This window comes from Aotus nancymaae, unplaced genomic scaffold (assembly GCF_030222135.1).
Source record: "Aotus nancymaae isolate 86718 unplaced genomic scaffold, 86718_ANA_hifiasm-v0.15.2.pri h1tg000004l, whole genome shotgun sequence".
Taxonomy (NCBI): domain Eukaryota; kingdom Metazoa; phylum Chordata; class Mammalia; order Primates; family Aotidae; genus Aotus; species Aotus nancymaae.
In genome coordinates, this window is record NW_026988415.1 from 31,424,104 (window position 1) to 31,496,192 (window position 72,089).

General features: G+C 34.4%; 1 pseudogene; it reads left to right on the plus strand.

Moving 5' to 3' along the window:
• Nucleotides 1-41,592: 41,592 nt before the first annotated feature.
• Nucleotides 41,593-44,993, plus strand: LOC105733817 (ADP-ribosylation factor-like protein 5A; annotated as a pseudogene).
• The last annotated feature ends 27,096 nt before the right edge of the window (nucleotides 44,994-72,089 follow it).

Consider the following 72,089-nt stretch of genomic DNA (forward strand, 5'->3'; position numbering starts at 1 on the left):
AAGAGGTATATATTTAGAATATATTAAAATCCTAGGTACAACACTGCAGAAGTAGAATTTATACAACATTTTCAGAAATATTTAACTGACATATTATACCACTTGACTAATAATCATAGACCTTAAATAGAATTTTCAAGATCCAATGCTAGTTCTGCCATAATAATAGACAGTTGAGAAATGTAATCATAACTATAATTAAGTGGTATAAATAAGAATAAATATAGAACTATTGAATGAAATACATGAAAACAGGATTGGACATTCTTTTATCAATTTTAGAATTATTGTTTAAATTACTGTAGCTTATTATACTCAGTTATATGGTGTTTATGTAAAATTCATGTTCACCTGGAACCTGGGCATGTGAGCTTATTTAGAAATAGAGCCCTGGGCCGGGCGCGGTGGCTCAAGCCTGTAATCCCAGCACTTTGGGAGGCCGAGGCGGGTGGATCACGAGGTCGAGAGATCGAGACCATCCTGGTCAACATGGTGAAACCCCGTCTCTATTAATACAAAAAAATTAGCTGGGCACGGTGGCGCGTGCCTATAATCCCAGCTACTCAGGAGGCTGAGGCAGGAGAATTGCCTGAACCCAGGAGGCGGAGGTTGCGGTGAGCCGAGATCGCGCCATTGCACTCCAGCCTGGGTAACAAGAGCGAGACTCCGTCTCAAAAAAAAAAAAAAAAAAAAAAAAAAGAAATAGAGCCCTGCAGATACAATCAAATTAATATGAGGTCTTGCTGCATTAGGTTAGGTCCTAATTGGATGCTTGGTGTCCTTATAAAAAAAGGGAAGTTTGGACACAAATACATAGAAGAAAGATGGCTATATTAAGATGGCTGCAGATATTGCAACTATGCTACCATAAATCAAGGAATGCCAAAGATTGTCACCAAATACCAGAAGCTAGAAAAGGCAAGGATGGATTCTTCCTTTGAGACTTCACAGGGAACATGTCCATACTGACACTCATATTTTGAACTTACAGCCTCCAGAACTGTGAGAGAATAAATTTCTGTTGTTTTAAGCCCCTCAGTTTGCTGTGATAGCGCTAGAAAATTAATATAGTTATATTTCTTGAATTATGTTTAAATATGATGTCAAAGTGCTGGAGGATTAATTTAACTTTGTAAGGCAGAGTTCCTGCAAGGGAAAACTCTATAAATTCGATTCCAATGATGGCAAATGGAGACAAGAACTAAAGAAATGAGTGTATTCTCTAAGATGCTGCACGAGGAGTGTGGTAAGACCACATAGGAGAGAGAAACGTAAGCCAATAAAACTATTCTGGGGAATGAGAGGCTAATTCCCCAGATTATCTGAGGTCTGCAACAAATCCTAGGATTTTTACATAAGAACTTTTAAAGGCATAGTGACCAACCATCTCAGCTGTCTCAAGACTGAGAGGTTTCCCATAACAGGAGACTTTCAGTATTAAAACTAAGATAGTTTTGGGCAAACTGGGATGATTTGATCATTCTCTTAAAGCAATGTACAGAACAATAAGATGGCTAAGCAAGATATTAGCTTGCTGCTTGAGGTAAATCAGGTAATGTTTATAAATAATGGAGGGAAATCAGTTATTTAAGTCTTAACTCTTATGCTCTCTTTCATGGTGAATTATTTTCACACAGAAAAGGAGAAAACTAAGATGGCTACAAGGAGGTTGAACTTGATGCAGATTCAGAGAGCATATAAATTATAAATCTGATCCGCACTTTCTTCATTCAGGAGCCAACGCACCAGATGCCATATAACTTTAAGTCCTGGGGAATCCCAAAAAGTTGTGTTTCTCACTGTCCACTTGGCATCCTGCAACAAACAGGGGATGAATCTGAAACCCATCATTCACATTATCTTTCCCTCTTTCTCCTCAAGCTACCCTGCAGAAACTCTGTAGCCCCACTACTTTGCAATGCTCCTGTACTCCCAGGATCCATGACTGCAAAGATGTTCAGCTCTAGAAAAGCCTAATTACTTATTATTTACACCCTTCCATATACAACCAGCTTCTCTCTACTGTGTGTTTTCCCCCTGATTAGAGCTTCCACCTGCATAGTGGTTTTTAAATCTGAGTTTCTTTTTTCCTTTAAAAATTGGCTGAAAACTCACCTCCTCCAAGAAGTTTTTCTTAATTGAGCTCACTATACTCTAATCACTCATTATTTCATGTCCCTAAGTTTCTAGATACCATACTCAATAATTATATTAACTGTAACTATAATTACAATAATAATTGTTCATCTTGTCTGTGACCCACATGATGTCCACTGATATAGGCTGTCCGAGATCATTCATCTGAAAAAAACAATGTATGGATTGTTAGGATGATCATCTCTGCTTACTTGTGTTCTACCTTGTACGTCAATGGTAGCTTGATGGGGATAACATTGAGTCTGTAAATTACTTTGGGCAATATGGCTATTTTCACTATACTGATTCCTCCTAACCTTGAACATGGAATGTTTTTCCATCTGTTTTTGTCCTCTCTTATTTCCTTGAGCAGTGGCTTGTAGTTCTCCTTGAAGAGGTCCTTCACATCTCTTGTTATTTGTATTCCTGGGCATTTTATTCTCTTTGTAGCAACTATGAATGGGAGTTCACTCGTGATTTGGCTCTCTGTTTGACTGTTACTGGTGTATAGGAATGCTTGTGATTTTTGCACCTTGATTTTGTTTCCTGAGACTTTGCTGAAGTTGCTTATCAGCTTACGGAGATTTTGGGCTTAGACAATGGAGTCTTCTAAATATATAATTATGTCATCTCTAAATAGAGACAATTTGACTTCTTCTTTTCCTAATTGAATACCCTTTATGTCTTTTTCTTGCCTGATTGCCCTGGACAGAGCTTCCAATACTATGTTGAATAGGAGTGGTGAGAGAGGGCATCCTTGTCTTGTGCCAGTTTTCAAAGGGAATGCTTCCAGTTTTTGCCAACTGAATATGATATTGGCTGTGGATTTCTCATAAATAGCTTCTATTATTTTGAGATACCTTCCATCGAAACCTAGTTTATTAAGAGTTTTTAGCATAAGGGACTGTTGGATTTTGTCAAAGGCCTTCTCTGTATCTATTGAGATAGTCATGTGGTTTTGTCTTTGGTTCTGTTTATGTGATGGATTACATTTATAGATTTGTGTATGTTAGTGAGCCATTAGATGCAATTATCACTGGTTTCTATATGACTTGAGCCTACTAAAAGCAAGTCATACCAATATAACCTAATACCCTTGTTGACAAGATAACTAGTTACTTTGTCTAATTAGTTAACTAGACTAATATATCTGAAGAATTCATTAAATAAGTGAATCCAAACTGTATCAATGAGATTTGATTTGGTATATGATTAAGTAAGTAATGAAATATAGTGAACAAATGGAGAAATGTGGCTAGTTGTTAGCACAAGTGGGAAAATTGTTAACTGCTAATGTGGCCCCAACCAAAATTAATATATTGCTATTCTGATGCAAAATTTTTAGTGAGTAATCTGTCCTCAGCCTGATTTTCCCAACAATTTATTAAATACTTATATTGTATGTATGACATAATTATATAATCTGTATGTGTGAAGGAATTAGGAAGAATAGTAAATACATTAAAGGACATAATGAGGTTTGATGAGATCTGAATATGCTAGAGTGATGGCCAATACTAACAAGATATAATTTAATTTGGATAAATACTAGGTTATATACTTATGTCCAGAAAACTAACTGCATATGTATCAGTTTGAGAAATACAACATCTATAAATAAAAAAATTAAACATTTTCACTGATAATTATCAGCCAGTTCTATAATGTAGCTGCTAAGAATGCTAATGTAACCTGAAGTTATATTAATAAATATATAGTATCTGGATGGAAGGATGTGAGAGGCCCATAGTCTCATTAGTTTCTTGTGCTTCACAGAATGCCGTCGAGTATTGTGTTAAATTCTGTACCCTTCCCTCTACGTATTCCCTTCTAAATCTACACCTTAAGGCAACAATTTCAGTTCCACCTGGAAATTAATAATTCCCAAATCTGTGTCTGCAGCCAAAATTTTTCTCTAGTTCTCACATCTATATTTATCCATTTCCAACTGCTGACTAGATGTCTCTAGTTTGTTGTGCACCTGACATCTAAGAAAAAAAGAGAACTTATACAAATAAATAATATCAGAAATGAAAAAGGAGCTATTACAACTGATACTGCAGGAATTTAAAGGATAATTAATGGCTACTATGAACAACTAAATTCCAATCAATTCGAAAATCTAGAAGAAATGGACAATTTCATAGTCCACACAATTTATCAACTTTGAACCAGGAAGAAATCCAAAAGCTGAACAGACCAATAACAAGTAACAAGATCAAACCTGTAATAAAAAGTTGGCCAGTAAAGAAAATCCTGGGACCCAATGGCTTTACCACTAAATTTTATGAAACATTTAAATAAAAATGTGTACCAATCCTACTCAAAATATTCTGAAAAGTGGAGAAATAAATGCTTCTATACTCATTCAATGAGGTCAGTATTACTCTGATTCCAAACCAGAAAAAGAAACATTAAAAAAAAATACAGGCCAATGTCTCTGAAGAATACTGATGCAAAAACTCTCAACAAAACACTAGCAAAGTGAATTCAATAATACACTTTAAAAACTGTGCACATGACCAAGTGGGATTTGTCCCTGGGATGCAAGGATGGTTCAACATACACAATTCAATGAATGTGATGCATCATATCAACAGAATGAAAGAAAAAAAGTACATGATTATCTCAAATGATGCTGAAAAAGCATTTGATAAAAATCAACATCACTGCATGATGAATATCCTCAAAAAAACTGGGGATAGAAGAAACATATCTCCACATAATAAAAGCCATATATGACAGACAAAGAACCTGGAAAACAACGAGGATGGCCACTTTCATAACTGTAATTCAAAATTGTATCAAAAGTCCTAACTAACTTTAGCAATCAGACAAGAGGAACAGATAAAGAGCATCCAAATTGTAATGGAAAAAGTCAAATTATCCTTTTTTCAGATGATATAATCTTATATTTGCAAAAAACCAAAAGATTTAATGAAAAAAATTAGTAAATAAATTCAATAAATTTGCAGGATACAAAATAAGCATGCAAAAATTAGTATCATTTTTATATGCCAACAGTGAACATTCTGAAAAAGAAAAATGTAATCTAATCCACAATAGCCACAAATATAATTACACACTTAGAAATTACTTTAACCAAAGGAGTGAAAAATCTCTGTAATGAAAACTATAAAACTATAAATCACTTATGAAAAAATGAAGAAGACATCAAGAAATGGAAAAGTAATTCATGTTCATGGATTGGATTAATCAATATTGTTAAAATGTCCACACTATCCAAAACAATATAAAGATTCAATGCAATCTCCATCAAAATACCAATAATGTTCGTTACAGACATAGAAAAAACAATGCTAAAATTTATATAAAACTACGAAAGACCCAGAATAGTCAAAGCTATCCTAAGCAAAAAGAACAAAACTGGAAGAATCACATTACCTTTCTTCTAATTATGTGAAAGAGGTGTAGTAACCAAAGCTGCCACAAAAACAGACACATAGACCAATGGAACAGAATGGAGAACTAAGAAAAAAATTCACACACCTACGGTGAAGTAATTTTTGATAAGTATGCCAATAACATACACAGGGAAAATGAATCTCTTCAATAAATGGTGCTGGGAAAACTGAATATTCATATGCAGAAAAGTAAAACTGGATCCTTATCAGTTGCTGTATACAGAAATCAAATCAAAATGGATTAAAGACTTAAATATAAGACTTTCACTTATGAAACTACTACTGGACATCATTGGAGAAAATCTCCAGATTATTGGTCAGGGCAAAGATTTTTTAAGCAATACCCCGCAAGCACAGGCAACCAAAGCAAAAATGGATAAAGGGGATCACATGAAGTTATTATAAAAATCCTCTGTGCATTAAAGGAAACAGTCAACAAAATGAAGAGACAATCTACAGAATAGAGAAAATATTTTCAAACTACCCATCTGACTAGGGATGGATAACCAGAATATATAAAGACTTCAACTAATGTTATAAGAAAATCCTAATAATCTGATTATATCTCACTTTAGTTTTGATTTACATTTCTCTGATGATCCACTAATGTTGAGCACCTTTTCATATGCCTGTTTGCATTTGTATGTCTTCTTTTGAGGAATGTCTATTCAAATATTTTGCCTGTTTTTGGGTTGAATTATTAGACATTTTTCTATGGTGTTGTTTGTGGTCCTTATATATTCTGATTATTAATAAGTCATTTAAACTATTTTATCCCATTCTGTGGATTTTCTCTCTACTTGGCCGATTGCATCCTTTGCTGTGCAGAAGGTTTTTAATTTGATATTATCTCACTTGTCTATTTTTACTTTGGTTGCCTGTGCTTGTGGGGTATTACTCAAGAAATCTTTGCCAAAACCAATGTCCTGGAGATTTTACTCATTTTTTTTTTTTGTAGTAGTAGTAGTTTTATAGTTTGAGTTCTTAAATTTAAGTCATTAATGCTTTCTGATTTTATTTCTGTATATGGTGAGATATAAATGTCTAGTTTCACACTTCTGCATATGGATATCTACTTTTCTCAGCACCACTTATTGAAGAGACTGTCTTTTCCCCAGTGTATGTTTTCAGCACCTTTGTTGAAAATGACTTTACTCTAGGTATGTAGATTTATTTCTGGGTTCTCTATTCTATTCTGTTAGTATACGTGTCTGATGTGTCTGTTTTTATGCCAGTACCATGCTGTTTTAGTTACTATAGCTCTTTTGTATAATTTGAAGTCAGGTAATGTGACTCCTCCAGTTTTGTTCTTTTTGCTTAGCATAAGATTTGCTATTCTGGGTCTTTTGTGATTTTGTACAAATTTTAGAATTGTTTTCTCTATTTCCATGAAGAATATCAATTGGCATTTTAATAGCAATTGCATTGAATCTGTAGATTGCTTTGTGTAACGTGGGCATTTTAACAATGTTGATTCTCATGAGTGGGTATATATTTTTAATAGGAATTTTGATTGTTGTGGTTTTTTCAGAAATTTGGAGGCTGAGAATACAGAAAGGCCCATCAGATAGGGAAAGTGATTATTGAGGGACATAATTCAGGAGATGTGAATCTGTAGCAGGTGATACATTAATGTTAGCTCTTTTATGGTCTTTTGCCTAAGCCAAGGATGTTGTTCATTTTCATAAATTAGGGACATTTTAGCTATAGGATTTTTGGCATCATCCTCAAAGTACATAATATATTTTTTGAGGGTGGAGAAAGAACAAGGTCTTTTTTCTTGTATCAGATAGCCACCTATATTACTTCCGCTATGAAGGGAGAACCCCCAATAGTGGATATTTGCCTATCATTTATTGGCATCACTCAGTCTTACTTCAGGCAGTACTGAAGAAGTAGTGAGAGGAAGGTGTTGGGATCTTGTTGCAGGGCTATATGTGAGCATCCAATCAGTGATGACAGGGCTGAGGGTTTAACCTTCTGTCTTAGTCCATTTTGTATTGCTGTAACAGAATAGCTGAGATTGGATAATTTATAGAGACAGAAGTTTATTTAGCTCATGATTCTTCAGACTGGGAAGTTCAAGGATATGGTGCTAGCTTCTGAAGAGGGCTTGCTGCTGCATAATAATGGAGTATAACATCAAAGAGAAGCACACATGTGTGAAGGGTCTAAACACAAAGAATGTCCTTGCTTTATAAAAAATCTACTCTCATGGGAACTAATCCATTTCTGTGATAACTAATCCAGTTTCTTGAGAGCAAACGTTCACTCACTATCATGAGAACAGCACCAAGCCATCCAGGAGGGCAAAGCCCCCATGACCCAAATGTCTCTCATTGGGCCCCATCTCTTTAAGATTACACCTTCCAACATTGACACACTGGTAATTAAGATTTCAACATGAGGATTCTTGGGGGCAAATTATATTCAAACCATGAAACCATACTCTCAAGGTTGATAGAGCTGAGGAGATAGCTATATGGATAAAGGATAAAGATGATTTAAATAGTTCAGTCAGGTAAAGAGACTCCAGTCAATCAAAACTGAGTAAGATGTCAGGGAGTTATGTAGGTATGTGGTAGTCATCATCTGGGAGATCTGTGTATAAGGAGAGACATCAGCTAACAAGGGTAAGGTAGAGCATTAGCTGTTTTCTTCCTCACAACCTCCTCCTGTGCTAGTTATAGCTCAGTGAAAGCTCCTGACATTTAAGGGGATCAGGGATCAGGGTACTAAGCAATTTAGTTGAGTGACTAATGATAATTGTAACAATGAGTATCTTTTAGGATGTCCTTTTTATGTTAAGACACTCGGTTAAGTGAATTAAATGCCTCATCTTATTTAATATTCTCAGGGACTTTATGAGGCGTGATTAGTATCCTAATCTTACAGTTTTGAAAATTGAAGTTCAAATAAATTGAGTTATTTGCACAAAGTCTCATAGCAATTCAATGATAGATTTAGGATATGAATGAAGCAGCCTGACTCTAGAACACAAGGTCTTCAAATTTAAGGACCAAAGCAAAACCCATGAACTAAATCAGTATTGAGATGACAGTAGCCAGGGAAAGCTGGAATTTGGGGGCAAACCAGGCACCTAAGTATCTTTAGACACAAATTAATGGCATATGTCATAGTACAGTAAAACTGGAAAACAATTTAGGAACCCCAAACTTGTGACTGAAATCCAGACTGGGGATGATAGCTTACTGCTAAGCCACAGTGATTAGTGTGGCTTAGATTATAGCTAAACTCTGTCTCAGTCAGGGACTGGAGCATATATTTGCCTAATAGAAACACAAATAAAACTCAGCTTTAAGGAACTGAGGAAAGCAAAGACAACTTTACAGTGTAATAAACGCTGCTTTACCCAGCCTAGTGCAAATCTTTTTCACACATAAAGGAGACCTAAAGTATTGTCAACCTTGGGAGAAGGGAGAGTTTCCTGCATTTTCTTTTTCCTGGAAAACCTGGAAAAATTTCTTCTGTATTTGTAATTCAGTTTGCATTATCTTCCTTTGTATCTAGGCATTTCTATTTGAATAATGACTGTATCTTTTAGGTTATTGTTGTTTCTTTCAATAAATGACTTAGAATTTGTTCAGTTGGACCCGTTGTGGCCTGAAAGACTAAGCACTGATTTTGAAAATGAGTATCACTCAGAAACTACAGGGAAGCACAAACTCCTTTGTCTGACTGAAGTCAGTCCCCTACAGCACATTGCGGCCATCTAGCTTTCACCAGACAGAAACAGCTGTTGAAGGAGCATTGTAGCTTTCTTTTATTTCGCGTCACTAAGGATATTTCAGGAAGAGATTTTGAATTATGTATTAGAACATTCATTGGTATAAATCTATATCTGTAGATACTGAGATACACCATAGGTACTGAGAGGGCTTCCCACCAGTGGCAAATAAGCAGAAGGCATGAGTCTGAAGCATTTGCTTTTCTATGTTTGGATAAGCAGTGAAAATAAAAATAAAAATTAATATGTGACCTGAGTCATCATGTATCTTTTTATAGTTTGAGTGCTATAGCACAAAGACCAGCTGAAATCAGCACAGTTCCAAAACCCACAGAGATTCTGTGTTGTCACTTGTTCCGCAATCAGTTAATGGGCAGACCTTGCACAATAATTTGCTCACTAAGGAAATTTTCACTTCTCACACAGAACCAGGCCCTGTAAGTTGAGAGACAAACGTAAGATGATCTCTATAGCTAAAGACTTCAATTGTTTTTCTTCTTTGGAAACTTTTCTAAATTCTCATAGTTTGTCTTATTTGATAGTTTCCTTGAGAGGTGAGACACTGTTGATAGGCAATTTGGCCAGTCATCAAGAAAAAAACTTAGCAGCCATCTTCGTCTTCTTTTGCAGAGCTCTCTTGACAGATGCAGAAATCATCTGCATTGTGGAGGCTATCGGTCAGCTGGATGTTCTTGCGGGTCAGGAAATAAGAAGTCACACTAATGGATGAATCAAGAAAGAACTCTTTAAAGATCATTCACGGCCTATGGGCATCTAAGAAGAAACACTGGATACAATGACCTAAAATCTCTGCAAACATAAATCTAAATGATCGCGTCAATTGTTTTGAAAAAAAATGCCACTGCTTTATTAAAACGTAGAAGCACAGATTGAAATCACTCTTGAAATAACTTGTTCCTTAGAGATAAAATCCTGATCAGATCACAGGACTCACCTCCCAGGGGAGAGTGTTGGAATTCCTATTTGAAATACGTATTTGAGTGAAATTTTAGTTGCGCTAAAGTTCAGAGTTTGAATTCAGACAATCTATATTGAAATACTAGCACAGAGTTTACTAGTTTAGCAGAGGCAGTGCTTTTATTTCTGCCTTCCACTTCCCTAATTTCTATTAGCCACCAATTAAAGTTGCACCCGTAATCTAAGACAATGTGTTACTCTGCCAACAAAACTTCAAGACAAGACCCTTTACTCTTTCCTTTGTTTACCACTCCTAAATTTATTTTTTGCAGAGATTCTGGAGTCACTTTGTGACATTGGTAAAGGTACTTAAACTTTATTTAGAAAAAAGACATGACTTACTAACTTATGTTTTAATGTTGGGAGATTAAATTAAATAGTATATGTAAAGAATGTATGATAATGTTTGAGATATATTCACCACTCAAATGGTAACTTATTATCATCTTTTCAAATCAATATTACTAATATTATTAAGAATAATAAATAAAACAATAGTTTTTGTTTTTATTATTGGTTGTTTTAGCTTGTCTCAAGTGTCATCCTCCTCTGTGACTCCAAGTTACATCTTAATGCTTTCTTTTCTGATCCTGATAATATTTCTACCACATAAGGTGTAGGAGATTTGTCAGGGTGGTGGGATAAATTATAAGGAAAGACACAAGCCTTCTTGGAAGGCCAGAAGGTTTTGCAAAAGCTTCCAGAGATAATTATAGCTGAAGGCAGCTAAATCCTCTTACCTTAAGCCCAAGGGCAAAGGGCTGATAACAAGGGAGTACAAGGGAATTTATCTAGATAGATTCCTTTACCTGTTTCTCCAGAAACCAACCTTTGATCATCCTTGCAAGGGACTGCTTTCTACTAGGGTTCCACAATGTTAATTACCCACAAATTGTGTTTGCTCCAGGGCTCTGTCATTAAATCTGTACTAAAATAAATACTAGAGTCTCTCTGGCTTGTTGTCAGCAGCGCTAAGCCATGTAGTGTCCTAGTCTCACTCTCAGGCAAAATACTTTTGCATACTTTTTTCATCTGTGGCTCAGCAAGCGTTTGTGGGACAGACTCAGCAATAAGGGACATCCACACCTGAAAGTGTTTGAGCAATTAACACTTAATGCATGCACATTTTTAATGTTTCCTATTAAGAATTCACTTAATATTTGCGTTACCACCTCAAATATCTATTTATCCCTACAATATACAAGGCTCTGGGCCAAGCAGTGTTATATTTAGACCATACTTGATTTGTTTAATGACATTAACATTGAAAGGAGTGAGGGAGACTAGGGTCAAGGAACTACATGTCTTCTTTTTATTAGAGTAGGTTTTGGTGAAGCAAACTCAAATGTAAGCCCTGGAAATAAGTCCAATCCAGCAAACAAAACATGATATTCAGATCACAGGTAATTAGTTCACTACCACAGTCAACATCAAGGAATTTATCAGGCAGTAATGAAGTAGATGGACCAAAGATATCAATAAGCAACTCCAAATTGGAAGAGGCAATAATTGAGGCAGATCATTGGAATAATGGATGTCTGCTACATAACTATGTAAAAGATTGTGTCTGGTTATATGACACTAGTCACTAGCTTAGAATATACTGTCAAGAGCTAGTCTCTGATGTTCAGAATACAGAATGGTGGAAGAGACATGGATTCTGAAGCCACATGAATATGGTTAGACCTCCAAATGTGTCAGTTTTCACTGGATCACTGGATGACTTTAGACACATTACATAATCTCTCTGAGCTTCAAGTTCCATATCTCTAAAATAAAAATAATAAAATTAATAACTCAGGGATGTACTGAGAATTAAGGTAGCTAGACTATGCCTGGCATTTATTTTGAATACTGTTCTATTATTAATGTTTAATAAAGATGTGAACAGAAAGTAGCAGCTCCAGCTTTGAGCTTTAGTTTTGAAGGGCTTTAGTCCATGTGTAGGAAATTGACAATAACAAAGCAGTGTTTAGTCACAGTAGAACTGTGATCCTAAACTGTAATAAGACAAAAAACTGTAATTTGTCACAGGAAACAAATGTAAATAGGAATTCAACTACAGTAACAAGGACTCACGATGGCCACTTTGTTCGAAAAGCAAGTTAGAAACTCAGTAACCAAAAATAGAGCACAAGGCAAGGATGGGATTAATGGAAAGAGTAACGCAATACTGTGTCTTGTGACACAAGTCAGAGCTCCTAAAATTCCTCCTGATATAATAGATTATAATTTGTTCTAGAAACAAGGCTGAGCTTATAGATGTGTGTGTGTGTGTGTGTGTGTGTGTGTGTGTGTGTGTGTGTGTGTATGAATGGCTATAGATAAGTTGATTGGAGATATTCAGAAACTGGGAACTAGAGAACACCAAACGTCGATGTATAAATCTTGCATGGAAGGTCAGTGTTACCAAATAGAACTTCCAGTAATTATGAAAATTTTCTATATCTGCAATATTCAACATGGTAGCCACTAGCCACATGTGGCTATTGAACACTTGAAATGTAATTAGCACAACTCAGGACATATATTAAATTATATTTTATTTAACCTATTTGGAGTTTACTGAGCTTCCTAGATGTAGATTAATATTTTCATGAAATCTAAGATATTTTCAGCCATAATTTTTTAAAGCTTTCTTTCTGCTTTCTTCTTTTCCTTTTTTACTTCTGGAACTCCTACCATGTGTATCTTAATATTTTCATATTGTTCTATGGGTCTCTGAGGTGCTATTTCTTTTTCTTCATTATTTTTTCTAACACTTTTTCTTTTTTTTATTATTATGCTTTAAGTTCTGGGGTACATGTGCAAATCTTGCAGGATTCTTACATAGGTATACACATGCCATGGTAGTTTGCTGCCTCCATCCCCCCGTCACCTACATTAGGTATTTCTCCTAATGTTATCCCTCCCCAATCTCCCTACCCCCTGCTATCCCTTCCCAGTCCCCCACCCCACAACATACCCCACTGTGTGATGTTCTCCTCCCTGTGTCCATGTGTTCTCATTGTTCAACACCCACTTATGAGTGACAATATGCGGTGTTTAGATTTTTGTACTTGTGTCAGTTTGCTGAAAATGATGGTTTCCAGATTCATCCATGTCCCTGCAAAGGACATGAATTCGTCCTTTTGTATGGCTGCATAGTATTCTATGGTGGGTATGTGCCACATTTTCTTTATCCAGTATCCTTGATGGGCATTTGGGTTGGTTCCAAGTCTTTGCTATTGTAAACAGTGCCACATTGAACATAACATGTGCACGTGTCTTTATAATAGAATGATTTATAATCCTTTGGGTGTATATCCAGTAATGGGATTGATGGGTCAAATGGTATTTCTATTTCTAGATCCATGAGGAATCACCACACTGTCTTCCACAATTTTTGCACTAATTTACACTCCCACCAACAGTGTAAAAGTGTTTCTATTTCTCCACATCCTCTCCAGCAAATGCTTTCTCCAGATTTTTTTTAACTGTGTACCATACTATATAGAATATAAATGGTATCATGTCTATGGGGAAGGCTCAATATTTTCTTTTCTGTTTTTTTTAATAAAAATTTAGATGCTAGGGTACATGTGCGGATCATGCAGGATTGAGGATTGTTGCATAGGTACATACATGGCAAGGTGGTTTGCTGCCTCCATCCCCCCATCACCTATACCTGGCATTTCTCCCCATGTTATCCCTCCCCCCCACACCCACTGTTCCTCCTCTAACCCCTCCAACAGACCCCAGTGTGTGATGATCCCCTCTGTGTCCATGTGTTCTTATTGTTGAATACCCACCTATGAATGAGAACATGAGGTGTTTGATTTTCTCTTCTTCTGTCAGTTTGCTGAGAATGATGGTTTCCAGATTCATCCATGTTCCTAAAAAGGACACAACTCATCATTTTTTATGGCTGCATAGTATTCCATGGTGTATATGTGCCACATTTTCTTTGTCCAGTCTATCATTGGTGGGCATTTGGATTGGTTCTAGGTCTTTACTCTTGTAAACACTGCTGCAATGAACATACATGTGCATGTGTCTTTATAGTAGAATGATTTATTGTCCTTTGGGTATATACCCAGAAATGAGATTGCTGGGTCAAATGGTATTTCTATTTCTAGATCCTTGAAGAATCGCCACACTGTCTTCCACAATGGCTGAACTAATTTACACTCCAACCAACTGTGTAAGAGTGTTCCTATTTCTCCACATCCTCTCCAGCATCTGTTGTGTCCAAATTTTTTAATGGTCTCCATTCTAACTAGCATGAGATGGTATCTCAATGTGGTTTTGATTTGTATTTCTCTAATGACCAGTGATGATGAGCATTTTTTCATATGTTTGTTGGTTTCATATATGTCTTCTTTTGAAAAGTGTCTGTTCATATGCTTTGTCCACTTTTGGATGGGTTTGTTTGTCTTTTTCTTGTAAATCTGTTTTAGTTCTTTGTAGATTCTGGATATTAGGCCTTTGTCAGATGGGTAGATTGCAAAAATTTTTTCCCATTCTGTTGGTTGCTGGTTCACTCTAATGATTGTTTCTTTTGCTGTACAAAAGCTCTGATGTTTAATTAGATCTCATTTGTCTATTTTGGCTTTTGTTGCCATTGCTTTTGGTGTTTTAGTCATGAAGTCCTTGCCTATGCCTATGTCCTGAATGGTTTTGCCTAGGTTTTCTTCTAGGGTTTTTATGGTGTTTGGTGTTATGTTTAAGTCTTCATTCCATCTGGAGTTAATTTTAGTGTAAGGTGTCAGGAAGAGGTCCAGTTTCTACTTTCTGCACATGGTTAGTCAATTTTCCCAACATCATTTATTAAACAGGGGATCCTTTCCCCATTGCTTGTTTTTGTCAGGTTTGTCGAAGATCAGATGGTTGTAGATGTGTAGTGTTGCTTCTGAGGCCTCTGTTCTGTTCCATTGGTCTATGTCTCTGTTTTGGTACCAGTACCATGCTGTTTTGATTACTGTTGCCCTATAGTATAGTTTGAAGTCTGGCAGCATGATGCCACCAGCTTTGTTCTTTTTTCTTAGGATTGTCTTGGCTATGTGGGGTCTCTTTTGGTTCCATATGAAGTTCAACATTTTTTTTTCCAGTTCTGTGAAGAATTTTTATATTGCATAACCTCTACCTATTTTCAAGTTCACTGATTCTTCTGTTTACTGGAAGATGCTGTTGACCATTTCTAGTCAAATTTTTCTTCAGTTATTATACTTTTCAACTCCAGAATTTCTACCTGGTTCTTCTTTTAAAAATAATTTCTTTCTCTTTGTTAATATTTTATATGCAGAGAAACATTGTTTTATAATTTCATTTAGTTTTTTAGTCATTACTTTATCTAATTACCATACTTTGACCATATTAAAAAGAACTGATTTAAAATCTCTGTCTATTAAGTCCAATGTCTGGGCTCCATAGGGGGCAGTTTTTATTGACTATTTTATTTACTGTGTGTGAGCAATACTTTCTTATTTTTCTGATTTCTTTCTATATTTTTAGTTAAAATTGAAAATTTTAAGTAATATAATGTAGCAACTCCAGAAATTATGTTCCCCCACCCCCACCAGTGGTAGTTATGAACTAATTCTGTAAAGTCTGTAGTTTTGTGTGGCTACTATAGCCTCTGCTTGACACACTTAGTAATGAGTTAGTAACTCATTAATTTAAATTAAGATAAATTTAAAATCTAATCAATTACATGTGACTATTAAGCAATGAAGCTCTAAGGTTTTATATTTGGACAATATTTACAGATATGAAAAACTAACAAATAATTTGTATCAAATACTTGTCAATTTAGTGTTATCTCACATGATAAAAAAAGCTTTCATAGTAAAATTATGAAAGATAAATATTTTCAAAAGTGATAGGATTTAATTGGGGCCTACTGAGATTTTTAGGATTTATGGTGAAGAAGAGGAATAAAGATTTTAAGTGGTCGGGCAAATAATGTGAGGAAAAAGCATCATGATCAGATTAATTTTTCTTGAATAAAGAGTTTACAAACGTGATTGGTCAGTGACAACTGTGAAAATTTATGTTGAGGACAGAACATGAAAAGCCTTGAATATCAGGCTGAGACATTTTAAGCTTGGCAAAGTGGAATGCCATTAGAATTACACACAGACACACAGACACACACACACACACACACACACACACACACAGTTTTTCTTCTTTGGTTAGAGAAGTAAATACATTTATATTGATTTGCTATTGGCTTTCAAGCTACAGAGACTGCTACTTTCTTTTATGTATTTATAAAATTTATATATTTAAAGTATAAAACCAATACATATGTATTTTAGTACATTTGGAAAACAGAAAAGTATGAAAACAAATTCCAAATAGTGCATAATCTCAAAGCAATGCAGGTTTTCCAACAAGTGATTAATGTGATTAAAACAGTATTTGAATAGATTAATCTGGTGATAGTGTACACTATAGATTGAAGGAAGTAGGTGTTACCTAGTCTTTTCCAAAGCAGAGGTGTTGGTGCAACATAGAACATCTTGGAGCATGTCTTTAACAAAGCTAGAGGAATAGTTACCACTTGGGACTCAGTAGAAACACTATAAAAGTAGAAAAATGTTCTTCCAAATAGGTTGCTCAAAACATAACTCTACGGTAAGAACATCTCTTCTGTACTGTGTGTTCAACGAACATAAACAAAATCCTGTATTCATCAATATATCTAAATTAAAAACAGGTATACTTTCTGACTCAACAATTTTAATTCTAAGAGTTTATCTTAGAGACATACTTATACAAATAACTAAGTTGTATGTACACAGATACTCATTGAACATTGTTTAATGGCAGGAAAATTGAAAACACTGTTATTATTTATCAAAAATGAGTGACTAAATACAATGGGATACTCTACAAATATTTAAAATAAATGCTATACAAATATTGCAAACAATGTACTGACATGAAACAATACAGAACAGTATGATTAACATGATATGATCCAGTCATTCAACATACACTTAATGAGCCTGGCACTGTGCTAGGCACTAAAACTTCAACAGTGATACAGACAGACACAATCACTTCATGCATGAAGTTTACATTATAGAGATGGCACTGAAAAATTCATATCATAATAAAGCACTCTATCAATTTAATTACAAGCCCTATTCTTTCCTAGTGAGTCATAAAATGATGTTAGTAACAATGTCATTTTAGGTTTTATGAGATATGTAGGACAAATGAATTAATTACAAATTATCATGAATAATAAAGAACAAAAAAAGAGAAGGAATCACAATGGTGAACAGTAGAAACAGGAAGGGTTGCTTTAGAAAAGGAAAGTCTCTCAGAGGAAATCACAGGGAAACTGAGTCCTAAAGAATTGGAAATGGCTGACCATAAGAATAATTGAAGAATATTACAATGTTTTTTTCTAAAACATTTGTGTATATTGTTTGTATAATTAAAAATAGAGCCAATCAATAAGAATAGAACCACTTTCTTATTTTGTATTCAGTATTAATTATCCTAAGTTGTATTAATAATGCCATTTTATCCAATGTCAAGGATAAATGTAAAGATCCTTTCAAATGTCAGACTGCTTGAGGTTCAGAATGTATTGCTTCAAGAGTTTCTGGAGAACTTTAAAAACCTTCTGCTTGTGTTTTTTTTAATATCAGATTTAGGCTACCTGGCAGTGTAATCTATCAATACTATTTGCTGTTTGATGAAGCTGAGCAGTTTCTTATTCTTTCAATGTCTGACATGTAGGTGGGGTGGGGATGCACCTTCAGGGGTATAGTCAAAGATTTATTCTAAATCCTTTGTAACTCCCAGAGGAGACTTAGTAAATTTGGAAAATAAGATTCATTGATTGTTTTTCTTTTGTTTTGTTTTTATTTTTCCTAAACAGTGAGGGGATGGTTGGGGATTTGGAAAGAAAAAAAAACAAAAAACAACCTTTTTATTTTTAATTATTGTATCTAAGCACTAAAAGGAATCCTTGAGGCTTATTTTTACTACATTCCCAGTCTGACCCAGTTTGAAACTGTTCACATAAAGTTTTCTACAAGATAGTGAATTAGAGTAATTTGCAAGGATCCCAAATATGGCTTCAAAATATTTCTAGTGAATTTAATTACTTGGTTTGGGAAGTAGTGCCACAAACTTTGAACTGTCTTTTTGGGTCAGTATATAGCATCCTTTTGGGGACACCAACTGTGGTGTGCATTATTCCATCGTCCCTCTCAGTGACTTTGGATTGTTGAGTGAATTGGTTTTGTGCTCTTGTCCAGCTGAATCTTTGTGGCATATTGTTAAAATTCATTTTATTGCAGCAGTCCAATCCATTGGTAGAACCAAATTATTATCAACAGAGGACGGTGAAAGAGTGAGTAATAAAAACAAAAATGATTGAGTGTGATACTTTTAGAATTAGGTATTTAGGGTAATATTTGCATATACTAAGAAAGCCATTGTGTCTTTTATCTGTTTCTAGCCATCTGGGACCTTTCTCAATTCCACCTTTACCCTACCTTCAAAATTGTATGTGGGGATCAAGCTTCAAAATATCTTTCCCTTAGTTAGTTACATTGAATAATGTGCTGGTAAATGATTAACAACTGGCTGGAGGGACAGTGTGAGAAAGGCTGATTACAGCATTTGCTGATTTCCATGATGTAAACACAGCTCACCATGGCTGATTTCAAGCTACCAACATAAAATCCCTAAATACAGAGTTGGGAACTGATGTGCACAATCAGCTTTCAAAATAATTTTTTATTCTATTAAAGCATAATGGGATGTGGCCCTGAAATTACCACTTGTATCAGTCCCAAATAACTTCTATCTCAGGCTCTGCCTCAAGGAACCAAATGTAAGAGAGCCTCTCAAACACATTGGCCTTTGTTGTTTAGAGAACTGCTAAAATCTGTTAATATTTATTGAGCTCTTACTACAAACCAAACAATATACTAAGTGCTATTTGTATACACATTATTTTACATAATCCTCACAGTAACCTATGGTATGATTATCATCATGATTTTATAGCTGAAAGGACTAAGACTTAAAGAGGCGAATTAGTTTATCAAATTTCACATAGCTTTTAGATGCCATAGCTGGAATCCAAAAGCACAGTTCTGTCTGGTTTCAGTGCTCCTGTGTTCTATGATAGTGTTCAGAAGTTTTGTGGGCCTGCATTTTCTTAGTTAAAGCTTCAATTCTTGCCTTTCCTTCATTATTTTGCAGACACTGACCCAGCCTGGGGCCTGTAAGTTGTTTCATTAGCTATCCAACGGAGCTTTCCAAGTTTTCTCTTCTGACACAATATGTAAGTCCTGCCCACATTCTTTGACCTCCCTAACTGTCCTGGCTGTCTCTCTCTTAGACAAGGCAAATACAATTAGACTTTTCATCACACAACAGACATCTGCTCACCAATGCCTTTTTAGTGATTTGGAAGCCAAGGGCACTTTGAAAATCAGCATTCAGCTACCAGGGATGCTGTATACTAATGCTCACTAATGCTATGGTGTCTAAATATGCAAATTAGGAAGGCTAGAGTCCATCATACCCTCATTAGTTGGTCATAAGTGGCATTTTCTGCTTTATTGTCCACAAAAAAACCAACTGTATATAGATACTGCTTTTCCATCTAGTTGCATGACAGACCCTCTCTTCTCTCCCTCCTTTGCTCTTAGACCTATTTTACACTTACAATTATTTTTAAAGACTTAACTTTTTAGTTCAAGAGTACATATGCAGGTTTATTATAATGATAAACTTGTGTCCCTGGGGTTTGTTGTACAGATTATTTTGTCACCCAATTATTAAGCCTAGTACCAATTTGTTATTTTTCTGAACCTCTTCTTCCTCCCACCTTCCACCCTTATTTGGGCCCCAGTGTCTGTTGTTCCCCTCCGCGTATCCATGTTGTTCTCATCATTTAGCTCCCACTTAGGAGAAGATGTGTTATTTGGTTTTCTGTTCCTGTATTAGTTTGCTAAAGGTAATGGTTTCCAGTTTCACCCATGTTCTTACAAAAGACACAATCTTATTCTTTTTATAGCTTCATAGCATTCCATGGTATACTATTGATCAAGATTTATCTAGTCTACCAGTGATGGGCATTTAGGTTGATTCCATGTCTTTGCTATTGTGAATTGTGTTGCAAGGAACATATGTGTGCATATCTCGTTATAATAGAATGATTTATATTTCTTTGGGTATATACCTAGTAATCAGATTGCTGGGTCAAATGGTACTTCTGATTTTTAGCTCTTTGAGGAATTGCCATACTACTTTCCACAATGGTTGAACTAATTTGCCCTCAATTTTTTGACCAAGTGCTTGGCATTTCATCAAAAATAATCTTGTCATTGATGTTTTATCAAAGGGTAGCTGGTTTGACCTTAAAGAATGAATAACAACTATTTAGTTTAAGAACATGTCAATAAGCAACACATCCAGCCTTGTATATTTAATGGCATCTATGAAACATTTTCCCTTAAGAATCTGTTGACCTTCCTGTAAGAAGATGTGCTCTAAGACATGCAGGTTCTATTCATTCACATTTATTCAAGAAGATTGGCATCTAACTCATTTCACTAGCTGGCAAATTAGGTCCACAATTATTAGCAGCAACAGTAAAGTTTCTAACTTTATCCACTTTATATTGTATTAAACATAGTACCTCAAGTCATCTTTTAAATATCAGAACATTATTTTTGCAAGCTTTTTTTGGTATCATCAAGGAAAAAATATCTGTAACACAATATTGATGTTATCTTTAATATTAAGGATCAGACATCTCATATACAAGTACCCCATCAATATATACACCTACTATGTACCCACACAAATTAAAAAGAAAAAGAAAATAATATCAAGCATCAATAAATATATAGATAGGCCAATTCTGAAATATTGAACATTTAGCAATAAAATACATTTTAATGACTTAGTAATTAAATTATTTTTTAGTTGTCAACTTTGGAAACAATGTCATGGGAATTTAACAACTTGCAATTCTTTAATAATATATCTTGTGACAATGGGTTTCTTAAGAATCTATACTTCGATTTGATTAATTTCAGACCTTTAGTAGAGAAAATTTTTTAATTCCTGGAACAAATGTATTTTCCTTTTTCTAAGGGACAAAATACATATAAATACACACTTTGACAGGTAAAATGGAACCATAGCATCTTTCTATCAAATGAATTCTATCAGCATCTAAAAGTTATAAAAGTTCAGCCTCAAATAGGAACATGTAATCAAACCATATTTGGAGTTTTGTGATTAATAAATTATAAAATTTGATGAAAAGCACAATGTTGTCTATAAGGTATGTCAATAATTTCAATTAGAACTTCCAGTGGAGAAAAGTAACAGCTATAATTTCTTAATTAAGACAAATAACATTAACAGAACCTGTGGCAGCTCTACAAATATTGTTTTATTTTATTGACTAAAATGCCTGCATTTTAGGGAACAAACATTATGAGACTCTCCAGTAGTAATACACTTTTAAAATACTTCAATGTCTCAATATTTTTAAATATTCTAAAACTGTACAGCTGTCCAATCTTTCTATCTCTGACAGAGAACCTGCAGATGCACCAAAGACTGAACAGATGGTATGTGGGAGGAGTTTGAATATTGACAGGCTTCACAGAATAAAAAAGCATTTTTATGAGTCCACTACAAATTAGCTGAAAGGGCAATTAATTTTCATTTATCTCAAATTCTATGTAAATACAGTGCATTTCTATTTAATGTCATTTTTTCAGAGGTCCTCCCAAAACAAATTGGGAAAATGCAACATAGAGGTTCATACCTACATCAAAGTCTGAGCATTAAGTTACAACAACTTCTCTATCCAAAACTAGCCTTTTGAATATGTTCACCATTTCATTATGCTACATTGAAAGACTATACATTTTCTTCTCATTTTGTGATTGTCTGCCAAACTCCTTTAATTCCCAACTGCATACCAAGTTGTCTTTCTCAAGAATAACTAAAAAAGAAAACAATGTATTAGAGAAGGTGACGTTTTCATATAAATAACGAGAGCAAGTTGTTATGTTTTCACCACAGCTGAAATCATGAGTCATGTGTCTGGAAGCATGCAAAATGTTATGACTTTGATTTTGTATGGCTAACTTTATAGAGTCTATAATATAGACTCCTGGGGCATATCTGAATCACCTGAAGATGTCTTATGATACAAGTTCCTGAACCCCACTCTCAGGGATTCTATTTAATTAAGGCTAGGATTGAGCTGGGTAATCTGAATGTTTAAGATCCACATTTTGAGAAACACTAAGATGATATTCATAAAACACTTAACACTACTTCTCACCACACAACTCATATTGTGGCCTACTCATCAATATTGGCTTAAATGAAGCCTTCTCTATGAAGCTGCTTGAGAATCTCATTCCCCAGGCATAAAGCTGGGATCTCTAGTTTTGTGATAGTACAGAATGAGGGGCTAAAGGAAAAAATGGTGAGAGGGTGGGACTTAGGTGTTCATGAGTACACAGAGGAGAGTTGGATATTGGGATGGGATAACTTGGATACATCTGAAGCATCTTATTCTGAAATTTTGTACCTGAGATTGTGCAATGAATTTAAGTTTGTAACAAGAGTTGAAATCAGAATTAACAAGTAGCAACAATAATTTTTCCTCTGATTCATTAAAGCAATAAAAGTTAACCGCATAGTTTTTATGCATAGAGGAAAAAATTAGCAGCCATTTTATAAGAGTGTATGAAGGAAACAAAATGGCTACCCTTTAGACCAATTGTCAGTATGCAGTGAGAAAGGAGGAGATATCATTAAGTGAGGTGACCTAGAAAGAATGCACATAGATAGTGAGTAGGCAACTCTAACTAAAAAATTTTCACCTTTGAACTATAAAGGATTAATATAATGGATGAAGTTGGGAATAGAGAGAATGTGTAAGAGAGGTGGGAGTTTGGAATTGATGAGGCATGAGTAGAGTGGAGGCCTACAAAAGTAAAGTCATTAAGTGATAGAAATGGGATTCAAACATACATCTATATTATTCCAAACAGCAGAGTATCAACATTTATATCACTGTTCTTACAGTTAGTGGAAATAAGAGTCAGTACATTTAAAAGTACAGTTTCTCAAGCACCACTCGTAGAAGTTCTTATTTAATAGGTTTGATGTGGGGCCTGAGAGTCAACATTTTAATAATCACACCAGGTGATTAGGTTGCAGGTGGCCCCGAGGATTGTTTTTCAGAAACACTAATATAGTTATTCCTTACTTCTTAAATATTGTATCTGCTATCTTGTTACCAACCATGGAATTTATAATTATAGACATCCCACTTAAAACATATATAATATGCTGTACTTCCACTGGTTCTTTCTGCTAAAGGAGGCTATTAATATACTTGAAAAGTATCTGTCTTTGAAAAAGTAAACATCTTGTTTGTACTTCAAAGAATGACAGTAATAAAATGAGGAGTTCAGACGTTTAGAAAAAGATACACAAAATAGAAGGGATTCCACCTTGGCAAAGAGTTAAAGCTGAAAAATTGATTGAGGAATGTGAGTTGCCTAAACTGCTGCAAGTCTCAGTGACACCCATAGGATCAAAGTAAAGTGATGAAGAAAAATCTACCAAGCCAACAGAAAATAGAAAGCAAGGGTTGCTATCCTAATTTCAGACAAAATGGACTTTGAACTAACAATTATTTTTTAAAATTACAAAGGATGGCATTACATAACGACAAAGGGTTCCATTCAACAAGAGAACATTTCTAAATATATATGCATCTAACACACAAGCCCTCAGATTCATAAAATAAGTTCATAGAGACATATGAAGAGATTTAGATAACCACACAATAAAAGTGGGAGACTTCAACACTCCACTGACAGTACTAGACAGAACATTGAGGCAGACATATAAAAAAGATATTCTGGATCTGAACTTAACATTTGACCAAATGAAACTAAGAGACATCTACAGAACTGTCAGCCCAAAAGGAACAAAATATACATTCTTCTCATCTGCACATGGCACATACTCTAAAATTGAACACATAATTGACCATAAAACAATTCTCAGCAAATGCAAAAAAAGAAAACAACAACAACAAAAAAATAAAAATCCCAAATTTATACCAACCACACTCAGATGGAACAGCACAAAAAACTAGAAATAATACTGAGAAAATTTGTAGCATGAGATAGAGAGAAATCCCTCCTCTATGTTTTTGAACAGTTTCAGTGGGATTTGTATCAGTTTTTCTTTCTGCATCTGATAAAATTTGGCTGTGAGCCTGTCTGGTCCTTGTCTTCTTGTTGTTTTGGAGCAAATTTTTATTACTGATTCAACCTCAGTACTCATTAATGGTCTGTTCAGGATTTCTATTTCTTCCTAGTTCAATATTGGACAGTTGTATGTTTCCAGGAATTTATAAATCCCCTCTAGGTCTTTTAGTTTGTTAGCATAGAAATGCTCGCTGTAATTTCTGATGGTCTCTATTTCTGTGGTATCAGTTGTAATATCTCTTTTTTTTCTGATTGTGCTTGCTAGAATCCTCTCTCTTTTTCTTGGTTATTTTAGCTAGCCATTTTTTAATTTTGCTAAAGTTTTTTAAAGAAAACAAATTTCAGTTCATCGATCCTTTGTATTGCATTTTGGTCTCAATTTCATTTTGTACTGCTCTGATCTTTGTCACTTCTTTTCTTCTGCTAGCTTTGGTTTGGTTTGTTCTTTTTTTTCCCTAGTTCCTTGAGGTGTAATATTAGGTTGTCAATTTGTGATCTATCTTTTTGATATAAACATTTAATGCTATAAGTTTCTCTCTTAACTTTGCTTTGGCTACATTCCAGAGGTTTTGGTATGTTGTGTCTTTGTTTTCATTTGTTTCAATAAATTTTTAAATTGATTCCTTAATTTTATCACAGACTCAAAGTTAATTCAGAAGCAGGTTGTTTAATTTCCAAATCTTTTCATAGTTTTGAGATTTTCTCTTGAAATTTATTTCTACTTTTATTCCATTGCAATCTGACAAAATACTTGATATACTTTCGGCTTTTAAAAATTTAGTAAGACTTGTTTTGTGGTCTAACATTGGCCTGTTTTAGTGTACGTTCTGTAAGTATCTTTTAGGTCCACTTGGTTTAAAATCCCATTTATATCCAAAGTTTCTTTTTTGATTTTCTGCCTCAGTGGTCTTTTAGTGCTGTCAGTGGGGTGCTGAAGTCTCCCACTACTATTCTACTGCTGTTTATCTCTTTTTATTGGTCCAGTAGTATTTGTTTCATTAATCTGTTTGCCAGTGTTGGGTGCATCTATATTTAGGATTGTTATATCTTCTCGTTGAATTGAACCCCTTATCATTATGTACTAATTTTCTTTTCTTTTCTTTTACATTGTTGATTTTAAGACTGTTTTACCTGATATAAGTGTAACTACCCCTGCTTGCTTTTGGTTTTTGTTTGTGTGGAATAGTTTGTTGCACCCCTTTACCTTGAGTCTGTAAATGTCTTTATTTGTTAGGTGGGTTTCTTGAAAGCAGCATTTGATTGGATCTTATTTTTAATCCATTCAGTCAATCTATATCTTTTAAGTGGAGCGTTCGGTCAATTTATATTCTTAATTAATATTGATGTATGAGATTTTGTTCCTGTCATAACGTTAATTGTTAACTATTTTCTTTGCAGTCTCAATTGTGTTATTGCATTACAAGAACTGTGAGTTTTATACTTTCATGTGTTTTATGATGGCAAGTATTGCCCTTTAGTTTCCATGTTTAGAACTCCTTTAAGCATGTCTTGTACTGGTGATGAATTTCTTTAACATTTACTTGTCTGAGAAAGATGTTATTTCTCCTTTATTTATGAAGCTTAGTTGAGCAGGATACAAACTAAACTTGGCTGACTGTTATTTTCTTTAAGAAGACCGAAAACAGAACCCCAATATCTTTGTGCTTATAAGGTTTCTGCTGAGAAGTCTGCTGCTACTCTGATAGTATTTCTATTAGTTTATTAGATGCTTCTCTCTCATTACTTTTAGAATTTTTCCTTCATCTGTCTTTGGTTAGTCTGATGACTGTATGACTCAGTGAAGTTAGTCTTGCACTGTATCTCCCAAGAGTTCTTTGAGCTTCTCTTATTGTATATCTAAACCTCTAGCATGACCAGGGAAGTTTTCCTCAATTATTCCCTCAAATAGATTTCTGAAACTTTTGACTTTTCTTTTCTTCTCCCTCAGGAATACCTTGGAATCATAGATTTCAGCACCTTCCATAATCTCATATTTCTTGAAAGCTTGGTTCATTTTACAAGAACTTCTCTTTATTTTTGGCTGGATGAATTAATTAGGAACACCTGTCTTCAAGTTCTTTCTTCAGCTTGCTCCAGTCTGTTGTTAAGCCTTTTACCTGTATTTTATAATTCCTTCAATAAATTATTTTCCAGAAGTTGTGTCTGGGATTTTATTAAATTGTGGTGTTTTTTGTGAATTTTTCATTCATTCATATCCTGAATTGATTTTCGGTTTTTATGTCAGTTTTCAACTTGCCTTTGGACCTCATTGAGCTTCCTTACAATTCATATTTTCAATTCTATATCTGACACTTCAGAATTTTCATTTTGATTATGACTCATTGCTAGAGACCTAGTTTAATCCTTTGGGGATGTCATTATATCTTGTTTTTTTTTTTCATACTGTCAGAATTATTATGCTCGTTCCTTCTCATTTGGAGAAACTGTCACTTCTTATTTCTTATTTATTTATTTTTGAGACAGATCTGGCTCTGTCACCCAGCCTGGAATGCAGTGGTGTGATCTCAGCTCACTGCAGCCTCCACCTCCCACGTTCAAGTAATTCTTCTGCCTCCATCTCCCAAGTAGCTGGGACTACAGGTGTGCACCACCACGCTCCGCTTATTTTTATATTTGTACTAGGGACGAGGTTTCATGATGTTGGCCAGGCTGGTCTCAAACTCCTGATCTCAAATGATCGGCCCACCTCAGCCTCCCAAATGCTGGGATTACAGGTGTAAGCCACCGTGCCTGGCCACTTCTTATTTTTGAATTTACTTTTGTTTGGGTGTGACTTTTTTTCTACTTTGTGGATGTGACTGTAATGTATGTTGAGTAGGGTTGTTTGCTTTTGATTCTGGGTGTTTTCAGGGGGACAAAGCTCTGTCTAAATTCCTTGGTTGTAGATAGCCTTAGTGTTGTGTTTCTTCTTTCAAATATTGATTACAGTAGTGGTGTACTGGGTGTTTGAGTGTGTCCAAGCCTCCTGCAGAGATATGAAGTCAGAGGTCCTACGTGCTATATACTTAAATCAGCAGATTTTGTATTGGATTGTGCTGTTTGACCTCCAGGCTAGTAGGTGACACTTGAAGGTAAGAGCCTTCTGGCAGAAGCAGATGGGTATTTGCTTGATCTTTGAGACCGTATGTGGCTGAAGCAATGTGAGTGATTTAGTGATGTGGAGACATAAGAGTTGAGATTCTCTGTGCAGGGCAGACTCCCACAACAATTGCACACTTAGTGTGGCACTTACTAATGCACAAAGGAGAATGAGCAATCCTGCATGAGATCTCCACCCAAATGACTTTGAGGTAGAATCACTTTCTTTAGCCCAGAGCATGCAACTTCACGGATAGCTTTTTTTTCTGCTGCAGGAACACTGCCACTCTATGTAAAGAAGAGAAGGGGTTTTACCTTTTGTACAAGAGTATACCACTAGTGGGGGCATGAACACCCAAAGTAGATCTGGGATGGACATCCATAGGCAAACCTATGCCATGCTTCCATGGGAGCAGCCATGGCTGTGTTCATAGCAGTCAGTAGTTTGAAGGAGATTTCTCCCTCTCAACTACTGTGCCCAAGTACTGATGCTGCTTGGATGCTGAGGAAGAACCACACTGCTTCCCCATGGAAGCATCCACCTGTGTCTCTGATGGATGGTGCACAGTCAACTACAGCCCACAAGCAGGGAGCTATTTGGCCCAGGAGAGCATGCATTCTGATTTTCCTTGTTCCCAGGCATACTCCCTCATTGCACTGCACTCTCCCTTTCCCAAGGAGCAGCATACCCTGAGCGCCAAATGACTGGGAATCCTGCAGCTTCTTTGGTCTAGCCAGCTCTATGTGGCTGCAGCAATCTGAGTGATTTAGTGATGTGTAGACATAAGAGTTGAGATTATCTGTGCAGGACAGACTCCCACAACAAGTGCACACTGAGTATTGCACTTACTACTGCATCTCAGGTCTCAAAGGAGAATGAGCAACCCTGCATGAACTGGCAGCACAGTGCAGTGATCTCAGAAAATTCCCAAATTGCCGCCCACACCAATACTTGGGTTCATGATGGGAAAGGAGCTCTCTCCAACAGTTCAGAAATTGGTAGTCTGCTGCAGGAATGAGAAGAAGCAAAAACAGCCCTATCTACCCTTTCCTGGAACCCCAAGTCCTCAAGGCTTGATCTCTGCCAAACTTTTGCTTCCTTCTTTTTTTGGTGTCCTAGCTTCTTCCTGTGAGTTCTTTGATAGGCTCTGGCACTCTCCACCTATATTTGAGTTATGATTATTCATCTATAACTTTGGTTCTTCTTTCTGAGGAAACTGGCATCCAACATCTCTAATCAGCCATCTTGAAGAGCCTTAAGGTTTTTGATGTAGATTTAAATGACTACCTTAACAATCCATCACCATAGACATGCAAACAAACTCACATTCAGTTGATAGTTACTCTATAGAAACCACAGAGACACTGAAATAATTGGTATAAGTGATAAAAGAAAGACATTATGACGAGTATAAATAAAATTGTTGTATAAAGCAGTATTAAGAGCATAAAAAGCTGAAAGAGCAAAATAATTTCAGTAAAACTTTACTGAGTAGATCTTGTGTGTGAGTCTGTTTTAATGCTGCTATAAAGATACTAACCAAGACTGGGTAATTTACAAAGGAAATGTGTTTAATTGACTCACAGTTCCATATGGCTGGGGAGGCCTAGGAAACTTACAATCATGCTGGAAGGCAAAGGGGAAACACCTTCTTCACAAGGCAAGAGGAGAGAGAGTATGTGAAGGAAGAACTGTCAAACACTATAACACCATCAAATTTTGTGAGAACTCACTCACTATCACAAGAACAGCATGGGGGAAATGGCCCCCATGATCCAATCACCTCACTCTGTTACATGTGAGGATTACAGGTCCCTCTCTTGATATGTGGGGATTACAATTTGAGCTGAGATTTGGGTGGGGACATGAGCCAAATGATATAATCTTGAATGCACTTGTTGGAAGTGGAAAGTATTCAAGCAAGGCTGAAAAATTACCTGTCAGAAATGACTTTTAAAATTCTCCTTGGGGTTATCAGCCTGATCTATATGACTTTACATATTTATTTATTTGTTTACTTTTTTATTGTGGTAGAATATGTGTAACATCAATTTTAGGATTTTTACAATTATTAAATATGCAGTTTGGTAGCATTGAGTATATTAACATTGTTGTGCTACAATTATCATCCACCACAGGAGCTTATTTCATCTTCCACAACTGAAATTCAGTACCCTTTAAACAATAACTCCCCATACACCCACCTTTTACTCCAACCTCTGGAATCTACTATTCTACTTTGGCTCTATGAATTTAACTATTCTATGTACCTCATATAAGTGGGGTTATATAGTATTTATCTTTTTGTGACCGACTTATTTCACTTAGCGTAATTTCTTCAAAGTTCTTCCACATTGTAGCATGTATCAGGATTTTCTTCTTTTATAAGACTGAATAATATTCCATTGTATTGTCTTTTGTTTTCGTGTGTTTGTATGTTTAACTTTTATTTTAAGTTTGGGGCTACATGCAGTCATGTTACATAGGTAAACATGTGTCCTGGAGGTTTGTTGTACAGATATCTCATCACTTAGATATTAAGCCTCATACTTATTAGTTATCTTTTCTGATCTTCTCCCTCCTTCCACCCTCCAACTTCCGGTAGACTCCTGTGCCTGTTGTTTCCCTCCATGTGTCCATGTGTTCTCATTATTTAGCTCCCACTTATAAATGAGAATGTGCAGAATTTTGTTTTCTGTTCTTTCATTAGTTTGATAGGAATAATGGCTTCCAACTCCATCCATGTTCCTGCAATGGACATAATTTCATTCTTTTTATGGCTGCATAGTATTCCATGGTGTATATGTACATATTTACTTTATCCAGTCTACCATTGATGGGCATTTAGATTGATTCCATGTCTCTGCTAATGTGAATAATACTGCAATGAATAATACTGCATGCATGTGTCTTCCTAATAGCATGATTTATATTCTCTGGGTACATACCTAGTAATGATAGTGCTGAGTCAAATGATATTTCTGTCTTTAGGTCTTCAAGGAATCACCACACTGTCCTTCACAATGATTGAACCAATGTACTTTCCCAGCAACAGTGTATAAGCATCCCTTTTTCTTGACAACCTCACCAGCGTGTTATTTTTGACTTTTTAACAATAGCCATTCTTACTAGTGTGGAATGGTATCTCATTGTGGTTTTGATTTGCATTTCTCTAATAATCAATGATGTTGAGATTTCTGTCATATGATTGTTGGCTGCATGTATGTGGAAAAGTGTCTGTTCATGTCCTTTGCCCACTTTTTAATGTTCTTTTTCTTGTAGGTTTGTTTAAATCTACAAGATTGTAGATACTGCATATTAAACCTTTGTCAGATGCATAGTTTCAAATATTTTTTCGCATTCTGTATATTGTCTGTTTATTCTGTTGATAGGTTTTTTTGTGTTTTTTTGTTTGGTTGGTTTTTCTGTGCAGAAGCTCTTCAGTTTAATTATATTCCATTTGTTAATTTTTGCTTTTGTTTGGAATTCATTTTGGCATCTTCATCATGAAATATTTTTCTGTTTCTGTGTCCCAATTGATATTGCCTAGGTTTTCTTTTAGGGTTCTTATAGCTTTGGGTTTTACATTGAAGTGTTTGATCCATCATGTGTTGATATTTGGATATGGTATAAGAAAGGGGTCCAGTTTCATTCTTTTGCATATGGTTAGCCAGTTATCCTAGCACCATTTACTGGATGGTGAGTCCTTTCCGCACTGTCTGTTTTTGTCAACTTTGTCAAAGGTCAGATGATTGTAGGTGTGTAGCTTTATTTCTATGTTCTTTTGTCTGTTCTATCATCTATATGTCTGTTTTGTACCAGTACGATGCTGTCGTGGTTACTATAGCCCTGTAGCATAGTTTGAAGCCAGATAGCATGATGCCTGTAGCTTTGTTCTTTCTGCTTAAGATTGCCTTGGCTACTCAGGCTCCTTTTTGTTTCCATACAAATTTTAAAGTAGTATTTTTTTTTTAGTTATGTGAAGAATGTCATTGATATTTTGCTAGAAATAACATTGAGTATATAAATTGCTTTGAGTAGTATGGCCAATTTTACAATGTTAATTCTTCCTATCCATTAGCATGGAATGTTTTTTCATTTGTTTGTGTCATCTCTCAGTTCTTTGAGCAGTGTTTTATAGTTATTATTGGAGAAATTGTTCACCTCTCTGGTTAGCCATGTTTTTAAGTATTTTATTCATTTTGTGGTGATTGTAAATGAGATTGTGTTTCTGATTTGTGTTTCGATTTGGCTGTTGTTTGTTTATAGGAATGCTAATGCTTTTTGTACATTTATTTTGTATCCTAGGACTTTGCTCAAGTTGTTTATCAGCTTAAGGGGCATTTGAGCGGAGATTGTGGGGCTTTCTAGATATAGAATCCTGTCATTCCCAAACAGGGATGTTTGCCATTTTTATTTTGATGACTTTTACTTTTTTCTCTTGCCTGATTTCTCTGGCCAGGACTTCCAATACTATGTTGAACAGAAGTGGTGAGAGAGGACTTCCAATATTATGTTGAACAGAAGTGGCACTAGTCTTGTGCCAGTTTTAAAAAGGAATATTTTCTACTTTTGCCCATTTATTATAATGTTGGCTGTGGGTTTGTCATAGATCGCTGTTATTATTTTGAGACATGTTCCTTTAATACCTCATTTATTGAGCGTTTTTAACATGAAGCATTGTTAAATTTTATCAAAAGGCTTTTTTGCACCTATTGAGATAATCATTTGGTTTTTGTCTTTGGTTGTATTTATGTGATAAATCACATTTATTAGTTTGCATATGTTGAAACAAACTTGCATCTTGGGGACAATGCCTACTTGATTGTGGTGAATAAGCTTTTTGACGTGCTGCTGGATTTTCTTTGCCAGTATCTTGTTGAGGACTTTTGCATGGATATTCATCAGGATATTGGTCTGAAGTTTTCTTTTCTTGTTGTGTCTCTGCCACGTTTTGCTATCAGGATGATGCTGGCTTCACAGAATAGCTAAGGATGAATCCTTTCTCCTCAATTTTTTTTGAATACTTTTAGTAGAATGGTACCAGTTTATTACCTTTTTAAAATCCATTAATCTGTCCTCCACCACCGATTCCTTTTACCTTTTGACTACTGTGAATAATTTTGCTATTATTTATTCTACTTGAGCTTCTTGGATTTGCATGTTCATGTTTTGCTTCTAATTATAGTTTTTGCCCATTATTTTTTAAAATAATTTCACTTTTTATTTATGTATTTTCTTTCTGGAACTTTCATAATAATTATAATGATCTTCTTGATGTTTCCTATGCCCGTTTGGCTCTGTTTGCATTTATTTATTTATTTATTACTTTTGCTTCTCAAACTCAATAATTTCAAGTGACCTGTCTTCATGTTTGCTTTTCTTACTGTCTGTTTGAGTATACTATTGAATCCTCTAGTAAACTTTTTATTTTGGTGTTTGCATTTTTCGATTACCAAATTGTTTTTTGTTGTTCTTTTATATACTTCCTATCTCTTGATATTCTCATTTTGTTCATATGTTGCTTTTCTTATTTCCTTTGTTTGTCCATGTTTTTCTTAGCATTCTGAGCATATTTAACACAGTTGACTTAAAGCATTTGTCTAAGTGTAAAACTTTTGTTTTCAGGCTTGGGTTTTTGAAATTATTTTGTTAATTCAAATGGACATATTTTTCTGTTTCTTTGTATGCTTTGTCACCTTTTATTGAAAACTGTGCATTTGAAAAAACAGTCTGCTATTCCAGTCTTTGTAGATTGACCCAGAGCAGGTGAAAGCCATCACTAATCAATCCAATCTTAAGGCTTAAGGTGTTTGTAGATCTTTTTCTCTGGGAGTCTCTGTGTGTATTTTCCATTTCACCCATTTGTATCATTGGTTTTCAATGTATTACTTTTCACAAGAATCTCACCCTTGCTTTTTCTCAGACTAGTAGCTGTTTGGTTCTATTTCTTCCTCAATAATCTCTTGCTTCAGGCATATGCAACTCTATAGTTCCCATGAAATTTTTACAAGCCATGCCTGCTGCTTTCCAAGACTTTCTTAGCCTGAGATTCGACTTAATTTTGGTCAAATAAATTTTGAGTTAACTGATAGAGATACCAAACCCGCTGACAGCCTATAGACAGTTTAGAAACTTGCAAATTCAGTTTCTCTGCTCCCTTGTTTGTAGACAACTTGGGATAGGACCATCGCTTCTTTTAATCCACATCTCATCATGCTGAAGATATGGTAGGTCAAGGATGAGTTAAAAAGCCACAATATTTTCTACCATTTTGAATGTGAAATTTTTTAAATCAAGGGTTCATTTGGTTGTTCTAGATCTTTAACTGATTTTCAGAGCTTCTATAAAGTTATTTTATCCAACCTCCTGTTGTCTAATATTTCCCTGGGGAAATGAGGGCCTGGAGATTTCTAGTTTACCAATTTGCTGTTGTTACTTTCTTCCTAGCTGACTTTCAAATTATTTCCACATCTAAAATTCTATGATTTAATAAGTACAACCACATCAATATTAAATTACCAAAATATTAATGAGATCCAATCTTATGAAATTCATTCTCTGATCACATAAAACTTTTAGATAACCAAATATTTCCCAGGAGATGCCTGCTTAGCCATACTTTACTTTAAAGCAGCCTGTGCCTTGTGTATCCAAGAATTTTGGAAGGCTCTAGTGATATAAAAACAAAGTACCTGTATATTAGTAGACCACCTCTTTTTTGAAGAAAAGGAGTCATTAATTTGTCCATCTCTTCCAATCGTGTCACTCCTTTACTTTAAGTCTTTTTATGGACTTCTATTTTCTTCAGTCTATTCTCAACACAACAACCAGAATGAACTTTATAAAGAAAGTCAAATAAGATCACTCCTTTGTTGAATGACCTCTAATGGTTCTCATCACACTCAGAGCTAAAGATTATTAAAGGGCCTATAAGACTCTACAGGATCTGCTCCCTCATCTGATTTAATCTTCCCGTTACGTTCCTTAGCTCACTCTATTAAAGCCACACTACACTCTTTGATTTCCTCAAAGTGGCGTACACATTTTGCCTGGAACTCACTTCTCTCAAATATCCTTGTGGCAGATACACCTTTAAGTAAACACAAATAAGTCACACTCTTGTATAATCCCCATCTTTTGTGTGCAGGTGGAACCTATGACTTGCCTCTAACCAAAAGAGTATGGTAGAGATTGTGGGATGTCACTTTTTGGTTACATTATGCTATATTTAAAAAGTGAAGGAATTGTGCAGATTGAATTCTCTAATCAGGTGACTTCAGGTTCATAAAAAGGATTACTGTGGGTGAGTGATTTAATCTCTTTTTTAAAAAGAGAGGCTAGAGGTCAGAGACTCAAAGAAGCAGACACTATCATTCTTGCTTGGCTTGAAGAAGTAAGCCATCATACCACAGCTACAATGTAATTCATTCTACCAACAATTCCATGAGATTGAAAGAAAACCTAATCCTCAAAGGTGACTGCAAGCCCCAGGGAACACCTGGATTACAGCTTTGGGAGACTCTGAGCAAAGAACCTAGTTAGGCCATACCCAGACTTCTGACCCACAGAAACTGTGAGATAATGTGAATTGTTTAAAATTCCTAAATTTCTGATAATTTTTTACACAGCAATGAATAATATATTCCTCATGGCTATCTCCCGTGTCTTCCTCCAGTCTTTGCTTAAATCTCACCTTTTCACCTTTTCATCATGGCCTTCTCTGACCAATCTATTTAAAATTGCAACCCCTTCAAAACAAATTCCCCATTGGCAATCTTTGCTTTATTTTTCTCCACAGGACTTATCACCACTAGACACATTATATATTTTATTTATTTATTTTTGTTTATTTTCAGTCTCTCATTATTATAATGCAAGCTCCACAAGAACAGACATCTTATATCTCCAACATTTGGAAGAATGACTAACATATAAATGCTCCATTAATATTTCTAAAATGAATGAAGGAATTAATTTCTATGACACTTTACAGAATCCTCAATATGTCATCCAATATCGTGTGTGGTTTTGGATCCATCACTCTTCCAGTCTTCCCTTGTTCAATTTATCCCTTTACCCTTTTTTCTCAAGCTTTGTCAACCTTTGTTTATTTCTTTAATGCATCATGATTTGGGCTGTTGCATTTATCTTTCCCTGTATTTTTCTAGTTAATTCACCTTGAATGTTGTTTATCAGGGAGACATTCCTTGAGCTCTCGGAGTAGGTTTGGTCTCTCTGTTATATATCCTGATAGTCATATACATTGTTTATACCTTTCATCTCAATTGTAAATACTTTTGTAATCACCTGTACAATGGGTATTCTACATCCATGCCCCAATATTATAGGTTTCCTTAAGAAAGAGACACTATCTGTCTTGTCCAATTCTGTATTCCCAGTACATAGGACAGTGCCTGTTACTGTGAATGAATGAATAAAGCTGTTTTAATGACCAATTTGCAAAATATAATGGTACTCGTATTCACTTTTCTCTAATCTGCTTCCTAAGCATTTTTAAGAAAAATTTCAAAAGACTTTTAAATTATTTATTCAATAAAATATTTATTTATTTATTTATTTATTTATTCACTTATTTATGCTTTTCAGTCAGAAAGACTACTTTTCACTGGATATTGCCTTCCTCACATTTTAAAGTTTATTTTCAATATTTTCTGAAAAGAGCAAAAGCAAGTAATGCTTTATTTTTAAAAATGGTTACATAGTACTTTTCTTCCACTATGTGGTAGTTTGCAGTATATGAAAAAGCTATCCACGATAGTCTATGGGACAGAGCATCTGGTGATGACTCAATATTAAAAGATCAGAAGTCAAAAAGTCATGAGAAAAATATTTAATTCCTCAGAGTGAAATAAATGAAAAGTTGTCTGGAATAATAATGTTACAATTATTATTTAATACATCTATTTTTTCTAGTAGAAACTGGTTCTAGACATTAGATATAAAGTGTGTGTGTGTGTGTATAAATTTATAAAGAATCAATGAATGTGTTTGTAGGAAACTTTCAAGTATAGACTATATTACAACGTTTTAGAATGATATGTATCTGATAGATAAAGTAGATAAATTTGAGTATATTTCACTTTATTTAGCAGCTAATGGTTTCTTTTTCTGGAATTATGAATCACCATTGTCATCATCATCATTATCAATCTGCATAAGAATGGTAGTGGCCGTTATTCTCCAGGTATCATTACAAGACTTTCCTTTAGAGGATTATTGGCTTGTGGTATCAATGTTGCTAGTGATTCTTAAGCTTCTTCCTTTAGCCAAATTCTGTGAATATTAGTTTTATGAAAGAAGTACTACATCTACAATATTTCAAGTCTAGTGAAGAAATAGAAAGTAGTAAATTCACAATATATTTTCAATTGCAAACTAAATTCTAAATTCATCATTTGCACCTAGGTCTAATTTACACTTCTTGTTTGTCATATTGATTTATTTTCTGTTTTTCTTTTTTAGACTATTAAGGGCTAAGCACATATTTAATTAAAAGTTCTAGGCCTAAGCTATTTATTTGCTTAACCACCATTCCACCACCATCAAAATCACCATTACTTATTACTACTTCTACTATTCTTCCTGCTATATTTACTTCTCTTCTATCTGTCTTTTCTTTCCTCTATCTTTTTCTCTTCCTCCCCTCCCTTCTCATCCTCCAAATGGATTCATTAAGATTATTAGGTGCTAAGAATTGTGCTAAGTGCATTAAATACATTTTTTAAAATTTAATTCCTATTATGACTTTATGATTGTCTATATTTAACAGATATAAATGAACTTCTGACAATTCCCATTCAACAGATGTGGAAATCTGGATCTACAAAAGTGAAATGTTACACAGTTAATATGTGGTGAGCCATAATTAGAACATCTACCTTTTAATTCCTAGTTCATTGCTCTCAAACCTCTGACCATATCTGATTGAACAAGCACACTGTCTTAATATAATAATGGATGCTCTGGCACTGGAACTAGATGAAAAAAAAAAATGTGATATAGTAAAAACTTGTCTCTGGAACCTGCATTTCCTCTGCTTTGACTCTCTTTTTATTTCCTCATGAATTGACTGTCACCTAATCCTATAATGATATTATGTGGATAATAGTTCATGGAATGCTTTGAACATAAGGGAAAATGGCAGCATCCTGGTACTTACTGAAATTAGGAGGCATGATAGCGTGAATAGGTTATCTCTGACTTGATACTGTGCCTCTGATCTTTATATCTGTGAGTGTGGTACTTATATTTCACTCACCTAGAGGCTGGATATTCCCCTACAGCTGCAAACTAGGCTGAACCATAAGGCAAGAGCTAAATAGCTTCTGCTGAAGATCCTGACAATATACTAAGCTAGGCTTGTCATTATAACATATAAGTAGTTGCTTCCGTGCTCCAAGAGGTGAGAAAGTGCTAACTTGCTATAAACTCAAAGAGTTTGGCAGCATTTTTATTCTCCAATGCCTGGCAGATATAACAACAGAGCTTTAGTAGTCTGTTAGAACTGTCTTTAATTTGCTTTGGATGAACTCTGATGCCAAGCTTCCACATAAATATCCGTATATATTCTTACACATTTAGTGAAATTACAATTATCCTCAAGTTGTGCCTTTTGGAAACTTACAGCTTTCTATCTTAAACTTGAAAAAACAACAAACTACTTCCAGACAATTGCTTCTTTTATAGGTAATAAAGGATAATTACACATACTGGAGTGCGGGAACTTGAAAACACATGTGATATTAGCATTGAAGTATGATTGTGACACACACTATCCATTCCAATTTAAGCAATGTTTTTTGGCATGCGTTGGGGATTTTTCATTCCTATTTAGGACAAAAAGAAATGTATCTCTTAGTTCCTTTTTCTGAGACATGGCCAACATTTGAGCTTTTTGGATGCCCATTCGTAGAAATATTTATTTTGAAAGATTATTCTTATTTTTTTTTTTAGGGAAAATATATAGCCTAAGTAAGAAGACCACAAGAAGTGGTTACCTCATATGAACAGCATTTTCCTTGGGAACATTTGTCCAAAGGAAGCAATGAGAATTGTAGAACAGCGTGGCTGCCTAAAATGACAAGTAATAGTTGGGGTTCACAACAGGCTAACAAGAAGTAAGAGAATTTGTTGTTAGTAGATCCTCCTTACAAGAAATACTAAAGGGAGTCCTTCAAGCTGAAATGAAAATTCACTAGACAATAACTCAAGTCTATAGGAAGCAAAAAAGAATCTCAAAAAGGTAACAACATAGGAAATATAAAAGACAGTATAAATGTATTTTTATGAATGATTTTATCTTCTCTGATTTTAAGAACACTTCCACAAAGCAATAACAAAAATCTTTGCTGGTATGCATACAATGTATAAAGATGCTAAACATCACTAGTCATTAAGAAAATGCCAAATGTAACCACAATGAGATATCCCGTCCCACCCACTAGGATGGCTATAATTAAAAAAACACAGTTAATAATAATTATTGGCAAAGATATAGAGAAAATGGAAGGCTCATACATTGATGATGGGAATATTAAAAGATAAAGCCACTTGAAAAACAGTTTAGAAGTTCCTCAAAAAGTTAAACATAGATTTACACATAAACCAGCAATTCCACTCTTAGGTATATACACAAGAGCATTTTAAATACATGTCCACATAAAAATTCGTATATGAATATTTATAGTGACATTATTCATAGTAGCCAAAAAGTAGAAACAACTCAAATGCATATAAAATAATGAATGGATAAATAAAATGATATCAATATAATAAAATAATATTCGCACCAGGTGCGGTGGCTCACACCTGTAATCCCAGGACTTTGGGAGGCTGAGGCAGGAGGATTGGTTGAGGCCAGGAGTTTGAAACCAGTCTGGGCATTATAGTGAGAACCCATATCTACTAAAAACAAACAAACAAACAAAAAAACTTAGATGGGTATGATAGCGTGTGCCTATAATTCCAACTCCTTGAGAGGCTAAGTAAGGAGAATGCCTTGAGCCCAGGAGTTCAAGGTTGCAGTGAGCTATGATCATGTCACTGCACTCAAGTCTTGGTGACTAAGTGAGACCTTGCTTTTTAAAAAAATAAATAAAAATAGAAAATAACAATGAAATATATTCAATCATAAAAAAGAATGAAATACTGATAAATGTTAGAATGTGAATGAATCTTAAAAACATTATGTAAGTGAAATAAGCTAGACATAAAAGCCACATATTGTGTGGTTCCATTTTTATGAAATGTCCATAGTAGGCCATTCCATAGGAATGAAAAATAGATCAGTAGTTACTAGGGACTGGGGTGAGTGGAGAATGGGAGTTACTGCTAATGAGTACAGAGTTTCTTTATGGGGTGATGAAAATATTCAGAAATTTGTACTGGTTATGGCTGCACACATTGTGGAGATACTAAAAACTACTAAATTGTATACTGTAAAGGGCTAATTTTGTGAAAAGTGAATTATATCACAATAAAAAATCTATGAATAAGGGAACAAATGTATAATGCAAGTTAATGAAAATATAACATAATATTTACAGCAACAACAACATCGAAAAGGTCTATGGAGAAAATGTTTCTTCCTCTTTAAGAATCCACTGCCAGTGGTGGCACTCAGTAACCTAGTTATAAAATGGCGATAAAAAGTCTGAACATAAAAAGATCGTTGGGAAGAAGTTGTATTGCGTTTTACTCTGTTGTTTAATCTTTTCAGTATGCCAGAAGGAAATCCAGAGGCAGCCATAAGAATCTGGACCAATAAACAATATATTGATGGTGGAATTTTTATAGGTTTTAGTAATTTTTTTTTTCCTTTTGTGAGCAAAGAGAGAGCTTTCAGAGTTTATTTATTGATATTAGAGGACAATTAATACTTAAAAACTTGGAAAGTCATCCACAAATCAGTTATCAATCTGTACATATAAGGCATTTTCACTTTGATGTATGTTTGCATTTGTTACCCAATATAACAGTTTAAAAGAAAAAAGGTGTATTAAGTCACATCCCTCCCATACTTACAACCCTCACATGACTATAACTACACTAAGAATGAATCCAAAGAATGAACCCTGGCCTTCAAGGCACCACTTTAACCCACTTATTTAATCTCATCTAGCACCCTTTCTCATACTATTAAGGCATGATCAACATATTCCTTTCATTTTCAAGTTCCTTCCCTTCTTGTGTTTTTGCCCATGTGGTCTCTTTGTCCTAATGGCTCCTTACTCAGTCAACATATGTGCAGCTCCCTTTCAGGTCATAAGTCAAATTTTTACCTCCTTAAATGATTCATTTCTGATTTCATTCTCTACTGTATATGTATGGCAGGCATGCACTGTATGAAACTGCTCAACATCATTACTCCGTAGGGATGTACAAATCAAAATAACATTTTTTAAATAGTGTTTTCTATAGCTTTTTGTTGAGTTGTTGTTGTATTGGGTGGTCGTGGTCGTGGGCAGCTGAACAGAAGAAGGCAATTTTCATTCTTTAGATGCAAATGGATCTGTCAAGGTAGATCCAAACTTTGAAAATATTATCTGAATCCTCAGAGTATTGGAGCTATCATCCACAACGCTGTCATGTTCAGTATCTTGATCTCTGAGGTGAGGAAAAGTGGTCAAAATAAAAAGAATTAAGAATTGTGGTCGCCACCGCTGCCGCCCGAGAGGAGCTGGGGGAGGACGGTGGCCCGCGAGGCTCGTCGCAGACAACGCGGCGGCGATATCCGCGAGCCAGGCGAGTGCCGCGGCGGCAGCGGCGGGGCCTCGCGCGCGGCAGGGCGGCCTGGGCTTCGGCCTCCCTGCGGTTCCCTGGAAGCGGGCCCGCGGCCAGCGCGGGAGCAGCAGCAGAGGCGGAGGCTCCAGCGCGTCTCTCTCTTCCCCCTCAGCCTGAGCCAGGGGAGGCCAGGCGGCCCAGGTGTCTAGAAGGGGGTCCGCTGCCCGAGAATGGGAATTCTCTTCACCAGAATATGGAGACTGTTCAATCACCAGGAGCACAAAGTTATCATTGTTGGGCTGGATAATGCAGGAAAAACTACCATCCTTTACCAATTTTCTATGAATGAAGTTGTACACACATCTCCTACGATAGGAAGTAACGTAGAAGAAATAGTGATTAATAATACACGTTTCCTAATGTGGGATATTGGTGGCCAAGAATCTCTTCGTTCTTCCTGGAACACCTATTATACTAACACAGAGTTTGTAATAGTTGTTGTGGACAGTACAGACAGAGGATTTCTGTAACTAGAGAAGAACTCTATAAAATGTTAGCTCATGAGGACCTAAGAAAAGCTGGATTGCTGATTTTTGCTAATAAACAAGATGTTAAAGAATGCATGACTGTAGCAGAAATCTCCCAGTTTTTGAAGCTAACTTCTATTAAAGATCACCAGTGGCATATCCAGGCATGCTGTGCTCTAACTGGCGAGGGATTGTGCCAAGGACTTGAATGGATGATGTCACGACTTAAGATTAGATGATTTCTCCTGACCTCTTCTCATAGACTTTTTATAAATGAAGTGCTGGACTTTACCTGAAAGCTGCAAAAATTAATGGTTTAGATATATTTATAATAAACTGATTCAAACTTTTTCTATAAGAAGAAAAATTAAGACCACTTATTTGAAAACAAATATGAAGTCTCACCTTTCAATTTGCTTTCTCGTTAGTTTTTTCCAAAGTATGTTTTAAAGCTGTGATTGACAATTTTCTCATAACGAATCCTCTCAGGACATTGTGTAGCCTGTGGTAAGTACAAAGAGAGAGGAAGACATTTTGAATTATAAGAGCTTTATTATCAGTATAACCCTCCCTAGTTGAATGTTGTTTTCTTCTTGTTCCATTAAGTCAAAATACAAATCACAGATACTCAGTTTCCAATATTTTAAAATGTAACGTTACTTATAAAAGTATTTTGCTTGAGGTTGTGTGTGTATTGTGTATATACCTCAAGTTCAAGTTAATGGCTTTGATTTATGTTCTAAAGAAACACAAATAACACAAATATTAATAATATCCTTATAACCATAATGAGATAAATATTGGCATTGGTGTTAAGTGCCATTTTATACTTTCTCCCTATGTTCTCTGTATTGTGCTAATCAACCTCCCAAATCAATGAGCTGCTTGTTAAAAAAAAAAAGGAAAAGGAAAAAGCATGACATTGTGTATTAATTTTTTTGTTGATTAAAATCACACACGTGGAAACATGTAATTCAGCAGAGTGGGATAGCTATCAGATTCTTGGCTTAGTATTACTAATGGGCAGGATTGTACCATGAGCAACTATCAGATTATTCCTTTCAGTGGTTCTTATGGCATCTAAATTACTGAATAAATTATTCATTAATCAGTGAATCATAAATTATTATTAAAATGATCAAATGAATTCTCAGCATTAATTGAAAATTGTTGTGTGAAACATATCTACCAAGGAAAGTAATACTCTATAAATACTGTTAAACAATTTAGCTATATTATTTTTAAATCTTATATTGTATGTCAAGTGGTTAAAATGAATTTCAGAGTAAAAGTTAGGTGTGTTTCTGAACAACATTGATAATTTCTTATTTTGGTACTTGAAATATAGTGAGATTTTTTATTTCTAAATTTTGTTGTATCTTCTATTACATAAATGCATTGTTTGACAGTTATAAAATGCAAGTGTTTTTTTAATGATCTTAAGAATTTGGCTTAAAAATTCATTAATACAATGTATTATTTGTACTATGAAGTAACTTGACCCAAAACACCCTTTATGTTAGCTTAGGGTATCTTTTTTCAGTGTCTGAAAGTCAAAGGTATTCTTGTCACAACTATAAACAAACTTGCCCTAAATGTGTTAAAACATATTCTTGGATACTCTATTTGTATATCTTTCATGCCTTGAAAATCTGAACGTTAATCCAAACCCACGTGTTTAAGCATATTTAAGAAAAAAACTACTTTTAATATCACCCTTTTAAACTTTATGACGATTTTGGTGAGTAATAATAGTATATACTTTAAGCGTTGACAAAACGTAGAAAGTTTCTTTCTATAAAATGGGAAATACTCTGTATCTAAATCCAGGTCAGGCATGGGAGATCAGTATTTAACATTGGATGTTTTGTGTTTTATATATATAATGTTCAAAATGCAAGCATAATTTAATCTTTGTCCACCCGGTTGTACAAAAGTAAATCTTAAATTACCAAGCTTTTCTCATGTTCACATACTTTCTCAAATCTCTATAAAGAATTACTTATCTATTAAAAATCCCCTTAACCCAAATCTGTATTATAGTTTCACCAGATAAATATTCTGTGATGTACCCCAGAAAATCCACATATTTTGCCCTTTTTATATTTTTAATTTGAATAATCATGTGCTTAGTCCCTTGGATTGCTGCCACATCACTTTAACACGATATCAGCACATTCCCTTGTCATCAAGGTATTGGCTCAAATTTATTCATAATTGGCTGTTTAAAGCATGTACTACCTTGCTACAGTTGGTTTAGTGTAGTGGATTATTGACATGACGTCATGAGAAGATGTGGAATTTTATACTACATTTATAAAACTTGATTTTGTTCTCTACCCTTCAAGGTGCACATTAAAAATAAGGTGGGATCTGTGTACTTGTAAATAAAACCAAAATTTTAGTTGGGAAAAATAAATTTATATATGAAAATGTAAAAAAAAAAAAAATTGTAGTCAGTCTCTTAAAGGGAAGCAAAATGGATAAATACATCCTGAAACACAATGTGGAAGAAATAAAAATCCTAAAATAAAATCATTTGCTCTTTATTTTAATATTACATTTGCTTTTTGAAAAGATATTTCTGACAAAGAATTCTACCATGAGATACAGCATTTTTAAAAATAAACTTTTAAGAAGAGCTTTACATTTACCGAAAGTTTGCAATGATATAGAAAGTGTCTGTATGTTCCACATCAAGTTTCTCCTATAATTAACATCTTGCATTAGGATGGTACATTTATCACAGTTAATGAACAAATATTGGTACATTATTACTAACTAAAGTCCATATGTTCTTTAGATTTTTTTAGTTTTTACCTAATTTTCCTTTTCTGTTCTAGGATTCATCCATGATACCACATTACATTTAGTCGTCATGTCTTCTTATGCTCCACTTTCTGAAACTTTCTTTGTTTTTAATGACCTTGACAGTTTTGAGGAGTACTGATTAGGCATTTTGTAGAATGTCCTTTAATTGATATTTTTCTCATGTTTTTCTTGTGATCTGCAGGAGGATGACCACAGATGCAAAGTGACATTCTCATCACATCATAACAAAGGTACATGATGCCCACGTAGCTTATTACTTATGTTAGCATAATCAACTGGCTGAGATGGTTTTCTTCACTGCATATTTACTATTTTTCCTCTGTCCATACCCAGTGTAGCCCACGCTTCAGAATTAAGTGTTATGCTACAATACCTTGAGGGCAGAATCTATATAAATATTTGAAATTTATATTTTATGAGATTTTTTTCTTTTCCCCTATTATTTTAAATGTGGTTATTGATTTATATTAGTATGGACTTATTTATTTTATATTTTTGGTTATAATTTGATATGGCTTTATTTTGTTACTGAAATTGTGCCATCTTTAGCCACTGGGAACCCTTTCAGTTGGCTCCAGAAATCTGTCTTTTTTTTATCAGCATTTTCTTAATTTGTGGTACTACAATATGCTCCAAGTTTCCTTTGTATATTACCTACCCTATTTCTAGAATCAGCCATTTCTCCAAGGAACCTTGGTTCCTTTTTTTAAACATGATATTAGAAATCAAGTTCTGGTTGTAGGGTATGATCATTGAAGCTAAGGTGTTGTTTCTAGACCGTCTCAACTGACAGAGCAAAGAAATATATGTGTATAGTTAACTTGTGTACACACACCCCCATGGAGACATATATATAGCTAAACATGAGTTCAAATTAATGTTTCCAACTCAAATCCATTACACACATGGTTAATTCTAACTTCTACTCATTTCTTGTCTGTAACAAGAAACTTAGCTCCCACCATTTGCCACCATTTACTTAATTGTTCAGTTTCAGGGTACACAAATAGTGGTTTCAGAATTGTTAACCTTTATCCCCATAGGAAACTATTTTATCCACTAGTGTACAGTGCTTATGTACAGATCCTTTTGTCTTTAGTCTTACAGTCTCCACTCCTTTTCAAAATTTCTTATGTCAATATCCTCCCTTTCCTACCTCACCCCTTCAGTGAAGTTTTTGCCTACATTTTAAATGCAGTTAGATTATTTTGTTATAGTCTATATTTTATTCTGGGCTCCTCTGACCTCCTACAGGATTTATTTTAAATTTAGATGCATTAAGCTTAACTCTTTCTGCTATAAACTTCCATGAATTTTGACAAATGCATGATATCATGAACCCACAGATACAGGTTATTTGAACTTGATAGTAGTAACACATATGAGACAAGGACATACTTTATGAAGAGATTTTTCTAAACTGATGTTTTTGCTAAACACATTTATTAGAATGGCTTTGCAACATTTTTGATAAAATTTATTTTCCTGTTGTTGTTTCAATTATTTTTATTATTTTTTCACAAGGTATTTTTCACCTGAGAAAATAGTAAACTAGTTTATTTTTAGTCCTTTTGTAAATTAGTGATTTATAAAACTGTAAACACTTTATCTTTACATCTCCTAAATGCTTATTCTTTTTTTGATTTTCATACCACTATGTAGTGTATTTCTATGCGGTACATAACAATCTAGTCTGCAACATCATACACTATCGGGCTAGGTTTTTTCTTCATTTTTTTTTGCACCAACAGAAATACATAGTAATAAATTCATAAAGGAACCTTGAGATAGCATAATGTTTGCAGCTGTTTAATGGATTATAAGTCAGTATTATATATATATATATAAAACAGGTAAGTTCTGAGTGTTTTCCTTTTCCTTGTTGCCTTCTGCTTTCCTGCATTAGTGACACTCTGCCTGATTCCAGCATGCACAGCAGAGTATCTTTGACTAAGTTGAGTCAGAGATAAGCCTGAAAGTCGATTCATACTCAGCCACACATATTAATGACAAATACACTAAACAGTGGTTTTTAATGTGTGGTCCCAGGAACCTTGTAAGAAATTCAAAGTATTGTGACTCATAATCAACCCTTACCTACTGAATCAGAAACTCTGGAGGTAGGACCCATCAATCTGTGTTTTAACAATTCTTCCAGGTTATGCTCAATTTTCATAAGCACTGCATTAGTAGATATTATTACAGAGCAACCTTTTTCATATCATTCACTACTACATTATCTTTATTTTACTATAAAACTCCATACATATATGGAGTTATATATATATATTATATTATATATATTATATATTATATTATATATTATTATATATCATACTATATTATATTGTAATATAATTATAATATAATATATATGATATAATATAATATAATATATAATATAATATATATACATGTATATATAATATATATAACATATATTACATATATTACATATATTATATATTACATATACAATTACATATACATTATATTATACAATACATATACATATTATATTATACAATACATTATATTATACAATACATATACAATATATTATACAATATATTACATATACATTATATATATTATAATATAATATAAGATATATAATATATATAATATATATAGTAAATATATAACTTCATATATATATGGACTTTTATAGTAAAATAAAGATAATGTAGTAGTGAATGATATGAAAAAGGTTGCTCTGTAATATATATATGATATATATTATATAATATATGATATATAATAATATATAATATAAATATTATAATATAAATATAATATATTATATATTATATATTATGATATATGTATTATAACAGATATAATATATAATTATATATTTATATATTATAATCTAATAATATATAATTAAAAATAATTATTATATTACATATATATTATTATATTATAATATATATAATAGAAACAAGTAGCAAGAAACAAGTGCATAGAAACAAGCAGCGAGAGCCGGGCTATAGAAAGAGAAATGTGAAAAGGTGAAACAGACACAAGCAAAAAGACATGAAGCAAAAAAGACCATGAAGACCCAAGAAAATAGAGACAAACACATAAGATTAGTTGTTTTCAAATGGCTCTTCAGTTCATGTTTTCAGTACCTCATGGGACCTGACTATAGTTTTACCCTTGGGGTCTGAAGAAAAAGAGTGCATCATCAAAATAAAAATTCCCCTCCTGTTTATGCTAGTGTACGTGAGTTTTCATTGCATGCCAATCAAAGCTTTCCTAGCATCAAAATTAATCTTTTCGTACCCGAATCTCTATTCTACCCCTATTCCCACACTGCTTTGGTTTCTAAATATTTGGAGTATGCTATAATAACAGCTGGAAAATGCTTTTGAATAAATGAGACTACTACATTACAATAAAAATTAGGAAGTAATTTCTTGTTACTGTGACATTATAAAGCTAGTAAAGAAGAAATGTATTTTCTTCCCTAAATATTGAAAAGTTTATAAATTATATCCTTTTATATGTCTTGAAATGCTTTCAGATAATATAAGGATATTTTGCAACTGAAGTGATACTGCAATGGAACACTCAAAATCCAGAATTAAAGCATTTGCTTCTGATAAAATGTTTTCTCTAAAATTTAAAACGAAATCCTTGGTTGTTTAATGAGAAATACTTCTTATTAGAGTTATGTGTCAAAGTTTTATGAGATGAATATAATATTATAGAAATAGATTAATGTTGACATAGTTTCATTTAGGCAATTGAATTGTGAAATTAAAGATGAGCAACATTTTCAGGTTATTCAGTTTTACAAACTACCCTCCCCCGACCCCATGTCATAGCTTTCTGCCATTTCCACCATAAATACAGCCATGCATCATTTTATTGTGCTTTGTTTCCCAGATATTGCATTTCTTGAAATGATGTTTTGTGCCAAGCCTATATCCAGCAAGACTATTGACACAATTTTTCCAATAGTATGTGCTCATTTTGTATCTCTGTGTCACGTTCTGGTGATTCCTGCAGCATTTAAAACTTTTTCATTATTATTATATGTGTTATGTTGATCTGTGAATCAATGATCTTTGATTTTTCAATTGTAATTGTTTCAGAGCACTATGAACCACACCCATAGGGATGATAAAGTCAATTGATAAATGTTGTGTTCTCACTGCTCTACTGACCAGCTGTTTCATCATCTCTTTCCCTCTTCTCAGGTCTTCCTATTCCCTGAGACACAAAACTATTGAAATTAGGATAATTAATAACACCGCAATGGCCTCTGAGTGTTCAAGGGAAAGATGATTTGCGTATATCTCATTTTAATTCAAAAGGTAGTAATTATTAAGCTTAGTGAGGGAGCCATGTCAAAGGTTGAACTAGACCAAAAGTTTAGACTTTTATACAAAGCAGTTGGTCCAGTTGTAGATGAAAGGAAAAAGTTATTGGAAACAATTAAAGGTGATAAACCAGTGAACAAATGAATTATAAGGAAGCAAAACAAATATATGGTTGATATGGAGAAAGTTTTAGTGGCTTAGGTAGAAGATCAAAACAGCCATAACATTCCCTTAAACCAAAATCTAATCCTGAGCAAGGCCCTAACTCTCTTAAAATCTGCAAAGGTCGGGAGAAGTAAGGAAGCTGCAGAAGAAAACTCTGGAGCTGGTAAAGGTTGGCTCATGAGGTTTAGAAAAAAAGTTGTTTGTGTAACATAATGGTGCAAGGTGATGCAGCAAATGCTGATGTGGAAGGTGCAACAAGTTGTCCAGAAGATCTAGCTAAGATAATTGATGAAAATAGCTACACTAAATAACAGATTTTCAATGTAGATGAAATAGCCTTCTATTGGAAGAAGATGCCATCTAGGAATTTCATACCTAGAGAGAAGTCAATGCCTGGAATCAAACTTCAAAGGACATGCTAACTCTCTTATTACAGGCAAATACACCTGTGGACTTTAAGTTGAAACAAGTTATTCATTTACCATTAGAAAAATCCTAGGGCACTTAAGAATTATTCTCAATGTACTCTACCTGTGCTTTGTAAATGGAAGAACAGAGACTGGATGACAGCATATCTGTTTATTTCATGGTTTGATAAATATTTTGTCTATTGTTGAGACCTACTGCTCAGGAAAAAAGACTCCTTTCAAAATATTACTGCTTATTGACAATACACCTGGTCTCTGAAGAGTTACAATAGAGATGTATAAGGAGATTAATCTTGTTTTCATGCCTGCAAAACCCAATATTCAATCTGTAGCCCATAGATCAAGGAGTAATTTTGACTTTCATATATTATTATTTAAGAAACACATTTCATAAGGCTATAGCTACCATAGGTGGTAATTTGTCTGATGCATCTGAGTAAAGTAAATTGAAAAGCATCTGAAAACGATTCACCATTCTAGATGTCATTAAGAACATTGTGATTAATGGGAAGAGGTCAAGATATCAACATTAACCAAATTTTGGAAGAAGTTGATTCCAACTTTCATGGATTACATTGAGAGGGGTTAAAGATTTCAGTGAAGGAATTAACTCTAAATGTGGTGGAAATAGCAAGAGAATTAGAAGTAGAGCCTGAAGAAGTGACTGGATTACTGCAATCTCATGCTGAAACTTGAAGAGATGAGGAGCTGCTTTTTGTGGATGAACAAAGTAATTTCTTGAGATGGAAGCTAGTCTTGGTGAAGATACTCTGAGCATTGTTCAAATGACAACAAAGGCTTTAGAATATTACACACATACGATTGACAAGCCAGTGGCAGAATATGAGAAGAATGACTCTAATTTCTAAGGAAGTCCTACTGTGGGTAAATAGTTATCAAACAGCATTGCATGCTATAGAGAAATATTTTATAATAGGAAGAGTCCATTTATGTGACAAAATTCATTGCTGTATTTTTTCAAATTTAAATATTTTTAATTTTGTGGTGCATAGTATGTATATATATTAGTGGTGCAGATGAGATACTTTGATATTGACATGCAATGTGTAATAATCACATAATAGTAAATGGGGTATTCATTCCTTCAAATATTTATCATTTGTGTTATAACTAATCCAATTACACTATGTTAGCTATTTTAAAATATAAAATTAAATTATTATTGACTACAGTCACTCTGTTGTGTTGTAAAATATTAGGTTTATTCATTCTTTCTATTTTTGTACCCATTAACTAGGCCAACTTCCCCTCCAATAACCCCTCCTCAACTGTCCATAGAATATAGCAACCCTGTTTCTGCTATTACTATGATTTTAATGGTTTTAATTTTAAGCTCCCACAATACGTGAGAACATGCAATGTTTGTCTTTCTGTGCCTGGCTTATTTCACTTGTCATAATGACCTCTAGTTTCATTCGTGTTGTAAATGACAGGATGTCATTCTTTTTTGTGGCTGTATGGTACTCTATTGTGTATATGTACCCCATTTTTTATCCATTTTTCCGTTGATGGACACTTATTTTGCTTCCAAATTGTGACTATTGTGAACAGTGCTGCAACGAACATGGGGCACATATATCTCTTTGTCATACTCATTTCCTTTCTGGTAGGTATATCCACTGCTGTGGAATTGCTAGATCATATGGTAGCTCTGTTTTTAGTTTTGTGAGGAACCTCCAAACTGTTCTCCATGGTGGTTGTACTAATTTACATTCTTACCAACAGGATATGAGGGTTCTCTTTTCTCCACATCCTCACAAGCACATCTTATTGTCTGGCTTTTGGATATAAGCCATTTTGCTGGGGTGGGGGGTGAGATGATATCTCATTGTATTTTAATTTGCATTTCTCTGATGATCAATGATGCCAAGGACCATTTGTATGTCTTTTTTTGAGAAATATCTATTTAGATATTTTCCCCTTTTTTTCAATCAATTTGTTAGACATTTTCCTATAGAGTTGTTTAAGCACCCCATGTATTCTTGTTATAATTCCATTGACAGATAGGTACTTTGCAAATATTTTCCTTCATTCTGTGTGTTGTTGCTACATTTTGTTGATTGTTTCCTTTGCTGTGCAGAAACTGTTTAACTTGATGTGATCCCATTTGTCATGATTGCTTTGGTTGCCTGAGCTTGTGGTATATTAATCAAGAAATTCTTGCCCACTCCAGTGTCCTGGAGAGTTTTTTCAACATTTTATTGTAGTGGTTTTGTAGTTTGAGGTCTTAGATTTAAGTCTTTAATCCATTTTCATTTTATTTTTGTATATATCAAGACAGAAGGGTCTTGTTACATTCTTCTGCACATTGATATCCAGGTTTCCTAGCACTATTTATTGAAGAAACCGTCCTTTCCTCAATGTACTATCTTGGCGCCTTTCTCAAAAATGAGTTTACTGTAAATGTAAGGATTTGTGTCTGTGTTCTGTATTCCATGTCACTGGTCTATGTATTTGTTTTCATGCCAGTACCATGTTTTGGTTACTATAACTCTCCAGAATAATTTGAAGTCAGTTAATGTGATTCCTCCAGTTTTGTTCTTTTTGCTCAGAATACCATTGGCTGTTTGGGTTATTTTATGATTCCATATAAATTTCAGATTTTTTTTCTATTTCTCTGAAGAATGTAATTAGCATTTTGATAGAAATTGCATTGAATCTGTAAATCGTTTTGAGTAGTATAAACATTTTAACAATATTGATTCTTCCAATCTATGAACATAGAAAATCTTTCCATTTTTTAATCTTCTTCTACTTCTTGCATCAGTGTTTTATATTTTTTATTGTAGAAATCTTTTACATCTTTGATTAATTCCTAGGTATTTAAATTTATGTGTAGCTATTGTAAATGAGATTACTTTTTAATTTTCTTCTCAGATTGTTCATTGTAGGCACATAGAAATGCTACTGATTTTTGTATGTTGATTTTGTATCTCGCAACTTTACTGAATTTGTTTCTGTTTTAATAGTTTTGAAGGAGTCTTTAGATTTTCTCAAATATAAGACCATATCATCTACAAACAAGGACTTTTTAAAATTTTCCAGTTTGAATTCTCTTTATTTCTTTCACTTGTCTGATTGCTGTACCTAGGACTTCCAGTACTACGTTGAATAACAGTGGTGAAAGTGGACAGCTTTGTCATGTTCCAGATTTTAGAGGAAAAGCTGTCATATTTTTATCATTCGGTATGATACTGACTGTGGGTCTGTCATACACACTTTTTATTATGTTAAAGTATGTTCCTTCTATACTAATTTTTTGATGGTTTTTATAATGAAGAGATGATGCATTTTATCAAAGGCTTTTTTTTAGCATCAATTGAAATGATCATATAGATTTAGGTCTTCATTCTGTTGAAATGATCTGTCACATTGGTTGATTTACATATGTTGAACCATTCTGGCATCCAAGGGGTAAATCCCACTTGGTTATGATGAACAATCATTTGAATGTATTGTTGAATTCAGTTTGCTAGTATGTTGTTGAAGATTTTTACATCAATATTCATCAGGGTTGTTGGCCCGTAGTTTTCTTTTTTTGATGTGTCTTTGTCTGATTTTTGTATCAGGATAATACTGGTCTCATAGAACGAACATGGAAGTATTCTCTCCTCATCTATATTTTGGAATAGTATAAGTAGAATTAGAATTAGTTTCTTAAATAACTGCAGAATACAGTGAAACCATCAGATTCTGGGTTTTGCTTTGCTGGGATAATTTTCATTACAGCTTCGATCTTGTTACTTGTTCTTGATCTTAGGTTTTAGATTTTTTCCAGGTTCAATCTTGGTAGGCTGTATGTGTCTAGGAATTTATCAATTTCCTCTAGATTTTCTAATATATTGACGTATAGTTTATCTTAGTAGCCAATAATAATCCTGTGAATTTCTGTGGTAGCAGTTGCAATGTCTCCTTTTCATCTCTGTTTTTGTTAGTGTCTTTTCACTTTTTTCTTAGTCTTGCTAAAGTTTTGCCAATTTTGTTTATCTTTCAAAAGCCCAATTTTTTGGTTCATTCATTTCTTGTATTTTCTTCATTTCAAATGTATTTATGTCTGTTCTGATCTTTATTATTGCTCTTCTTCTACTAATGTTGGTCTTAGTTTGCTCTTGCTCTTCTAGGATTTTAAGATGCATCTTCAGGTTATTTGTATAAAATTTTTCTCCTTTTCTATGTTAACTCTTATAACTATATATTTTCTTCTTAATACTTATTTCATTGTGTCCCATTTATTTTGGTATATTGTGTTTCCATTATCATTTGCTTCAAGAAATTTTACAATTTCCTGCCTAATTTCTTCTTTGACCTAGTGGTCATTCAGAAGCATATTGTTCAATTTCCATATGTTTTTGTAGTTTCCAAAATTCTACTTTTTATTTATTTCTATTTATATTCCACTGTGGTCAGAGAAGATGCTTGATATTAATTCTATTGTTTGAATGTTTTAAGGCTTGTTTTGTGATCTAACATATGATCTATCTTTGAGAATGATCCTTGTGCTGAGAAAAAAATATATATTACATAGTCATTAGATGAAATCTTCTATAAATGTCTATTAGATCCATCTGTTCTGTAGTGCAGATTAATTACAGTGTCTCTTAATTGATTTTCTGTCTAGGAGATATGTCCAATGGTGAAAGTGAGATACTGAAGTCTTCAACTATTATTGTATTGGAGTCTAATCATATTTACCTTATATATCTAGGTGCTCCAGTCTAAGTTGTATATATGTTTAAAATTGCTATATGCTTTTTATACATTATTTACTGAGCTAAACTGTCTTTTCTTACAGTTTTTGTCTTGAACACTATAGTTTGGCGCAAAAGAAATTGCTGTTTTTACCGTTACTCTCAATGGGAAAACAGCAAATACTTTTACACCAACCTCATATTTTGTCTGATATTAGATTATCTACATCTGCTCTTCTCTGATTTCCATTGGTTTTAAATATATTTTTCTATTCCTGTATTTTGAGTCTATTTGTATCTTTATAGGTGATTTCTGTCTCTTGTAGCAACAGATCATGGATCTTTTTAAAAACTCCTTTACTCTATGTCTTTTTTTTTGAATAGTTTAGCTCATTTACATTCAATGTTATGATTGACAAGTAAGAAATTACTCTTGTTTTTTTTTTCTTTCTGGCTGTTTGTGGTCTTCACTTTCTTCTTTTCTACCTTGCTGTCTTCCTATTAGTGGAGGTCATTTTCTCAGGTGGTATGATTTAAGTTCTTGCTTTTCATTTTACATGTATCCATGGTACATTTTTTTATTTGAGTTTACCATGAGGTTTGCAGATACTATATTACTCCATTAATTTAAATTGGAAACAACACTGATCATATAAATGAACAAACAAACATGTAAAAAGAAAACTGAAAAAACTCTACTCTTTAACTTAGTCCCCCACTTTTTACTTCTTGCTTTTTCTGTTTACACATTATTGGAATATCTATGCCTTGAAAAGTTTGTAGTTATTCTTGAATGCTTCATTATTTAGTCTTCCTACCTAAGAGTGGTGTATGCTCCAATATTATAGTTTTATAATATTCTGTGTTTTTCTATTACCAGTGAGTTTTATACATTTCAATGATTCTTCAGTGCTCATTTACATCCCTTTCTTTAAGATTGAAGAACACCATTTAGAATTTGCAATATGTCATGTCTGGTTTTAAGGGAATCCCTTAGCATCTGTTTGTCTGGGGAGGTCTTTGTTTTTCCTTCATGCTTGACAGATATTTTTACCAGATGTAGTAGTCTAGAATACAAAGGTTTTTTTGTTTGTTTTTCCTTCAGCACTTTAAATATGTCATGCCATTTTTTTCCAGACTATAAAGCTTCCACTGAAAAGTCTGCTGTGAGACATATTGGAGCTTTATTGTATGTTATTTCTTTCCTTCTGCTGTTTTAGAATCCTTTCTTTGTACTTGCCCTTCTGGACTTTGACTATTAAATGCTTTCACGTAGTCTTCTTGGGGTTATATCTCTTTGATGTTCTACAAACTTCTTGTACTGAATATTGACATCTTTCTCTAGATGTGAAAACTCCTCTCTTATTATCCCTTGTGAATAATCTTTTTTACCCCTATTTCTTTCTCTATCTCTTTGTCAAGGCCAGTCACTCTCAGATTTGGCCTTTTCAGGCTATATTGTAGATACTGTAGGTGACTTTCCTTGATTTTTGTTCTTGTTTCTTTTGTCTTCTCTGGCTGTGTATTTTCAAATAGCCTATATTCAAGCTTGCTAATTCTTTCTTCTGCTTAATCAAGTTTGCTATTAAAAGACTCTGATAAATTCTGCAGTATGCTAGTTGTATTTTTCAGAATTTCTGCTTGATTCTTTATAATTATTTCAATTTCTTTTTAAAATTTATCTAATAGAGTTCTGAATTCTGTCTCTGTGTTTTCTTGAATTTCCTTAAGTTTCGTCAGCACTGCTTTTTTAATTATCTGTCTGGAAGGTCACATACGGTGTGGTGAGGTGCTACACCCTTATAAACAACTAGATCTCATGAGAACTATATCACACAAAGAGTACTAGGGGAATGGTGCTAAGCCATTCATAAAAACTAGCTCCCATTATCTAATCACTACCCACCAAGCCCCTCCCCTAACTTTGGGGATTGCAATTCAACATGAGATTTGAATGAGCCAAACCACATTATTCCACCTTTGGTCCCTCCCAAATCTCATGTTTTTCTCACATTTCAAAATACAATCATGCCTTCTCAACAATTTCCAAAAATCAACTCATTTAAGCATCTCAAAAGTCCAAAGTTCAGAGTCTTATCTGAGACAATGCTGGTTTCTTCCACCTATGTGTCTGTAAAATCAAAAACAAGTTAGTTACTTTTAAGGTATAATATGAATACAGGCATTGGGTAAATACAACCATTCCAAAGGGGAGATATTGGCCAAAACAAAGGGGATACAGTCCCCTTGTTAGTCCATTCTCACATTGCTATAAGGACATACCCAAGACTGGGTAATTTATAAAGAAAAAAGGTAAAATTGACTCACAGTTTTACATGGCTGGCGAGGCCTCAGGAAACAATCATGGTAGAAGAAGCAAACACATCCTTCTTCACACAGAAGCAGGAGAGAGACTGATTCCCTACTGAAGACCTTATAAAACCATCAAATCTCATGAGAACTAACAATCACGAGAATAGGATGTGGGATACTGCCCCCATGATTCAATTTTCTCCATCTGGTCATGCCCACTAAATATGGGAATTACGGAAACTACAGTTCAAGATGAGATTTGGCTGGGGACATAGACAAACTGTATCATTCTGCTTCTGGCCACTCCCAAATCTCACGTTTTCACAATTCAAAACACAATCATGCCCTTCCAACAGTCCCCTAAAGTCTTAACTCATTCCAGCATTAATACAAAAAAGCCCAAGTCTACAGTCTTATCTGAGAAAAGGCATGTCCCATCTGCCTATGAGCCTGTAAAATAAAAAGCAAGTTAGTTACCTCCTATATACAATGGGGATACAGGCATTGGGTAAATACACCCACTCCAAATGGGAGATATAGGCCAAAACAAAGGGGATACGGACCCATGCAAGTTCGAAATACAAATAGGGCAGTCATTAAACCTTAAAGTTCCAAAATTATCTCCTTTGGCTCCATGTCTCACACCCAGGTCATGCTGATGGAAGAGGTGGGCTCCCACAGTCTTGGGCAGCTCTTCCCATGTGGTTTTTCAGAGTACAGCCATCCTCCTGGTTACCTGCATGGGCTGGCATTGAGTGTCTGTAGCTTTTCCAGGCATATGGTACAAGATGTCAGTGGATCTACCATCTTGGGGTCTGGAATACTGTAGCTTTCTTCTCACAGCTCCACTAGGCAGTATGCCAGTGGGGAGTCTGGGGGCTCTGATCCCATATTTCTCTTCAGCACTGCCCTAGCAGAGGATCTTCATGAGGGCTTCACTCCTGCAGCAAACTACTGCCTGGATATACAGGTGTTTCCATAAATCCTCTGAAATCTAGGCAGAGGTTCCCAAACTTGAATTCTTGACTTTTGCACACCCGTAGGCCCAACACCACATGGAAGCTCCCAAGGCTTGGGGTTTGCAGCCTCTGAAGCAATGGCCTCAGCTGTACATTGGCCCCTTTTAGCCACAGCTGGAATGGCTGGGATGCAGGGCATCAAGACCCAAGGCTGCACACAGCAGCACTTGTGATGGGATGGGCTGACATTAAGGTCTCTGACATGCCATGAAGGCATTTTTCCCATTGCTTTGGTGATTAACATTCTGCTTCTCATTACTTATGCAAATTCCTGCAGCAGGCTTGAATTTCTTCCCAGAAAATGGGTTTTATTTTCTTTGGCTGCAATTTTTAAAAATTTTTATGCTCTGCTTATTCTTGAATGCTTTGAAGCTTAGAAATTCCTCCCACCAGATACCCTAAATTATCTGTATCAAGTTTAAAATTCCACAAATCACTGGGGCACTGGAAAAAATGTTGCCAGTCTCTTTGCCTAGCAAGAGTGACCTTTATCTCAATTCCCAAGAAGTTCCAGTTCCTCATCTCCATCTGAGATTAATTCAGCCTGGATTTTATTGTCCATATCACAATAAGCATTTTGGTCAAAGCCATTCAACAAGTCTCTAGGAAGTTCCAAAGTTTCCCACATCTTTCTGTCTTCTGAGCCCTCCATGTCTTTAGGAAGTTACAAACTTTTCCACATTTCCCTACCTTGTTCTGAGCCCTCCAAACTGTTCCAACTTCTGCCTCTTACCCAGTTCCAATGCTGCTTTCACAGTTTTTGATATCTTGATGGTTGTATCTCACTTCCTGTACTAATTTACTATATTAGTCAGTTTTCACCCTGCTATAAAAACATACCTAACACTGGATAATTTATAAAGAAAAGAGGTTTAATTGACTCACAGTTTTGCATGGCTAGTGAGGACTCAGGAAACTTACAATTATGGCAGAAGGGGAAACAAACACATTTTTCATCACATGGCATCAGAAGAGAGAATGAATGCCCAGGAAAGGGGGTTGTCCCATATAAAACCATCAGATCTCATGAGAACTCACTGTCATGAGGACAAGATAGGGGAACCCACACTCATGATTCAATTATCTCTACCTGGCTCCTCCCACAACACATAGGGATTATGGGAACTACAATTCAAGATGAGATTTGGGTGGGGACAAAGACAAACCATATCAGCCTGTGATGGAAGGGTTCTGCAATGAATGTCTCTGAAATGCCCTTTCCCCAATTATCTCAGCTATTAGCAGTTGGCTCCTCTTTATTTATTTAAATTTATGCAAGCTTTTTGAATTCCTCTCCTGAAAATGGACTTTTGTTTTCTACCACATGGCTGGGCTACAAATTTTTCACACTTTTACACTTTGCTTCCTGTTTTAATATATGTTCCAGTTTTACATCAGTTTTTTTGCTCATCAACATAAGCATAGGCCATTAGAAGAAGCAAGGCCATATCATGAACCTTGCTGCTTAGAAATTTGTTCCACTAGATACCCTAAATCATGACTCTAAAGCTCGATGTTCTGCAAATCCCTAGAAGAAAGGCACAGTGTCACTAACCTCGTTGCTAATGCCTAACAAAAGTGACCTTTGCTCCACTTTGCAATAAGTTCCTCATTTCCAAAGGAGACCTCCTCAGCCTGGTTTTCATTGTCCATATTATGGTAAGTCTTTTGGTAGCTACAATTTAATAAGTCTCTAGGAAGTTCCAAACATTCCCTCATCTTCCTGTCTTCATCTGAGCCCTCTACACTCTTCCAACATCTGCCAGTTAGCCAATTCTAAAGCTGCTTTCACATTTTCAGGTATCTTTATAGAGAGGCCCCACTGAGAAGTACTGAGATTTTCACAATTATATAAGCTACTTAGTAAGTTTATGTAAAGAAAAGACAGACATTTGTGAAAATTAAATATTAACATATGTAAATAATCTTGAAAATAGGTATCTATTGCTTTCCTTGTTTGGAATTATTCTGAATTTGCATTTAGAGCCCATTCTAAGTAATTTTATATAAGCTCTGACCCACCCTGATATCCAGCAGGTAAATTTTGTTCTTTCAATTAATTATTTTAAACTTTCAAGGAGTTATTATGTTCAAATTATACCTTTAAACTGTATGGTTAGTGTTGAGGATCCCCCTTTTTCTAAAGATTTATTGTTCTTTTGGGAAAGCCCAACTTAGCTTAGAAAAAGTTAGCCACATAAGATGAGATTGGATGGAGGCAGAGGTGTATAGTTGTTAGGTGCATCAGCGATTTTACTTCTAGTCAGTTTAATCAAATGCTTTCTCCTCTACTAATAGATCTGTAAACTTGTACAAGTTAATAAACATGCCCAAGCCTCACTTTTGTCATCTTATATAATGGCGGTAGTAATAATACCTACTGTATAAGGATTTTTAAAATATTTAGAAGAATTAACATATTCAAAATACTTAGCACAATGTCTGGTACACATCATTTATTATGTTTATTATAGGGCCTTTATTAAATGACAAATGAATAGAAATACTTGAGTTTTAATTGTGTTCTGATATGAATCCACTTTATTGATCCAAGTTTGTAAATTTAATGTTTTTTGAACCCAACCACAGCTGACAGCTGCATCCCTTACTATATTGGATATCTATATTAGTTTGTTTTCACACTGCTGATAAAGACATACCTGAAACTGGGAACAAAAAAAAAGATTTAATTTGACTTACAATTCCACATGGCTGGGAGTCCTCAGAATCATGGTGGAGGGTGAAAGGCACTTCTTACATAGTGGGTCCAAGAAAGAACGAGGAAGAAGCAAAAGCAGAACCCCCCAATAAATCCATCAGATCTCAGAAGACTTATTCACTATCACGAGAATAGCCCAGGAAAGGCCGGCCCCCATGAATCAATTACCTTACCCTGAGTCTCTCCAACAACGCATGGGAATTACGGGAAATACAATTCATGTTGAGATTTGGGTGGAGACACAGCCAAATCATACCAATACCTCTCACAAATATATGTTATACCTATATTCTGACTCTTGTCCCAGTGCCATATTCTGTTGTCTTTGTTTCAAGGTCTATTTCACATTTTGAGAAAATAGTTATTCAAAAACTATAGGCAGATTTTTTTTTAAGCTGATCAACTTTATCATGGCTTTACTGAGTTACAAATGTGGTAGTAAATATTTAATAATTGGCTGTAAAAATGCATGTATGAATACATGTACACAATTTATTATTTATATTACTAACATAAAGGTTGCATAGCACACAATTTGTAAGTAATAATAAAATATTCTAGTCTCTATATCACAAATTCCACTTAGCTAATGATTCTTACAGAATGTTTTAATTGTTTTTGGCAAACTCATATAATCATGACTAACCTGTGGTTGCAATTGACAAATGAATGTAGTTCTGACATGAATGTTGATTGATTTTTTTCCTCAATGAGTAAGATAAAAAATAAAAAATTAAAACTGTGTCAGAAATTAATGTGTTTGTCAATGATGTGAATGACTTTTGGTGAATCACATAATAGCTTTTGAATAATACTAGGAAAATATTTTTTGTATTTTTGTGCTATTCAAAATATAACAGCCATGACACAACAATTTTTACGTTTAAACAGAATTATTGAGATTATTCTGTATCTCTTTCTAGACGATTCACAATAACAAAACTTTTAAACGTCAAGTCCTTATTTGAAGTGTTTACCAATTTTTGTGGTATAAACACTTCCACCATTGCCAATTTCAAACTAGCAACATTATGTCACTGAATACAGAGTGGAGAAGAAATGTGCAGTTTTAAACTACTATATAATATTTCCACCATTCAGATACAATTGACATAAATAACTGTGAGTATAGATAATAGTATAAAATAGTTAAATAATTAAGAAGCAATGAGATTTGAGTATTTGTTACCTTGGTTTTAATATAATTTACTTAATTCTGAATTTATAAAGTTAATAACAGCTATTTTTGATGATGGCTCACAAAATTCTTGAAAATTTAACAATTGAATCTTGTGTGCAGCTCCAGTACAATACTCATATAAATATTCTAATATTATTTCTCAATTTAACAAAACAGACTTCCATAACTCTCCCTTTCTTTCTGCTAACTTCCTGCTATATCTCACTTTTCTGTACCTATAAGGCAAAAATCTTTTAAAAAGCTGCTTTTATTTATTATCTCCATCTATTTATCTCCCATTCACCAAGTCCAATTTAGTTTTCTGCACTATTCCTCTATAAGAATATCAAGGTCACCAGTGTCATTAAATACAATCGACTTTACAATTCCCATTTTATTGTACCTCTTTGCAGCAATATTTACTGAGGACAAACTACTCAACTCTTCTTATAACACACTTTTCCATTTGGTTCTACAATATAATATTTATATGTGATTTTATTTTCTGTCTCTTTGCCCATTTCTTTTCTACTTCTTTGAAAGCTTATCTTCTTCTGCCTAGCTGTTGCATGTTATACTTAATAGAGGTTTGTTTCTAGACCCACTGTCTAATTTTATAATCCTTTCTATGTCTTCAATTGCCACATGTACCCAGATATATATATGACACATATATGTATATGTATATACATATGTGTATATATATGTGTGTGTTTCTGTGCATGTGAATACATATATATATGGTCAAATCTTTAAAGTGTAAAATTTGGTGAGTTTTACATATGTAAACCATCACCAAAATCAAGATAATAAACATATCCTTTACCTCCAAAAGTTTCCTGGTGCCGATCTGTAATTTTCTTTCCCTAGCCAAGTCAACCGTCATTTCCCAAGTAACCACTTATCTGCTTCTTGTCATTATAGATTAGTTTGAATTGTATAAAATTATATATATATACATATGTGTGCGTGTGCATGTGTGTGTGTGTGTGTGTGTGTATCCTACAGTGTATACTCATTTTTCTGGCTTTTTTCACTCAACATAATTAAGATTTACCTAGGTTTTTGTATGTAACAACAGTTTATTTTTATTACTTAGTATCCCAATATGTGAATACACCAAATATTTTTCAACCTTTACCTATTGAGAGATATTTGGGTTATTTTCAGTTTGTGATTATTAGAAATAAAGCTGCTATGAACATTCATGTACAAATCTTTGTATGTGCATATACTTTCATTTCTGTTGGGTAAGTATTAGGAGTGGAATGGCTGACTTGTATGACAGGTATGTATTTAATGTTATTAGAATTTGCTGTTTTTAATGTTGTATAATTTAGCATTTTCGCCAGCAGTGTATCTTATTTCTACATTCTCTTTGATCCTTAGTATTTTCAGTTTTTTTAATTTTAGCTTTTCTAGCATGTATGCTGTAGTTTTTTCTTTTTCTTTTTTCAGAGTTTTACTCTGCTGTCCAGGCTGGAGTGCAGTGCGATCTCGGCTCACTGCAACCTCTGCTTCCAAGGTTCAGATGATTCCCCTGCCTCAGCCTCCCGAATAGCTGAGATTACAGGCAAGCACTACCATGCCCAGCTAATTTTTGTATTTTTAGTAGAGATGGGATTTCACTATGTTGGCCAGGCTAGTCTTGAACTCCTGACCTCAGGTGATCCGACTCCCTTAGCCTCCCGAAATGCTGGGATTACAGGAATGAGCCACCATGCCTGGCCTCTTGTAGCATTTTATTGTGGTTTTAGTTGACACTTTCTTAATGGCTAATGATAGTAAGCATCACTTAATGTACTTATTTATTACCTGATTATCTTTGGTTAACTACTCAAATATTTTGCTCATTTTAACTCTGTTCTTGGTGTTCCAACAATTAAACTGTAAAGGTAAGTTAGATGTTCTATATAGAACTTCTTTTTCAGATATTTGTTTTGCCATTCTTTTCTTCAAGCCAATGGCTCACCTTTTCATATTTATAGCAGTGCCTTTTAAAAAGAAAAGCTTTAATCTTGATGAACTTTGATTTATTGATTACTTTCTTCATTAATTTGTTCTTTTTTGTATTTAAGAATTTTTTGTCAAATCCAAGGTTGGTAAGGTTATCTCCTATTTTGTCCTAAACTTTTATAATTTTCATTCTTATATTTGGATCTGTGACATATTGTCTGTTACTTTTTATATAGAGTGTGAGACATGGTAAAGGTTCAATTTTTTGCATATTATGTCTATCAAATTGTTCCAACATATTTGTTCAAAAATATTTTTTCCACATTACTTATCTTGGCAAGTTTGTGAAAAATCAATTGACCAAATATGTGTAAGGCTATGTCTAGTATCTGTTCTACTCGATTGATGTATATGTCTATATTTTTACAAATACTGCATTTTCATGACTACTCTATCTTTAGAATAGATTTAAAAATTAGGTAGTAACTCCTCCAACTTTGTTTGTTTTAAAAAATTGTGTATACATTAATTTGTGAGTAAAGGGACATGGTAAAGCAATTATCAAGATAATTCTGATGATCCTCAATATTCCTTTGCTGGCAATAGACATTGCTTAGTGTCTTCAATGGATTTATTTTACTAACATCAACATTGTTATGAATGCTATGCAAGATGAAAAATGACACATGGAAGCTGCCCACTTGGATATTTGATTCTAGTTGCACCAGTCCATGATTAATGAAGTTAAGCCAAGGCACTTATCTGATAAGAATGTAGTGACATAAACTCATGGCTGGGGAGGGGTACCTAAAGGAGATTCCTGAGATCACATGCCATAATATGATTATATTTTGTTTATCTCAACAGTAATTTCACTGAACTTTTTCAAAGCTTCTGATTGATGTGATAAAATTGACTATTAATGAATATCTATATTGTACCATTCTCTTAACCCTTCTCAATATGAAATAAAACTTCAATGTTACGTCTATACAAGCATAAAAACAAGCAGCTACAATTTTAGGAATTCATTCAATCAAGTAAGTAGATTTTTTATATCAAATGACCAGTTTGACTTTCACTAAATTGACTGGTTGGTTGGCACTTTGAGGAGCATTAACTTGTCATCATCATCATTATTACCATGAAATAGTATTTATTAAGCACCCTCAGTAATAAGCAATATAAAGTTAGCCAAATAATCATAGACTCTGCCCTTTAGGAGTTTATGATCTGGAAACTCAACACATCCAGATGAGCTGGATGCCATTTAGCAAAGTACTGCTGTAGGATTTTGAAATATGCTATTAAGTGGCTGTAAAAGATCAATTTTCTTCCCAAAGTGCCAAACTATCAACTAGAAAGTGAAGTAGTGCACAAGTTGGATGGTTGTAAGTGATCTTCTCATTTGAGATGGTATTGTTTGGGCTGAATTTAACCTAGAAATATCCTTTCTCCTCAAAAGACTGAAGTAGCACTTTAAAAAGAGAAAATAACTTGTCAGAGATTGTCAAAAACAAACTAGTCCTTCAGAAATCTGGAAGCAGGTAATGATGGTGCCGAACGTAGTAGGGAAAATAAAATTTTTGCATCCGAATAACTATGCTTTATTGTGGTTTTGTCTCTCATGAGTGGGTATTGCATAATTTACTTTTCTGTATTGTAGTTTAATTATTTGCCTATAAAATGAGAAAGCTCTAATTATGTCTATGCCATCATAGTTTCCAAAACGTGCAGAAATTCTGCAAGACAAAGTGAACTGAAAACATTTATATAAGAATTGTCATGATAATGAATTTTTTTCTAACTAGGCTGAAAAGTCTATGCTTTTGAAGAAAATTGAGTGTTTGAATAAGATGCATTTCTAAATTTTGCAGAGTATTTATTTGTTGTAATAGTTTTACCTCTTAAAAATTGCCTTAATCCAGCTAAACATATACTCTTACATGATTCAATTTAGAACTTAGTTTCTGCTACTACACAAAAACTATGTCTAATCAATAGTTTCTCAATAGTATTTCATTTTTTGGAGTAATCATAGAATATACAAATTGGTAAACCTCTTAGAAATAGTGTGATTCTACCTCTTTATATGAGAACATAGGAACATCTAAGAATAAACTAGTTACCCAAGGTCCAGCAATAAGCTAACAATAAAGCAAATGCTAGAATCCATGTTTCTTGACTCTTAATTCCAGTACTTTTTAAAAGTACTTTTAATTCTTTCATTCCTAGAAAAGAGTGACAGAATAGAAAGCCACTGTAGTTAGGCAAACACTATGAGCTCAAAAAGAGTAACTGGACCTTGTGAATAAGTGGAGAAACTACTATATATTATACACTATGCTAAAGGCTGTGCATATGCTGTTTTATATAGTCCTCACACAAACCTGAGGAGGAATTATCAACTATTTGGTAGATGGGATAAGCCTCACACTCCAGTCTGTCTGACCGGAAAAGCCCATTTTTTTTCACTAGACCATACTCTCTCTCTGGGGAAAGTTTCACAACCATTTTGAAATATTTTTCTGGCACAACCAGATAAGTAACCAACACTGTTGAGAGACAACACTGGGGAGTTCGTTTTGAGAAATTCTCTCTTTGCACTTCCCATGGCCACCTTACACATTTTATTGATCCTATTCATCTTAGGCATTCAAATCTATTCACACTGCTCTTCCTACCCTTTTTGAGTCTGGCTTCCTTAGATAATACCCGAGCTATAAAATTACCTTTTCTAATGCTTTCTTCCCACTCCATTTATTTATTGCATTACCTTTTCTCTTGCTTTTTCTCAATTTAAACATTTTATTGCCTGAGTAATTAAACTTAATATTTATTTGGAGGAAAATAACCTTTTTTTATACTATGTAGGACTGACAAAAACTTACTGTGTTTGTTTCATCCAGACGTTGTTCCACTTCCCCAGTGAAATTCAACAATGATGTGACACCTTTTCCGTAAATGTTAATAAAAACTGTGTCCTCCTAGTTCAGTTTCAGTGTTTCAAACTTTATGACTGAAATAAACACAAATTAAATATCTTGAGAAAAGTCTATTTACTTGATGTTCTTAAGAGAGAAATATAAAAGGATATTAAATGATAGGCATTATGGCCTCTTGGTAATGTTTACATTAAATAAGATACTGAGTGTGAAGTGATTAGTACATATATAAATACTCAATAGGAGTTAATTATGATCATATATTGCCTTGGATGTTACAAAAAGATGCATAAAATAGAGTCTGATTTAGTTTGGAGTGAGAAAGGTCAATTTTTGTTTTAGAGTTATTTTCTGAGTTCATGGCTGTTTAGAAATTGACTCTGAGATGGGTATGGGACACAATAATTATGAAGATGCAATGCATTTTCTAGACTGACTTATAAAATAAACTGGTATGATCTAAATTTTTCTTGATATTTGAGATAAGGCATTACACTATTCTTATCTAGCAATATTATAACTAAATTCAGAGGACCTTAATTATCAAAGATCAAATAGTTTCCTCCAGGCAAATATGTGTAAAATTAAAGAGCATTGCCTGTCTTTCAAAAGGCATGTTAAAATGTAAGGATGAAGCCTGCACATTTGTATGTCCTGATTATTTTAAATAGGAAAGAATACTATATATTTTAATATATCATTAAATTGAGCAAATAACATAGAAAACAAAGATTGCTTATTCTCATGACAGTGAAAAATAGTCTCTTAAAATACCCAGGATTGAATCTGCCTTGAGAATTGTAATGAGGGCCATTATTTGGCTTTAAAATACTTAATATAATTTGAAACTATCAGAAAGATATGTCAATATAAGCTATGCTACTGGCAGAGTAATAGCTATATTGCCTGAACAGATTCCTCTGACATTATTGCCTATTAATATAAGAATGTAGCTCAAAGTAGGCATATTTGCAGAACAAAATATTGCTTTATCTTTACTATAGGATTGCGTATTAAACTGGAGTAGGAAGATATCTTTTCCCATCACTTACTTTTAAAACAAATGCACAGAACATTTTTTGAACTTTTATAAGTCTACTATATTTATTTTTTGAAAGCTGCTACTATAATACCTCATATTTAACTGAAGAAATATGTACTTCGTGCCAGCCCTTTAGGAAGTTTCACTACCTATAAATCCTCCATTATTCACTAAAATTAGACTTCAGATAAGGAATAATATAAAATGCTTGTTTAGATTTCTTTTTGTAAATATTTTATTATATTAACTAAAAGAACACTATAAAAATTGGATGTCTCTGAAAAATAAAACACTTTATATAGTCATTTTTATTCGGTGGCTCTGACAAATAGTCAAGTCTCAGTTTTCCTACAGAAATGCTAATTGTATATCACTAAACATAGTGATCAGATAAAATAGTGATTTGAGAAAACATCTGATTTAATTTTCAAAGAGGTGTTATTCAGTGACTCAAATTAGTGGTTTACTTTCAAAATCATTTGGGGGAAATAAAATTATGCATAATCTATCTACAGATAATTAGATTTTTTAGCATGATTTTTAGTCATCTGTAGGAGATTGGTCAGGGTGGTGGGAAAAATTATAAGAAAGATGTAAACCTTCTTGGAAGGCTGGGAAGTTTTGCAAAAGCTTCCGGAAAGGGTTATGGCTGAAGGCAGCCTAATCCTCTTACCTTGAGCTAATAGCAAAGGGCAGATAACAAGGTAGTGCAAAGGAATTTATCTAGATAAGTTTGTTTAATTATTTCTCTGGAAACCAACCTTTGATCATTCATACACAGGACTGCTCTCTACTTTGGGGGATTGACAATGTTAATTACCTACAAATGGTGTTTGCTCTAGGCCTTTGTCATTAAATTTTTACTAAATAAATGCAAGCATCTCCGGCTTATAGGGGCTGCACTTTCTTGTCAGTTGTGCTAAGCCATGTAGTCCCCTAGCTGTGTTCACAGGCAAAAACACTTGTGTATGTGTACTCCATTTATCCATTGCTTGGCCAGAGTCTGTGGGACAGACTTGGCAGTCATCCTTGATAATTTGTTAATCTACATGAAAATGATGAACTAGTAATTTGAAATAGGGTCTGATCTTAGGAAGAGAGAATTCACATTGTTTAAAATATGTGCTTTATCACAACCTGACCTCACTCAACCTGATCTGCAACTAAGCAACTATTGAGGTGCTCTGGTTTTTAAAAAGATGTCCTATAATACAAGACACAGTAGGATCTGTATGTATGTGTCTTTAAATGTGTGTAAACTTGGAGTTGATAAAAGATTGATGTTATTATCAGTATTAAAAACTAAAGACCATCATTTCTATAAGAAACATCTTCTATTCAGCATTTCTCTCTTCCTTTGCTTTCAGTAACATGCTGATATAAACACAACAGAGAAGTAAAAAATAGACTGGCTAGTCATAGTCAAAAAGGTTTCTATTGACGTTAATAACTTTACACTTGGGCTTTCTGGGCCTTCCTCTTCATGTAAGGCACACACAAAAAAAAGCCATTATGAGAAGACAATGACAACCTATCATTTCAATCACTTTTTTTTTTCTGGTCCTTTTATTTCAGACCTGAAAGTTTGTCAAATCTGGCCTGTTTTCTTCCCACAATGTACCTACAGTGTGGAGTCAGCATGGACAAATTCAAGCCCTACCACTTTATAATCTTGAGCAAGTTTGTTATCTTTTTTTTTTTCTGAGACTTAGTTTTTATTTCATTTGTAAAATAAGGTGAGGATGTAATTATGTCAACATAATCAGTTCACCTTTGAAACTCTAGTGTGTATGGACTTCTGTTCACGTTTTCCACAATCTGGTAGAGTATAAGAGACATATGGTAGCTATATGATAGCCATAAGGCCCCTAACGCCTATGCTTTGTGTCACTTAGCAGTATGATGAAGGCTTGCCTAGGGATTCTCAACCCTGACCTGGGGACTTCAAGTCTCTATGATAATGGGACCTAAAAATCGTGGCTATCCTAGAGATAAGGTTACCTTAGCACAGATTCAACTTTTATAAACCTTAAAACAAAGCTTACTCTGACAATAATTGTTTAAATTCTTGTTATGAAATAAACATTTTGTAACTGATTCAGGCTGAATACAGGTATAAGAAAAGAAGAAGTGTTACCTAAACTCTGAAATGGCCTTCAAATAAAAACCCTCCTGGTCAGGTGGTCGTCTGTCCCTTGAATGTATCTGGCCCATGCCACTGCCCTGCTCCCATTATTTATCTTGTAAGAGCATGGCCAGAATAAACTGCCTGAACATCCGATAGTATCTAAGACTCTCATCATTGGCAAAAATTATACTGTAGGAGAGACATCACTCCTAAGGAAGCTAGTCAGCTAGAATCACCTGAGGGCCCTGAACATGATGCTCAGCCAAAATAATTTTTGTTTAAGTATTTCTTTGAATATCAAGTCAAAACTGATTAGGATAATTACAAATAGAGGAAAATAGGGATTAGACATGAAAATGCAAAAGCAAATGAAAGAGGGAGGACAGAGATGTTGTCCTGAAACGTTAAGCAATGTAAAGGAAATAAGAAAAATAAAACCAGCCTCAGGATTCTCTTCTACTATCTGTTAGAAATAAGAAACCTAAGTCGCAGCAGTGCCAAGGTGAGGGCTTAGACCCACCATAATCTCCAGTATCCCTTCATATATACCATATTACCCCCAAAATGAGTGCCTTACAATACATTAACAAATGTATTGCTTGTATTGTGAAAGAAAGATAAATCTTGGGACCCCAAATCACTAAGCTAAAAAGAAAAATAAAGCTGGAAACTGCTTAGGGCAAATCTGCCTCCCATTCTATTAAGTCATCCCTGTGCTCACTGAGATAAATGTATATTTTATTGCTTCCTTTGGAAAGGCTAATCGGAAACTCAAAATAAAGCAATCTTTTGTCTCTTATCTACCTACGACCTGGAAGTCCCCTCTCCACTTCAGGTTGTCTTGCCTTTCCAGACTAAAACAACGTACATCTTACATATATTAATTGATGTCTCATGTCTCCTTAAAATGTATAAAATCAAGCTGTGCCCTGACTACCTTGGGTACATGTCATGAGGAACTCCTGAGGCTGTGTCATGGGCGCATCCTTAACCTTGGCAAAATAAACTTCCTAAATTGACAGAGAAATGTCTCAGATATTAGAGGTTTACATTTTTACAACCATGAATGAATTCTGAATGGAGGTACACCTGACCTTTGACAAATCTTATATCGATGCTTGATACCAGCTTGAGCTGTCTTTATGTCTCAAACAAATAAGTCAATTTGCTGAGGCCTGTAAGTACCTTCTCCAAAGAATCTCTGATGTCCCCAAATTTGGTTGATATCTAAGGTTTATTTTGATGTACAACTTATTTTTTGGGTTTTGTTTTGTTTTGGAGTTTTACTTGCTTCCAACAAGGAGGGCAGGTTTTTCTTCTGCCATGATGATGGAAGATGGGAAACTCCTTTATAGAGTTTGAGCTCACTTCCAAAAAGAAAAGCAAGTTTGAGATTTTTTTCCTGCTCCTGGGGTGGTAGAGAACAGTCTTCAGCCTGAGACCCATTCCTAGGAAAGTAGTTTAACTTAGGTTTTTGTCTTGACTAAAGTTAAGAATAACAACCAGCTAGTCTTAATTTCTCCTTAACATTAAAGTTCTCACTAATCATATTGTTGGTTTTTTCTGGTTATTGTTTGTTCCGGTCTTTTTCCTGTCACATTTGTCCAACTCTACCTGACTTGGTCAAATCTGAATGAGAATTCCAAATTATGGGTAACAAGGCCTATCTGAATTGGCTAAAATTCCTCGCAGTTGCAAAAGAGGGAAAACAACAACAACAAACTCCACACATAAAAACATGTACTTTGTTGCTGTATTTGCTACCTGTCTTAAAAAACAAATGCTTTTTTGTTACTTTTCTACCACCCTATACCTCCTTCCCCCTTCACCATCTTCAGTACCAAGAAAAATCTAGAGAAGGCTTCTAATGACTCCAATCCCTAAAAGAACTCAGGACAAATATGCCACTCACCCCTTTTGAGGTATTCTGTTTTCTTGCTGGAGATTCAAGAGTCATGGGCAGATTTTTCCTATGTCTAAAGCTCTGCTCTTTTGTATTGCATTACTTGACCTCCTTGGCTTTCAGGGTACCAGAAACTACCTTATACTATGAGAGGATTTGACCTTGGTGTGTGTAATAGTGGATGAGAGCTACAAAGCTAGGGGTGGCTGAGGACAGTCTACAGGGAGTTGTCTTGGCTTTTTTTTTTTTTAATCTTTTCTCCAAGAAAGCTATTGTTTAGAATCCTAATACTCCTTCAGAGGTGCATTCTAAAGAGTCTTCTCCATTGCATTTTTCTCCTGAAATTAATCTCAATTGGCTTGTCTCTGCATTTGTGTGAGGAACTAAACTGTAGTTTTCATAGATAAATGAGAGACTGATTTTCTTCAGTTCTTAAGAGAAAGGGCATTTTGCTCCTCACAGTCAACAGGCAAC